Source organism: Formica exsecta, unplaced genomic scaffold (genome assembly GCF_003651465.1).
Source record: "Formica exsecta isolate Colony F162 unplaced genomic scaffold, ASM365146v1 scaffold21, whole genome shotgun sequence".
In the NCBI taxonomy this organism is placed as follows: Eukaryota; Metazoa; Arthropoda; class Insecta; order Hymenoptera; family Formicidae; genus Formica; species Formica exsecta.
The window spans coordinates 3,010,131-3,071,313 of NW_021849398.1; the positions used below are offsets into that span (position 1 = coordinate 3,010,131).

The 61,183-nt window shown below is 35.9% G+C and overlaps 4 protein-coding genes across 6 annotated transcripts in view; 1 reads left to right on the top strand and 3 right to left on the bottom strand.

The window, feature by feature from the left end:
- LOC115234983 (RAB6A-GEF complex partner protein 2) overlaps nt 1–678 on the top strand; it is a 2,477-nt gene extending 1,799 nt beyond the window's left edge. For both annotated transcript variants that reach the window (XM_029806439.1, XM_029806440.1), the window contains one exon: nt 1–678. This exon is cut by the window's left edge and continues 339 nt beyond it. In XM_029806439.1, coding sequence (XP_029662299.1) covers nt 1–192 — 192 coding nt within the window. In that variant the 3' untranslated portion in view covers nt 193–678.
- Nucleotides 679–985: 307 nt separating this feature from the next.
- Nucleotides 986–6,357, bottom strand: LOC115234984. Its single transcript, XM_029806441.1, has 4 exons — nt 6,110–6,357; nt 5,576–5,729; nt 5,091–5,324; nt 986–1,597 (listed from the first exon to the last, which is right to left on the bottom strand). Exons 1-4 carry the CDS (start codon nt 6,281–6,283, stop codon nt 1,173–1,175), a joined length of 987 nt encoding a protein of 328 aa, XP_029662301.1. The 5' UTR covers nt 6,284–6,357; the 3' UTR covers nt 986–1,172.
- A 1,010-nt stretch (nt 6,358–7,367) lies between these two features.
- Nucleotides 7,368–10,717, bottom strand: LOC115234912 (oxytocin receptor-like). 2 transcript variants are annotated; one of them, XM_029806307.1, is made up of 6 exons: nt 9,925–10,717; nt 9,280–9,480; nt 8,828–8,922; nt 8,172–8,467; nt 7,744–7,884; nt 7,368–7,661 (listed from the first exon to the last, which is right to left on the bottom strand). In XM_029806307.1, exons 1-6 carry the CDS (start codon nt 10,126–10,128, stop codon nt 7,564–7,566), a joined length of 1,035 nt encoding a protein of 344 aa, XP_029662167.1. In that variant the 5' UTR covers nt 10,129–10,717; the 3' UTR covers nt 7,368–7,563. The 2 variants fall into 2 exon arrangements, with proteins under 2 accessions (XP_029662167.1, XP_029662165.1); XM_029806305.1 differs by having other exon boundaries at nt 9,280–9,487.
- Nucleotides 10,718–35,603: 24,886 nt separating this feature from the next.
- LOC115234913 (WD repeat-containing protein 63-like) lies at nt 35,604–49,315 on the bottom strand. The gene is given in 14 exon segments (XM_029806308.1): nt 35,604–36,676; nt 36,679–36,920; nt 37,405–37,697; nt 37,941–38,111; nt 38,604–38,904; nt 39,654–39,882; nt 40,090–40,421; nt 42,343–42,674; nt 45,201–45,359; nt 45,547–45,795; nt 45,979–46,299; nt 47,321–47,752; nt 48,045–48,229; nt 49,117–49,315. Coding segments are annotated over 14 exon segments (3,606 nt in total). The 3' UTR covers nt 35,604–36,515.
- Nucleotides 49,316–61,183: the final 11,868 nt, after the last annotated feature.

Sequence of the window (61,183 nt, forward strand, 5' to 3'; positions counted from 1 at the left end):
AAGTGGCGGCTACATTTTGAGTTTGTCACGACGCCAAAGCTGGTGGAGATGCCCAGCGAGAACACCATCAGTTGGCACGGACCATCGACTCTGGATGTTGAGACGATGATTTGGGATCTTCCATTGCACATCCATCCAACCACTACGCCACCGAATACGGCGCAACCGACGAAATACAATACCGTCATATAGCTAACATCATAACATAGCATATGTATGCACGTATTGTATATGTCCGGTGCATGTAAATGAGGCGAATTATCGCTACTCTGATACGGCCAAATGTGTTGTAAAAATAATGTAGGAGCGGAGTAAGAAATTCTCCGTTTCGCGTTTTTCTCCGGTAACTCTTGCGATATACCGTTATTCTCCACTATACTTTAGAAAACTTATATTCTGTATAATAATTTATTGTACACAAGAGAGAAAGATATATTTTCGTATGTTTATGTATCTGGATAAGAAAAGTTAAATAATGAAAGAATATGTTGGGATCACTATTTTGAGAGCATACTTTTACATCTCTGTGATAAGTTTTATAATTGTATCTTTGACTATATATTACACAACAGCGTTTTGGATTACTGTGTATTAAATTCCTAATGCAGGATTGTTCCTACTCAGAGTAATAGTTTCTCGGGAGATTAATGACTTTGTAGGAATGATATATTACAGCAACGAAGAAAAATAGACAGACTGGTTTAATCTCTATAAATAAGGCACTCGTATAAATGTTCCTTTTTACATGATTCATGAGATTTGTTCTTTTTTTAACTGCGTCCTTTTACGTTTTTCAGCAATCTTATTTTTCTTCCCTTGAAAACCTAAATGTTATTTCGTTCATAAAGCGAATAAAAAGGTGCAGCTAACAAGAACAGACCTTATAACAAAATGATAGAAATTTATTTTCCATAGTTTTAATTTTTCCCTTTTTTGAGTATTATTAACGTATATGTGTGTGTTTAAAAAATATGCGGTTCAGAGACTTGATAATTAAATGTTTTCAAGGCCAATAAAGCCAATGAGTCTGAAGCCAAAATCATGAAATCCAAAATATATAGCGAGTCTAATATAGCGTTTCTTCATTGAAGAAAGCTATCTGTGCTTATTGAGACAGCGATACTTTTCTTAAAATACTCAAAGGATCAATCAATTTCTCGAAAAAGACGACATTAGTGACGCGCTTCATAAGAAAACTGTCGATCGTCCTGATCGACCGACAGTCTCGCCTGCAGGGGTGGCACCAAGGTCGGCGGTGACGGGGTGGCGAAGGGTGCGTGGTAATCGTATCGGTAGTAAGCTAGGGATTCCCATCGGCTCGGATGCTGCACTTCGTAGGACGTCGGTGGGCCCGGTGGGGGAGCCGCGTAGTAGCCGCCAGGTCGATCGGGCACGCTGGGCATAGGATAGCTGTACTGCGGCTCCAACAAGCTTTGCAGATGCCTTATGTATGTGATGGCGTGGCGCAACGACTCGATCTTGGAGAGCTTCTTGCCCGGAGGCTTACATATCGGTAGCTTCGACCGTAGTAGCTCGAATGCGCGATTCATGTCGCGCATTCGTGTGCGCTCGCGATCGCACGCTGACTTCTTGTAGTCTGAAATCGTTAATTACCGGGGGTTAACGACTGTTCTTGCTCCGGTATACGCGCACTCGTCGTCGTCGTCGTGGCGCGACAACGACTTACCCGAATGATTGAACGAATCAGCTGTTTTTTTTTCACCGGGCGAGCTGAAATCGGATTTTTTAGAAAATTGGATTTTTTAGAAAAGCATTCTTAGTAAAATGCTAATAAATTATGTGTATAAATATATATACATACACATTAAAATTAATTATATAAATTATGTAAACTCTTGACACGCGGATATTGAAAAGTGTGAAGAGATATGCTATAAAAATAATCATGAGAGGAGGTTTTTTTTTCTGAATTATAAAAGAAACTGAGAAAAAAATTAATGTGGTTTTTGCCGATTATTTATCATTGAGAAAAATTATACTTTAAATTGATTAGAGAATGGGTCACATTTAAACTGTAATAATACTTATATTTGATAAATTATTCAATTTTATTAATAGAAAAGCATTACGCAGAGATATGCCCGGCAAAATATAGTGCGATACTCTATGCAAAATTAAATATGAAATCACGAAATCACCAACTCGTAATTCGAGAGACATTCCTGTTGTGAAAACAAAAAAGAGACTAATATGATTAATAAGCACAAATATGTGCATAAATTTTGAGTATTTATCTTGGAAAATGTCCAAGAAAAACAGGCTGAAAAATATACCGTAATATAGGAAATTTCTATTAATTATTTTTGGATGAAAGTACGAAATTTGGAAAGAAATCGAGAAATATATAAAAATGACGAATATGAAAGCAAGCCGCAAAGGTTAGAACCGATTAAAAGTGCGAGATTATTTAAATTTGCATTAAATGAGAGTGAAGAGGAATTGTAAATATTTCTGCAAAATATATGAAATTTTACAGCTCCTCGTAACTTATTGTATATCGCATCTTAAATAATAGCTTATCGTATACTTAATATGCAATTCAGTTAGTGACATATATGATTATGTACGTGATTATTCTTTGCGTATCAAACAGCTCGCAAAAAAATTATTTTACATTCAAGTATAATTAACCGCGATCTACCTCAAGATAATTATTTCTTTTTTAGTATTCCTTCATTACAGTAAGATTTTGCTTCAAACCGTTTGCATTATTCATTCTTTAAATATATTTAAAAAATGAATAATGCAAACAGACGATGATATGTTAAAATTGAAATATTGTCATGTGTATTAAATCAATTGATTTCGGAAATCAGTATGACGTTTAATTAGATGACATCCGTATCTCAAGTAGCTTCATTACGTTTCGTATAAAAGTAAATGTATATCTGTAATAACGTAATTAATTGTTTCTAAGTCTTTTGTATGAGGGTAATTCTAAAAAAGTCTGCCGAGAAGTGATCAATCGAATAGACGCTGCGCGATGCGACACGTGAGATAAACGAGATATGGAATAATATTTTATATATATCGATAGGAACACGACTGAACGAAGCGCGAAACTTTCGAGTACCTTTGCCGCATATGCGGAAGAGGATAACGGTGATAAACGTGATACCGCGAGTCCCGGATTCGGAGCCAGATTGTTTTCGCGCGGTTCAGGTTGTCACGAGTCTGAATCCTGGACGCAGAATCACTCGAGACCGCGGCAAGTCGATAGAATCTAAGCAAAGCTCGGTCGAAATAGCGCTTGTGACCTGTCGCGGCTTCGAAAACGTTGATCAAAGTAAGAAGAATTAAGCAATAATAAAGAGCATATATGTATATCTCTTTCTCGATCGTTAAACAAGCCCAAGTATTAAATAGAAAAATACTCGTCAAATCAATCCACGAGTTCCTGCGTTTCTGATACAGATAAAATAAAAAATATTATCGATAGATAACAACTTTCAAATCATTAATAATACAGAAGTAATATCTATCTTTAATATTTAAAAAAAATGTATTTTTTGTATATATTTTATTTATTTATATTCCAGAGAGTTGCTCAAAAATATGTATGAACTTGTAGATTGATCTAATATATTAATTTTATATAAGCTGATATATATATATATACGAGATGAATTTTTCTATATATAAATAAGAAAACATTTAAAAACTTATATAAATTAAAAAACTTATATAAATTTATATGAGGCATGATCGATAGAATGTTCATAATATGCCCGTATTTCCAAGATAAGGAGGGATGTCAAGATATTTGCTTAGAAACCGATGTCATTGAGCCTTCCAGCGGTCCACCGCTCTCGACGCAGCAAGAGAGCGTTCCAACGATCATTCAGAATGATTCCAGAAAATCTATCGAATTTCTACAAGAAGAAGACGACCAGTGTCGGCAAACCGTACGTGAGATTGTGTGCAACGAGAAATTGCGGGGCCACGTGGAGCGTAGCTGCGAGAACGTGGATCGGAAACAGAACTGCGGCGATCGTGTTATCGAGATCGAGAAGGAGGAGGAGAGTAGTAAATGCAGTAGTTGGTGGAAGGATGGCGGCCAAACAATTTTACATTTCTTCGCCAAGATCCTGGGGAAGCATGTCGGAATGAACACTAAGGGACCGACGGATCGTATCTCGCCTATCGGCAAGCGTGTCAAGCGCGTCTCGAGGGACGGCAAAAACCACAATAGACATAGGAGAGGTATCGATGGGAGTATACGCTTGAAGAGAGTCGACAACGGCTACATTTTTCCGAATCATGTATATAGGTATAGAATGATTTTAATGATAATAGCATGCACTGCGTTTAGCAACACGTGATAACACATTTGAAAGAATCTATAATTTGATTTAAAAAATTCTTCACTCATAAATTAATGCAGAAATGGAATCATATACACTTTAAATGCTCGAGTATCTTTTGCTTTTATCAGAAGTTCCGCGATTTTTTTGCAAGCATCTCAACTTCAGAAGTTTGAACGTACATGTGAATTTTGATCGACGATGCATACGCATGTCTACAAATAATTTTAAACCTGTCGCGCGACACGTAAAAATGTGCAGCATCTGAAATTGAGCGCATCTTCGTGATGCAAAAATTGCTCGCCTTTTTCCCGAAATACGTGCATATACGTTTTGAATTGATATTCATGCGCCCGCCTTATCGTATTCGCAGGAACAAAAGGAGCCGACAGACCACGACGGAAGATAAGTCGCGTGAGGAACAGCATCATCCTTCGATTCTCGTGCGACAGATACAACGAACTCGTGACAAAAATCTACGGATTGTGCTGCTGGAGCGGGAACTGCGCATACGTTCGTCTAAGAAAGACAAACGTTTAACTGCGAACGGCGTTAACATCAGACAATTAAGCAGTCCTCTTTGTTGAACCCCTCTCTGTAAGAAAAACTGAAACTCGCTAAAAGAAATCTGATTTTGTTTGTAGACAATTCGGATTGATCATGTCATTTCGATTTCTTTCGGACAAGTGTTTTGAGGGTACCTAGCATGTTAATTATCTTCAATATCGCGCGTAAATTAGAGTTTAATCGTGGATGTGATCTCACCAGGCGACGCGCAATTCGACATTGCCGCACCTTTCTCAGTCTGCGACGGTTCCCGTTGCACCGATTTGATGTTGGCTTCGTGGAGCATCTCGAGATGCGAGTGTCCGCTGATTATCTCCGGTTCCGGTACTCTAATCACGAGCACTCTCTCTCCCTCGGGAGTCTGCTCGCCTCGCGCCTCGTAGCTTGTTTCTTGCCATCTGCTTCTTATAGGCTGTGAACGCGTAGTTTCTTCTATGGAAAACGATACGCAGATAATGAGGCGATTTTATTCGGTATCGGTTAAATATGAATAATGTTGTGTGCTCTGCTCGAATGATTATCTAACAATAAGTTAAAAAAGTTACAATAACGCCAACATTTGATTTTGTCAAGTATATACAATAAAAACTGCGTTAAAAAATCTGATTAACTGACGACGTCGATACATAATAATCGAGAACCGTTAAAATGATACGTAATAAGCATAGATAATCTCCACGAACCTGGAAGTAATCCTTGATCCTGCTGATTCACCGCGGAACTCGGTGAGCTCACTTCCCGACTCGCAGCTTTCTGTTGCTGCTGTTTTGAGTTCTCATCCAGGTCGAGCAACACCGGCGAACGCCTGTAATCCTCCTCATTACTCTCGTTCTCGGACTGGAATATAAATTAGCTTCTTTTTCTACGCCAAATTCAAGCAACAGATTCTAGCAGCGTAATTTTTCGATAGGTCGATTCTCTCTCTTTCTCCTCCGTATGCTCAAATAAATAAAAAAAAAAAATACATATCACACAAAAAACTGAACAATAGAATTAATTTCAAAATATAATGCGTTACTTTGGAAAATTTAATTCGGAACACAAGTACAAAGTAATATTTTACTTAAAAATTTTTATGTCAGCGCTATATATGTATATGTATATTCATGATATCAGATTTGCACAAAATTATAAGAGAAAAACGAGAATCGACAATCGATCGCATGTATATCATTGGTAAATATTTGCGACGATTGAGTCATAAATTCCACTTTTACCTCATTCTTCGCCGATTCGGCGCGATATTCGTCCGAATTTTGCTCCATCACAGGTACCCGATCAAGCACAAATGACATCTCCTCGTTGATTCCGGTATCATCCATCGACATACCGTAGAGAAACGACGTGGAAAACTGACGAGTCGCCTTTCTCGCCGAAGTCTCGTAAGGCATATATCACGTGGGTCTAGCGACCGCGTTTGTCCTCGGATAAGATGTGGATCGGCCACAGTCGTTTTATTAATGTTAATTTTATCCGTTTATTAAGTATTCAGGTGTTCCGCCAGGGGTTCTTAGTTTACCGCGACCAGATGGTCGCCGCAAGAAGAGAGATGTACCGAATAATCTTGTGTGCCCTGTTCGAATTATAATCTAAATTGAAAAAGTTCCAATAACGCCATTTTTCGTTAAGTAAAATTGACAGAGACTATTGGGAAATTGTAGAAAATTATTGATACAATAATAATACCAAGAAAATCAAGTAAAAAATGTGCTCGCAAAAATTGACGACTCTGTAAAATAATCTAGTATAGTTCTTATCGTGTGAAATATATTGAGGAATAATCTTTTTCATAATAATTATTATAGAAAATATTGATATATTAAGATATAAAAAAGCATTTTATAGAACTTGGTCAACTTTGATATACTGATCAAAATAAGGAAACTCATGTTTTTAATTTTTTATAGATCGTTCGATCAATAATCTTTGAGAAAAGTTTCCGTTTGCAATAGAAAGCGGGTGCTTATAATATTAAAATATTTTTCTTTTCAAGTATGTTTTTTGCTTTCAATTGTACGTATCTCCTAGAGAATTAAACGGATATAATGATAGTGTCCGGGCGTGAGTGGTCTATACCTGGTGCGCGATATTAGCATATGAGAGCCTCTGGGATGATCGGGATAAAAATGGGAGTACAAACATCGGGGCATAATAGACGCCCAGCCGATGGAAATACTAATGAAGCGGAACCGTGCAAGTATAACAGATCGTGTAAGAATGGCGCACGGAATGGGCGGAGATGCGACGGGAATTTTGAATATGATAGAAAAAAAAGACTTGAAAGCGCATACCGCATACTACATCACGCTTTTGCCAAGTTAAGCGATGTGTGATTAATACGCAAAATCGAATGTCGAAAATATTTTCAAGTGACGAAGATTCATGACAATGGATATCACAACTATATGGCTAATCGTACCGAAGTACTCCCATAAAATAGTGACATTCTTTTGTACAGGTATTTAAAAAAAAAATCTTTTTTTTAACAAATAATTTAGTTTTATTAAAAAATTCTTATTTAAAAGTCGCATACTGCGCGACATTGTTGCATCGCGAAACGCATTTATATACATCCTGCAGATGTATGTATGCACAAAAAAACTATATATTCACAATATATTCTTTATATTCAAAGCAGTCCTCAAAATGCAAACTTTGTTTCGTTTCTTCCTCACCCGAATATCTTTGAACTCGCAAGTCGCGAAAATCTAGAAATAAACGACGACCTCGTTGAGGGTATATTCGACGCATTTTGACGGGCATCTATATCTGTGAGAGAAAATATAAAATATATATATATATATATATACGAAATTGATCGCAAAATATATGAAAAATCATGATTATATACCATCATTCAACGAATTGTCTTTCTTTTTGTAGAAAAAGATTGTCAATGCTGTACGTAAATCTTTGTTGAAAGCAAAGTAAATCCAAGGGTTGACGCAACTTGTAAGACTATTTAACAGACATAGAATGGTGAAAGCAGCTCCTACGAATTACAGCACAATATGAGGTAAAAATTAATAAACTTAAAGATTTGGAATTTGAAATATTAGATTTAAAGAAAAGTATATGGTCATTATTGCATTGGTTCTTAAGATGATAATTTAACATTGTCAAATATTATAAAATTATATAAGTCAAGCAATTACAATTTGATTAAAGAATATCAGTATGAATCGCTAAGTATTGTACTAATTTTTATCAATTTATCTAGTTAATAATAATTTTTCAATTACATTTATTTATGTCATTGCTATTTTACAGAGTATTTACCAGTAAAAAATGGCAAAGTGGAAGCTTTAGGATCCCACGTTGCCCAGAGTTCAGATCCGATAAATGGGGTACTGGTAACAATATACAAAGTAATGACAATGATCGTCTGTTTTACGGTATTGAGCATGGCTTTAGAGATGAAGGGACCACGATTTTGCTGTGAGAAATTGGCTTTTTTATTCTTTTTGAAATCAACAACTCCTGACATCTTATTGCTCGTCCAGATTGCTATACATATCTTTGTGTACGTGTATACAAGTACTATGAAGGGTAACAGAAACTGCACGATACTGTACCTATAATTAAAGGAGTCACAATGTTTTAAAATTTATCTTCATGCCGAGCTTGTATGTAGTATACACATATAACATATATATACATATATATAAAATTTTAGTCCATTTTTCCTTATTTCAAATTTTCTCTCTACAAAAGAGAGCGTATTTATTCCATAATAAGGCGAGATATATTTAACACTTCATTTCTTACTTTCCGCTCCATATCGATAATGAAAAGTTTATACCAGTACGTAAAGATTGTGCATGAAAGAAAGCTTCTATATATATTTTTTTATAATTAAAAGAAAAGAAGTGTTTATCCCTTCCCCGAAAAATTACTATATATATACATATATAACACATAAATGTGAATATTACCAAGTGACATAGGCTCTCTCGCCATATTTCAAGTTAAAAGTGGCCCAACATTCCCAAATGTCTGGCGATATTTCCTCATATGAGAATATAAAAACCTAGGATTTTTAAACAAAAAAATCAGTAATTTTTTTCTTTCTCGTAATAACAATAAACATTTGAAAAATTTATGATCCAGCCGGATATACATTTATCAAAGATGTCAAGAAATTCGTAGAAGCGAATTCTCGCATGAGACAAACGGATGATACATTTATAAGCGACAAGTTTGCGCAATTAGCGCTCTCATAAATTAGCCTGTCGCGACGCGCGCTATTAGATTTGCGTCCGTTGTCTGCATAGGATAAAAATTAATATCTCAAGCGTTAACTGATCCGCCCTTCGTGTAAAGCAAAGTGGCGGTATGAATAAGATACGGCAAAAGAGTAGAGGCGCGAATTAAATTTTCGACGGACCTGCGGTATACACAGTATTGCGGCGAGCATCCATGCGCCGTACACCATCATTTTCGGTCTTCTAGACGCGATGCTGCAGTAACTAAATGGATGGCAAATGGCGTAATACCTGTCTATCGCGGTGACCGTCAGGACATAGGAACTGAGATACAGACCGAACGGCTGTCCGAATTTGATTAGTTTACAGAGCATCGCTCCGCCCTGAAACCTGATGGTTGTTAAATTCAGTTTTGTCAAATTCATTTAATGGGGTCATCCTTATTAAGTTATTGAACTATGGCAGAATACACGCGAAAAAAAAATATAACAGAAATTTATATACTAGAGATATATTATATTTGTATAAAAAAAATGTTTGCACTTTCTCCCAATTTTTGATAATTTATCTATTATTTTAAAATGTTGACAAGTTAATATAAGTTAATATTTAAAAATAATAAACTGCATTTTTATGAGACATACATAAATTACTAGTTAAAACGGCGGAAGCTTGTTGTTTTCAAAAGTTTACCGATACTGTATCAAAATTGTTACTAGTTAAAAAACACGTTTTTCGCATTTCCTCTTATTATCTTGGCAAAAATTTACGTATTGATTAGCTCATTAAAAGATCATAAGACTGATCGGAGTAACAAAGCAGCTTACCTGAATGTTATATCCCAAGCAAGTTGCGGTAAAACATCGAGCAAACCTGTCAATAGATCGGCGACGCTCAAATGTAGAATGAAGAAATTCATTCTGGTGAATTTTCGTCGCTGATAACGTCGTTTGGCATAAAGGGCAAACAGGATCAGAGCGTTGCCGATGAGCGTGACGAGAAATATGCTGGTTAAAATTGCAATTTCCCATCTGGCGAGATACTCGTTTCTCGTGTCGTCCGATGTCTGCACTGAAGATGACAACGACGGTAGCGAAGTATTCGAATCGTACGACATATCTCTTCCAGATACTCTTCACACTTTTCTTTCTCAATATCTTTCTGCACTTTTCGCTTTGTCATTTAGACAAAATTCGTCCTGAAAAAAAAAAAAAGAGAACTCCGAAGAACGTCCGCGCGGATCCGCGCCTGCTACGAGCACGCGACGTGAAATTCGCGTGCCGGTTGAATATTCATACAGACTTCCGGTAGCGACGGTGTAACAACACTCGTTGCCTCGATACAATTTTTGCGCAAAATATTGTCGAACATATCGTGAAGCGCGCCGATCGAAAACGATCAAACACAATTCGATGTTGCTGTCAAGAGACGGATGTATCCGGTCGAAAATCCGTCCGGCATGTTGGAGAAACGCGAGGGACTAATCCGCGGAATTTCTACGGGAGCGAGCAATCAGCTTTTTGCAAATCGCTTAAGCAACTTTATCGACCTACGCGATTCGCGCGAATCACGCGTGCAACATCGATATTGCACGTTGTACTCGGTCGGATCGCATCGCGTCTCGCCTCGAGTCAGTCACGAGGTGCAGTGGAAGGATCGACGAGAAAGAGCAGTCACATGACAGAAGTTCATGGAATCGTGTATGAATTATGCGTGTATAGAAATATTTTTTAGTGTCTTTTTTGAACGCATTTGACATATATAATAAGAGAAAATATGTTTTCTAGAAATATAATTTAAAACGATTGATATATTCTCTTATTGTATATATATTCCATAGTTATATTTCTAGAAAACGAATTCTCTTTTCTTATTAGACATTTAATACGTTTCGCATGCACACACGAGAGTTGCTACAAAAAAGTACGTTTTATACCAAATGTAGATTGAAAAAAAAGCGCATGCAAATTTTAAGTTACATAGAGCAAGTATAAAACTAAAGTAAAACGCATTCCTACAGATTTTCATTATATGTGAATTATTTGCCGAATAATTTCAAGCAATGAGAGCGTTACCATTAATTTGTTATTCGCGAAAAACTGGGAATCTCTTCAGTGTAATATACAGATAATCTACATAATTACAATCACATTGGCTGTTGATGCGAGGGTATTATCATAAACGACATTTATCATAATTATATAAATGATGCATCGCAACGCTGTCGTTCATCATTTTTATGGATCATACTTAAACTTATTAAGTTATGTCAGAAGTTAATTTTTAAATGGAACTTTGCTAATTGACTAGAACACTAAAGAAATGCGATTATAATAATGTAAAATCGACAATCATCTGACTATAACAATATTTGTCGAGAATTGCAGTGAATGGTATATTGTGGAAAAATTATAGAGATTTTTCGTTCTGATTATACAAATCGATGTAAATCGACGATTTTCTCTCGAAAAATTCACAACGTTTTTTTATTAATTTTTATATTAATTTTTATATATGCATAAAATTAAAAGAATAATAAAAGTTTTCAATAAAGTTTTCGATTTTTTAGGTAAACGATTCTGATTTGTCGACGTATCTCATTTGTATATCTATTTTATTGTTCGCTTTTCTCTTCCCATCGAATTTAAATTAAAAACGTTTGTGCGTGTAGTTTTGTTTTGTAGATTCGACAAAACAAGATTATTTTTACATTCGCAATCAATATGTAGATTTTCTTGAAATACGATTGTTTTTTGCGCAAAGATATACAAAACAAGCTTTTTCTTTACTTAGTATGCGCATGTAAAACAAACCGGAAAAGAAACATCTTAACAATTATGCTAGTTTAGTTCCAATCGCAAGAATTTTCCTTTAGTGATCGATAAGTATCGATTATGACATTGATGTCCGTGTAACATGCGATACAATTTCTCTGTGTCGTCTCAGAGGCGTTCCATATAATTATTTATGATAGTATCGAACGATATGAAGTATGCACAATGGACTTTTTTTTATGGTAAATCATTTATCGTACCTTGACGTATTCGCCAAGGTCTCGCCGAAACGCTTCGCAAAAAGCGTCTTCCTCCAGCGCGCGATGCGATATATGTATAATCTTGCTAATGCACTTTGACCCGCGGCAAAAATGCCACTTTTTATGGATTTTTTTTATTGACGATGAATGGAAATTAAGATCATTTATAAGTTCGTTCAAAGTTGAAAGACACGAATTGATCGACGCTAAACCTCGACGAGAGGAGATTTAATAACACAAGATATTAAATATTTTTTTTTTTTTATAACGACTCGGTAAAAATATATAACTTTTTGGAAATAAAAATATATTATCATTTATTAACTAAAATTATTATTGTCTATGATTGCATTCCAGGAAGATAGAATATCCTACGTCAAGCGCACGTCAAATGGGGAAATATCGACATAACTGAAATAAAATAATACGCGTCATATGATAATGCGTCTTTTCCTAAGAAACAACAACTTTTAGATTTTATCGAATATGTTTATTTGTGTAAGTGCGCATTTCAGGAACATGTCTAGGATTATTTTTGCGTTTTTTGCGTGATGAAAAAAAATTAATATTAATGTTAATGTGTACTTTGCTCTCTTAACTGAGAAATAATATAATGCTTTTTAATTTATCCGGTGAAACGACTATGTAAGCATGACTTGATAATTGACTCGCGGCTAGGTAATGTATAATTAATTAGTGAAACACAATCTCGATGTAAATGCGTTCATGTGCTGGTTAATGATCGAGCGACAATGTCGAGCGGGCTAGGCGTGATCGCGACACAACTTCGGACATTTGTTTGATCAAGGTGTAGGTATACTCAGTTCGTTTATTATGCACCGCATATGGCATTGAATGGTTAAACAGTTCAATTAAATAGGTGCACATGACCTGTATTCACGCAAAAAGACGCATGAAATGAAAGATCTGGGCGCGTTATAATTATTGCGACTTGCTTTTTGTACACGCTTGAAGTTTTAAATTCTCACGCAAAACAAACTCTATGAATTTTTTTTTTTTTTACTTCTATACTTATTAGATTAAAAGTTTACGTCGTAGATATGAATTCAACATTTTATATCAGTGTTTGTCAACTTTTTCTTATTTGTAATTTTTTAGCGTTTTTTTACCTATTCTAAAAGATTTCATCTTTTCATGATTAATAAAAAAATATTAAAAAATTACTGTTAGAAAAAAAAAGAAAAAAGCGAATATTTAGAGATTAGCTTGTTTCTTATATTTCGAGGATACTTTATATAAAACAACAAAAAGAACGTTTAAAATCTGGTTCTCATAAAAGAGACACTGAAATATCTGATAATATTTTTCCATAAAAAAAGTTTGCTGGATAAAATAATCTCAATTTTTACGATAACGCATGATTGTTAATCATATTGGTAGATCCCAGAAACTTAATCATTATTTTGTTTTTTTATTTTGGCTTATTTGCCGCTAACCAATGGGGGTTGCAATGAATGAAACCGTAAAGATTGGTATGTTTTAATTATTGATTCCAAGCACTAGTGCGATCGAAAACTCAATTATACTCACTTAAATAAAGATTGTGGTGGAAACTTAAAAAAAGTTTCCCATGATGAAATAAATATTTTTATATTTCGTATGCGCATTCTTCCGAAATACGACGTGGTCTCTTGGATTGAGAACCACTGCTTTGCATCATCCCTCACGATACATCACGGGCGCATCCCTTTCGACGGGTGTCGCGCGTAATTGACTCGGAGGGAGGCAATTGATGCTGGTCGACTCTCTTCATAACTTACTCCACTATCGTCGGAGCATTACTCCGCCCTGTGCCCCGAAGGAGGGCTTGCAATATCTTTGCGTTTTCTTCATTTCTATGATCTTGGCGAGCCATGTCGGTGCCTCGTATGTGCCGGCCCTTCGCCTTTTCGCCGGCGCAGCAAGTAAAGACGTTTATCATTGTCGATGCCGCTCGTCGCCCGACTCGTCGTTCTCGGTTATTACGGGTTATGAACGTTCTGGGAGGCGCGCCGCACACCGGTCGATATAAAGAGAGAAAGTGATGACCTCGGCGCGCGCTCTGGAAAAGCTTCATAAAGTAAATTACTATGTGCCGCACGTACATCTTATGAGGATTAAGGAGGGACGTACCGGGCAGACACCCCGCCGTCGAGGCATCTCTTTTGGTGGACTTCTCACCCCTGTTTCTTATTCCCGACGTATTCGCCGAGATGGTTGAAAATCACGAGATGCTCTCTCTCTCTCTCTCTCTCCCTCCTCCCTCGTGGTTGTACGCTCACCGATGAAAATAGAGAACCACCGCAAGGGTCAACTTCTCACAGGGAAACTTGTATAGATGTCAATGTTAAGCGTGTAATAAGTTCGGTTTCATTGGATTTGCGAGGACGCTTATCTCTGGTTACGGATATTTTTGTCCGTGAAATGCTATATTCAAAACATATTCTCCAATTATTTATCACGCGAATAAATTCAAACAATTTGTAATTCATTTTCTTGTTATTTTCCCCAACTACATATAGGGAAGAATCAGAAACGGTGACTAAAACTAATAATTTTAGAAAACCCGATAGTAAACCGCATATCATACAAGCAAGATATTAAATTCCTTTCCTCTCTATCCTATGTAATATATTACTTTAAAAAATAAATAAAACAGATTTCTTTGATTACATAGTTATTTCGCGGCAGTCGTGGCGCTTTGAAGCTTAAGTTTTATTAGTTTCTATTCTTAAATGCTCCTCTGTAGAAATTACATCATAATAAACGTTTTATTTATAAGGAAAGCAAAGTTTCATTTATAAAGAGTTCTGTGCCTGTTATAAGCATGGTTATTAGCCGGATGCCCGTACCGACGAGCACGCTGGGAGGTATTACTGACAATGAAAGTCAGTCAGATGTCATATTTATCTCGTTTAAGTGACAGTAGTCTAAGTATATGAAACCTTCTCAATTCTTAATAGTAATAATACTACTTAAGTTAACAAAATTCGATATCCGCGTTAGGTATATAATTAATTAATTTGCGTAAGAAAATTCTTCGTCCCATTTCTCGTTTCGCCGCATTTGATTCGTCATAATGATATTAAAGCAAATGCTGATAAAATATCCTCTGCAAACATTTTACTATGTTTATTTATAAATACTTATCGTCATTAATTTTTCGTTTTTCGTAAAGAGAAACCGACTATTATATAAATTTTCTTACCTCTCAAAAATTTGTGCGCATCTTCTTGATTATCCTGATTTTATTATTTTACCGTTTTCTCTTGTCATGTGTAATGCGACATCGTTGAGTAGATCGAGATTTGAGCTTTTCATAAGACATAATTAATCGCAAATACGAGAAGGTTCGCACGAATGAGGTGAGAGCGACACGGAGATAAGAGAACTAAAGACAATGACAAATATTGACAGATAAAAGAAGAGAACGGACTGGAGAACCTGGGATGTGTGTATGTATATATATGTGTGCAGTTTAATATTAAAACGAGATTTCTCTCTCTCTCTCTTCCTTGATATCTATCAGGCGTCCGTTCTCGCCTATGTTATCTCCATTGAATATCTTGCGTACTCAAAACGCGATTTTCCAGTGAAACTTTTAATTATAAGGATTGAAATTAATAACAAACCGTGACGGCAGCTATATATAAAATAATAGCAAGATCATAATAAAACAGATGTATATTCTCGTGCCGTCATCTCGATTATTGATTGCCAGAACAGTTATAGAACTGATTCCTTAATGTGCAGATTCTATTGAAAATACGCATATAAACTATGATTATTATTTATTGTCTGGACTAACAAATATTAGCTATTCGTCTACATTGTACAGTATATTTATATATAGATTCGTAGATAAAAATATTGAGTTAATCAAAGATTAGCTATTATCGTAATTAATATGCGATTAATGCATTTTTAGATGCTGGATCAAGTTAGATATTTTATGTGTTTTTATATTATAAAACATATATATTGCTACAGAAAAAAATTTGTTATTCAACTCTAAATATCATATTATGTGTATGTGTGTGTGTGTGTGTGTGTGTGTGTAATTGATTGAATATTTACTTAAGTAATTTTCTCTTAATTAAAATAATACAAATAATGCCAAATGTTATTAAGGCTATTATCAAAAAAACAGCATAGCTAAATAATTCTATATGATGTCTATGGAATTTTATTACGAAAAGTCGCGTAGACATCAGTCGTAACTATTTTCCTAAGATCGTACTACAGTCCAAAGTATTTTATTATGATTAATTTACTTAAGTTGCAGAGAGTGCATGAAAATATGCCGACCACGAATTGTTCATTAAAAGTTTATCTAGTAAAGAGATACTTTGTTATTCGATCCTCCTTCTTCGTTTCCTTCTCCTTCTTCCTTTCTCGTGAAAATCTGAACTACGGCTTCAATCATATTTCTTTACATCTATCCTGCTGCGTCCAAGATCAAATGTAAACGTTGCCATTACGTAGTTTTTCACGAGACGCTCTTTTCTGTTGTCCTATGCGTCCTGATCTCAGATTCAACTTTAGTAACAAAATGGCAAAAAGACAGTGTTGATAATGTTTATTTTCTAAAAATGATGCAGGCTTCGCACGTATCGATCGAAGCTTTAAAAACCCGCATACTTACGATATTTGCGGCCGCAACTTGATTAATATAAAGTTAAAAATATTTCTCGCGATATTTGAAGAGCTTGTTTGCGTGCCCGATGTAGAAACACGACACATTTGTCGGTCGAATATTTAGTTATTGCGATTTCACGGAATTAATTCGGGAAGCGTGGTTAATTAGATAACTTCATTACATATTTTAATAATTTCAACTGAGATTCAATAGAGAGAGAGAGAGAGAGAGAGAGAGAGAGAGAGAGAGAGTGCCCCCCACGCAATAATAAGTATGCTTATAACGCGGTGCATTCGCGCTCCGGCTGATGACGGATCTCGTGCTCGCACGCGAGGTAACTAAATTGGCTAAAGTTACTGCAAATTTCACGCCCCGGTGTAAAGCAGCTCGGAAGGAAAATTAAAGAGGATGCGACTGTGTGCCGGGGTGAAACACGCAAGAAGCGGATGAAGAAAACGTAGCGCGCTGTAATTTCGCGCTTCGTAAGAGCTCTCCCTCTCCCTCTCTCTCTCTCTTTCTGTTTCTCCCTCTTCAGACAGACCACGACGTGCTCTCGCACGACTCGGCGTCGGACCTAGCAAGAACCGGTTTAGTAACCGAGGTTTAATTGTCTGTCTTCGAGAGGCTAATAGTTCTCTCTCGCGCCTGTCTTAATCAGATAACGAAGAAATTAATTGTAAATCGCGGTACGAGATGCAATTTCCTTCGCGTTCATCACGAGAATAGTATGAAGAAAAATTAACGGATGAGATTAACGTTAATTAGAGAGAATACAGTAGGGAATTTATTATTAATAAAGTTATTACTTACTTATCCACGGAATCTTGTTATGTATAGATAAAGAAGACAACAATGATCAGCGCTGTTAAATGTTAATTAAAAATATCTTGTGGATATTGCTATACAATATATAATTAATTGTAGTAAATTGTAATTATCTGCTGTGTACTCTCTGGATTCGAAAAAAAGCAGAGAGAGAGAGAGAGAGAGAGAGGAAAAGGGAGAGAGAGTTTTGAATATACGAAATAACGTTAAGCAAGGTACTTCGTCAGGATATTTCTCGGAGCTTCTTGCGCTCGAGCTTACCAAATGTTTACGCAGCACCGTGGCAAACGACGCAAAAACGACAATGTGCTCTATGTATGCTTTAAAATAGTAACGTTTCTCACGTACACAAGTCGAGAGCCAGAAAGACATCACTATTAAACTCTCTGCCCGAGCTAGACAAAAATGTATATGCGCGCTCGGCTTGCTCTTGTTAAGCGTGCAATAGGCAGCCCGGGACGCTTAGTCCGCACAAGGTAACAAAACAGACGGGAACTTCTGGGAAACTTCCGACCGTGACTTGAAATCTTGTTAAATAATTTAGCTCTTTTGTGTACACCCTCCCTCAGTTTCTTCCTCAGCTTGCCACACACACGCCCGGCTTCTCTAAATGTAAAATACGCATGACTAAGCTCTTTATTATGACTTGATATCCCATTCGCCGAAAGCGCTGTTGCAATTGAGATTAATAATTTTCTGTATTGCGGTTTCTATTTGTTCCTTTATCTTGTTGCATCACTGCTGAAAATTATTACATAATCGAGAAAGTTTGTACAATTTTGACAGAAGATTTATGTATTATTTCTGTATATTTCTGTTATTTGTATATTGTGTAATAAACTGACGATATTCTACCATTAATAATAGTTATATGTCATATTTAAAATAATTTTTTCTTCCGATTTTATAAAACTTTTATTGCACAATATATAATTTGCGACAGAATTCAAGATGGAATTCTGTTTATTATATATAACATATAAAATATAAGTTATATGTATTTCTTATATGATTATTCTTTAAGTATTTTTTATTTAGTAAAATTAGTAGAATTTATCTTTAATTTTGTCGTGAACTATCGTCGATAGTTTTACGATATTAAATAAAAATTTTCAGCTTAAAAAAATTTTTTTTGAAGTTATGGGAATATTTGCGGAGCACCTTCAAATTTTAAGTGACTGCACGATGTGCATGAAAACGTTCGTAGATCATATCTGAAATAAAAAATCAAAATTTTTTCTTATTAAACATTGTAATAGTTATCTGCTATCCAAACGTTTTTTCAAAATTTCAAAAAATAAAAAAAATGACGGCATGTTGAAAAAAAGTTTTGGTTCTTTTGAAACAAAATCCATCTTTTTTTTTATAACAAAAAATAGGGAAACGGATTTAAAAAAGGTTTCGTTAGCAGATGCGGAATCTTATTAGAAACTCACATGTAAAATTTGAAGTCAATCCGTCGAACGTAGCCCAAGTTTTCATGAAAACATGAAAACATAAATCTGCAAATATTCGCATAAATCTCAAAAAAAATTTTTTTTTAAGCTGAAAATTTTTATTTAAGTAGTTAATAATATTATATTAATATTTTTAAAAAATTAAAAATTTTTATCAAGTCGTTGCCCTGCAAAAAAATCTAAAAAACGTACTTATTTTTCGAGGTTTCAAACGGGTACGCCCTCTTAAAAGCGGTGGAGTGGGGAAGACCGGCTTGACATTAAGCTAACTACTGCGCGCCGTATAAAGTCCGCGGCGACAAAATATCGAGTTATAATACTTTAAAACGAGCAACAAATTTCATCTCTTATATATTTCGATAGTATATTGTCCACAGATTATTGTAATATTAAATACATGCGAACAACAAATTCTTTTAGTTAACTTACGTTATAATATTGTGCGCCGTATATAATCCGCGGCGACAAAGTATCGAGTTTTAATACTTTAAAACAAGCAACAAATTCAATCTCTTATATATTTCAGTAATACATTGATGACGGCATGTTGAAAAAAAGTTTTGGTTCTTTTGAAACAAAATCCATCTTTTTTTTTTATAACAAAAAATAGGGAAACGGATTTAAAAAAGGTTTCGTTAGCAGATGCGGAATCTTATTAGAAACTCACATGTAAAATTTGAAGTCAATCCGTCGAACGTAGCCCAAGTTTTCATGAAAACATGAAAACATAAATCTGCAAATATTCGCATAAATCTCAAAAAAAATTTTTTTTTAAGCTGAAAATTTTTATTTAAGTAGTTAATAATATTATATTAATATTTTTAAAAAATTAAAAATTTTTATCAAGTCGTTGCCCTGCAAAAAAATCTAAAAAACGTACTTATTTTTCGAGGTTTCAAACGGGTACGCCCTCTTAAAAGCGGTGGAGTGGGGAAGACCGGCTTGACATTAAGCTAACTACTGCGCGCCGTATAAAGTCCGCGGCGACAAAATATCGAGTTATAATACTTTAAAACGAGCAACAAATTTCATCTCTTATATATTTCGATAGTATATTGTCCACAGATTATTGTAATATTAAATACATGCGAACAACAAATTCTTTTAGTTAACTTACGTTATAATATTGTGCGCCGTATATAATCCGCGGCGACAAAGTATCGAGTTTTAATACTTTAAAACAAGCAACAAATTCAATCTCTTATATATTTCAGTAATACATTGTCCATAGGTTATATTTTCAAAGGTTAAGGGTGGAGCAACAAAATCGGATTTATTCCAAATCGCGAACAACCAGATCAAAGAAACATATTCAACCGAAATATCTGATTAATTTACAGTTTTAAGGTGTTGTGTTGGTGTAGGATAGCTAGGGGTGGTTTTCAAGAGTTAACAATAGAGCAACAAAATCGGATTTATTGCAAATCGCGAGCAACAAAAAAAAAACGCTAATAGTTATTGATAGGGTCACCCATGCCGGTCGAAGGGGAGGAGTCAGACTAAGAGAGATACTGTAATATTATACCGTATTATATATTTATTAATATTTTCGGTCGCGATTATTTGCATTCGCCATCCATCGCATCGTGAGTGCCAGTGTTTGTGGCGAGACGTCATTTTCAAAGACGTGTTTCGCGCAGTCTGTGACAAGTGTCGTGAGTATCCTTTAACATCGTGCATGAATCGGGAGTGTCGAATCTTGCGACAGACTTTGAAGACAGTATATGTAAAACAATTGGATTAAATGGATTACATGTTCAATTACGAGATGTCAATGGCGATGCATCGACTGATGAGGTAACTAATTTTTTTAAATTTTATTTATTTCATATTTATATGTATAACAATTGCTAAGATTTAAATGTACATATTGACCAAAATATAAAGAAAAAATGTCTATAATTCTATATGTCTATGAATATAGTTGGGTGAAACGTACAGATGTGTCTTTGTATTAAAAAAAAAAAAAATACTCGGAGAGATAAATCGATATAAGTCTTTAATAAATATTTTTTTCCCAGGTATTCCCAACTTTAGTTCGTTTCATTATGCCATTATTTTGTCTTTTGTAATTATTTGTTATTAATATTGTATGAGCTAAAAAATAATAAATGCATGTTGTACGTGTACAATATACATTTATACATTTTCAATAGAAAAAAAAAAACGAGATACATAATAATATTTTGATATATTAGTTATTTCGACATTTCAAAGCTTAATAGCTTCTGATTATTTTGATTATTTTTTCTCTCTCTCTCTCTCTCTTAATGGGAGTTATCTCTCTCGTTGCATTTAAGTATAAAGTTACTAATGGATGTATGTGTAGCGCGGGCGCAGCACAAACAGCCGGCGGGGTCTGGTATAGACAACGATAAACACGGTTAGGCGACATAACTCGTCCGATGGAAAATGGAAATGGCGAGACATCGAAGCGAATGTCCGTCCGCTTGTATATTCGGTCTACACCGAGTAATTATGCTGGCATGCACATGCTCGGCCGCGGAATTTTACCGTTTGAAATCCTGGCCGAATCTTTTGTTAAATGTGCTTTTAACACTGATATGCATACTAGTCGGAATGAATCATATCGCGTGAAGTGTCACAGATCTTTTTTTTATATTATGACGGTTATATAAGAATTGAGAAATTATAGTATTATAACTTTGGAAAATTTTCAAATTATTTTAATTTAAATTATATTACGTTACATTCACGTGTAAGTTATCACATTTTTGAATTTTATTGTACATCCACCTAATTTACGTTTGCTTAACTGTCTCTTACAGAATTTGTCTTTTCAATTGACATCTGGCCGTGTTCATCGTATCAATATGTGTCAATTAAATTGCTTGTCTCCTGATACATAGGTTCGTATTGATCCGCTGTAGAATAATTTATATCTGAGACTACACATATCTCGAGTTCTCTGCGGGACCGATTTGGTTTATTATTGACCTCTATCGTTCACTGAAATATTTCATTTAAATGCGAGAACAAGTACGAATAATGGTATACTATCTTTAAATTTGCGCGTTGATCTATACAAAAGAAGAAAAGATATAACCGACAAAAATTATACTTTGAAGATAAGTATATATATTTTTTAATTAAATGAAAAGTATGTGTGTATTACCATTTGCTGTAATTTTCATGTACCTTTATCGGATTTCTTCAGGAAATTTTTTGTCGATAATCCTGCGGTATTTTGAGCAATATATTTTATTATTACTATCAGCATGCAGTATCCGCAAAGTTGCGGAAGGGAAGTTCTCTCGGGTAACGATGCTATAATCTCGTCTATTAACAATTCCGTATATACATTTTTGGGTCACGAGGAGCAAGATACAGACTGCGGCCATTACGCGAGTCCGCTCGTTGTGGCGTAAATGCACTAAGAAGCTGGGCAGAATGAGCCAAGCCTAAGCTTCATTAAGAACTTACTCGACCGTCCAATGGCCGTGTTTGTTCACTGAAGTTCCGGCGCGACGTACTAAGGGTCTAATATATGTTTACATACGAGACAACGACTTTACGTCGTTGTACCGCCATTTACATTATCCAACGCAGTGGCCACTTGCGGATAGTATAAATATATATATATATGTGTGTGTGTGTGTGTGTGTGCGTGTGTGTAGCCGGCGTTCTTTAAAATTTAATTACGCAGCTACGGCTGTGCGAGTTGAAATGAATCTCCCGTGCACTTCGAGTAGGTGCAGCGCTCTCATTACGGGTCTTAAAGACGCCTAAGAGCTTCCATTATGTAAGATTTTTTAAGTACCTGCAAAGAGAAGGAAAGAAAGAGAGAGAGAGAGAGACGGAAAAATTAAGTTGCCGCGCGGCGCCGCTAAGTATGTTTAAGCGTACTCCGTAGAGAAAATGGAATAAGAGTTACATCTCAGCTTTCTCGAAGTCCTTAACAAAAATGCCGCGGAAAAGGCCACGAATCGCGCGATACGCCCAATAAATTACGCCCGTGTTTCAAAATGCGTGCTCGTCGCGCAAGCCGGAAGAATAAAACGATTAATAAGAATATTCTTTTCGAGAGTCACAAAGACGATACGATTCGATTTTGCGATACGATTGAGCAGCGTGTCGTCCCAAGATACATCGATTATCCCCTTCGCTCGTGTCGCGTCATAGTTCCATCGGAGGGTGAAAACTCCCTTGCATCTTCGAGCAGTGGCTAGTTCAGTTTGATTCGGAAATCTAAAATGTGATATCAAATTTTATTGAGAAGACTTTGTATGAATTTGACAAACATACATATTGGACGAATATATACACATACACATTGGACGTAATTATTTTTTTTAATTGCTTTAGAGAATATAAGCTATTATTTCGCTGATGCATTTTTGTTTAGAAATCAGCATATTAAAATTTATCGTGGCTATGTTACATAACTATCATATACACAACAGATGACAATTATTATTTATCTTTAAACTTCAACTTTTTCAAATTTCTATTATATGGAAAATCTATTAAAATTTCTACGTCGTATAAATACTTGCATCAGCGGCACTCTAGTTGAAATTACTCGATGGTTATTCTTACAAGAGAAATTTTTCTGTGCAAAATCTTTTTCCAGCGATTGTGTGAGTCAATATTTAAAGTTTAAAAAGTTTTAATTACGTTGTCCAATGCACCTCAAATCGATAGCGACGAGCGACCCAATCAGCAATATCGTGCAAGAACAGCTTTTATTTTTAGATTGTTTCTAAAATAGATTTTTGATATATTTAAATTGTATAATTTTTAATATATTTACGCGAATACATATATAATAATATATGAGATATAATATTAATTATATAATAACATACGTAAAAAATACAGAAAAAATTTTAAAAATAAGACGGCATCTTTATATACGTCATCATGTTTAGGAGCTAACGTTATTACAATTAGCTAAAATAATAATCCTTGTTCTCGGCGTCAACAACTTTTTCAATTCGCCAACAAACGATTGACTTTGTAAGCTTAAAAATTGCTGTGTCACAAACACTCTATCTACAAACCATTATGAAACAAAGTTGATATTACAAGCCGATTAATTTTTTATTTAAAATGGATGTAATCCACTTTTATATCCAGTATCGCGCCGATGCAAACATTTAAATAAATTCTTCTTTGAGAACTGCGATAGTAAAAATGGCATTTCGCGAAAGCTTGCGTTAATAGCATATGCATTAATAGCATTTGCGATCGATGCAATCTTCTTTTTCGTGCAAACGTACGTCGAATGTGAGAGCCAAGGGGTGAGAAACACGAGAGAATTCAATCGGGAAGGGGTTAAATTGAGCACGATTAACGTTCGGGCAATGCTTCGGCAGTGGCACGGATTGTAGTAAATGAATCACCGGGAAATCGTATACACTGGTATTATGAACGACAAGAGGGTGCGTTACACGCTCGTTCGCCACCGCAACGAGCGACACGAGCAGAGAGGCGCGCTTGTAAATTCGACCGCAATATATTCGTGGCAACGGTAGAACAATCACGCGACAGCGTTGCTCGCTTGAACGTAATGAGCGATTTTAAGTCGAATTCATTGTCGGTCCATCTGTCATGGCGCGTTAGTGCGTCTTGCTCCGAAAGAGAATCGCAATTTAATTTCGCCGATCGACGCCTTTAATTTTTTCCTCTCTTGCTCTACACATACCTACATATATATTTCGTAATATTGCTCGAAATACAGAGGAGGAAGAAACAGTGCACAAGTGAATTTGTCGGAACGTGATGACTTTGGGCAAACCTTTTCCCTCGCTTTTTCATCTCGGCTTTCAAACATCGTACATTTTCCTTAAGCTGTTTATGCGCTTTGCTCAGCGATACAAGTTCGCACGGTACCAATATGTTTCTCGTGCTTTTCCTCATCTCGCGCACGCAAGAGGGAGGGCGAATGATATACTTTTCCGAAAATATCATTGTCCGACACCGTTTGCTTGGTTTGCGCGCATGTTTGCGTGTACACGAGAGTCTGCATTATATATTTATATCCGTAAGCCGAGCGTTTGCTGGATATTTATGACAGATTGTCCGGTTAAGCGGCTTTGCAGTTCCAATATTCTCAAAAGAGGCTGTTCCGGTGAGACTTGGGCGTACTCTTGCTCGCCCGCCGATGCGGCGGAAAATAGTTTTCTACTACATCGTGTATACGGAGTGCATTACCGCTTGCGAAATAAATCACGTAATCGATATCGCGGCGATTCGCCAACTTAACGATAACGGCCGTCTTGTAACGACGCGAAGTCGATCGTGGAACAAAGAGGAATTTCATGTTCCGCAGAGAATTGCACTTGTTTAAACATGACGGCCATTAGTCGTTATTTGAGATTGTTTGTATTTGAAAAGTAAGTAGGAGGATATCGATATCGTCGTTACAAATGGAAGCAAGAATTAACTTTTATATTTTTATGTTGATACGATATAGGAAAAATTTTATTCCATATTGTTTATTGATTAGATAAAACTGTAAAGCTGATGGAAAAATTAATTAAATATTATCGTTCCTTTTATTAAAAAAGATGACGAGAGAATAAAAGATTTCAGTTACTTTATTTAGTTCTATATAAAATTCGAGATTATAATTGTTATCATTTGTTTAGCTATGCATAATTAAATTTTCCAAAAAATGAGTGTACCACAGTCTTTGTTGTCTTGATATTTTTGTCTTGAAAAGAGACAATCTCGCGATATTACGCGGCAAGCAACGAATACCGCTTGGTTATTACGTATTCATCCTTCGTCAAGTGAGAGAAACGACAAACGGTGAGAATACGTTGCCAACAGTATCCTAGCAGCTGTTATTAATCCACTCGTTTGTCACAGGCGCTTACCTTGTACAATCCTTCTCATCCCGGTGTCTCTTTACGGATATTTCCTCTCCCTTTCGCTGCTTTACGAGCGTTATCATTCCGCCAGTTCGTTTGCGGCGATTACAGAAACATTGCATTTACATTGCGGAGCAATTTTTTTTTCTGTAACATCTTCAACAAATTTATGATATAACGAGTAGTAAATATAGTATCGCATATCTTCTTTCCATCTTTTGATTGCAATTAAATATGTATTTTATTATTATGAGTATGTATTTGTAAAGCTGGACAAAGATGATAAATAAATAAATTGATAAATAATTATAATAATAAAATTATTTAATAACAAATAAATGTTTCTTTTACTCGCGTTTATGTACAAAAATATTAAAAATGGATAAACTTTGCGTTGAACTTTGCGGCAAACTTTGTGTAACACGCATGTATCTCTTTTAAGAGAATGTACCATACAAATATGAAGTTTGAATTGGTACTTTCTCGACAAAACCAAGTTTTTATTAATTTTGGAAATATAATAAAGATTTTTTTCATAAATGATTAGTTAGACAATTCTTAAATGTTTTTTGAATTATTAGTTCGATAAAGATTCTTACAATAAATGATTTGCAAATATTATTTTGCTAATTATTTGAGAAAAAGTATATAATTTGAAGTAGAGTAACAATATAAAAATAATATTTTTTAATTGTATTATAATTTCAATTGAATAAGTTCTAATATTGCCGTATAAAGTTATATATATACTACTTTCAAACACACATATTAAAACCTATTTGATACGTCTCAGTGCATGAGACTTGAGACTGACAGAAAAGTGATTTACTTGATTAAGGCGGCGGAAAAATTATTCTGGCATAATTTCATTACTCTTCTCGGCATTAGAAGGGTTAAAGGGTTAAACGTGAAAGGGGACACACGGCCGGTGTAGGTTTTTTTTTTGGCCGGTGAACATATTTATTCCTCCACCCTTTATCTTCACGTGGCGCCGGGGGCGCCGATATAGGACGATCGGAAGCGGCAGACTAGCCGTAATCGATCGGGTCGAGCCAGTGATTAGCGTGTAATCGAATAAGGCCGAGCGATCGTCGATTAGCGATAACCGATAGCCATCCCGTTAGGTAACCGATAAATTGCTGCACACACATATATACACATACACTCGCACATACACATACTCACGTGTTCACTACCCACGTCGCCCCGGGCTGCTGCACGACGCGAATGAGGGAAGTGGGGGAGGAGGGCACCGAGATAGGGCCCCCTCAAATTCCCCGGAGTACCCGTAAGTCGACATCGACGGTCGACGGGGCAGCTGCTGCGAGTGCCCCGTTTAATATTCCGCCTAATTCAGCAAATAGGAATGCAATGAGACGCGAGGATTCGCCGATAGATTTGAGCGGATCTATTTCGTCCAAAACGGCATTTAGCATTTGCGTCTCGCGAAATAGGCATCGCGCCTCCGGTGTGATCGGGATCGGCATCCAAACCTGATACAAACCAGTAAATCGCATGTCATCGAGTTAATGCGTGAAACTCTATCAAGAGTCGTGTATCTTCTACACGAGAAAATAATATTGTTTCGATAATTTTCTGTCGCTATTCATATTAAAGTTTATATATTATTAGAGAAATGCAAGCGATTTTTAAATATATTGATTAATATGAAAAATTCAAAAATGGAATGAAATTAATCTTTAGAGGACGAAAAGTATCTGATACACATCACGCACGTCACGTCGGAGCGTACAGTGTTAATCTTGGGGTTTTCTCGCATTTTTCGAAATACTGTGCTCTAAATGCAGTTGAGATTTTCTCTATTTCCATCTATTTATCTAGATATTAATTGATAATTGATATAACACGTATTTCTCTCTAATTTAATACAGCGATAAATATCCTGCCGTATATAACAACAACCGGAAAGCAGAACGCGATTAAAATGTATTATGTGTGATAATTGCCACAATCAATGATCAATGTGTTTGACAGATGTTCTGCACACAACACAAAAAAAAAAAAAATTTTTTTTGATATTTGAGGATCTTATAAAAAAGCATAAAATGCACTTTTATCTCGAAATGATCTTGCTGCTCTGATTTTACTCTTTATTTTTATGATGTTAATTTGTTTTTTGAATAATTGATTATATTTTGACTTAATCTGACCTTTTCGCTAATTTCGTCACGCGAAATTCTATGTTTGGCTACGTCGCAATTTTTTCAGGACACTTTAACCGGCAAAAATCGGCCCGCGTTTCAACGCTCGTGAATTAACAAAAAATTTATCACGACGATTTATATACGTGCGGTTTAAAGGGCAAATTCGTGAAAAACAGGGAAAAAACGAACACGACGGCTCCTGGATACACCCTCTCTTACTTCTGGCTCTGTTATGGAGAAACTCATAAGAAAACAGGAAACCGACTCGACCGCGCTTTTTCGACGCGTTTTTCGCAAAAAGAAAAGAGAAGTGCTGTCGAGGGAGAATTTCAGTTCCTTCTGTTTGTTCGTCCCTAAGGGACGCGTAGGAGAGACGACGGTTAAACGTTTCGCGTCGACGGTTCTCGGGCGAAATCCCCCGTATCCACGGAAGAGATGGTACGATTTGACTTGGTGCCGCGAATGTTATGACTGAGATGCGTATTATATCTCGTTATACGAGTATACCTAACTTTAATGTTTTAGAGCGATACTCGAATAAATGAGCTATATTATTAAATGAGCCGTAAAAATGGGAATCATTTATAACGTCGTTTAAAACAACTTTATGAAATTAATGAGATAGATAACTAAAAGAAAAGCAAGAGAAAAAAAAAACCAGATTTTTAAAATTTCAATAAAATTTTTTAAATTAAATTTTCTATAAAAATTTTTTGGAGGAACGCATGTACAATTAGAGGATACCTTGTATCTCTACTTATTTTTATTTTTAATAACATGTTTCTTACTCGACACACGGCTAATAACGCGTGCAGCTCGGGGAAATTTACTTGTGAATTCATGTCACGAAACAATGGCGGGCTAAGAGACGACGGGCAAGACCGCACGTTGTAATTCCGTCTCATTGTTTCCCAAGCGCGACGCCGACAGGCGGTAGCCGATGAAAATTTAGTTTTTTTTTCTCTTTTTTTTCCGCGCCCCTTGAACTCTACTCTTTTTCGCCGCACTCTTCTTTTAAACTCTTCATCTTTCTTTCCTTCTTCGGTCTGCCCAGGGGCGGATCTGCACAAAAATAACTACTGAAAATTGAGTTTTATGCTGCCAACTGTCAAGGGATCTGATGAAATAATTGTGTTTGAAAGTATATATATATAAATATTTGAAACTTTTATATTATATTATTTTGACTCTATTTTATATTATATTACTCTGGAGTAAAAAAGTTTGGCTCACACGTGTTTGTTCTGCTTCGAATGCATAAAATTGCAGCGCAATAGCTTTTCATTTCTGATATAAAATAAGGATGAGAAAAAAAGCGCAATTTTATATTCTTGCGATAAGTATCTCGATGCACAGTTAGTTACAGCTCCATGCACCGATGTTGTCAAGGAGAGCTTGAAAAAAATATTAGATTCCGGGAAAGTTAGGATTCACTCCTGGATCTGCTTTCTCGGCCGATCCGTACCTCTTTTTCTTGTTGCATGTAAATTTCCCTTCTCTCTCGCGCACTCTGTCGTTGTAAGCCACTTTTTCCTTCTCTTCGGATACCTCATGTTCGTATGTTGGAAGAACGGCCCGGTGTATCTACGACGAAGACGACTGGCGACGCGATTTGAAATTCAACGATGCCGGACGCATTGCGCGCCAGCCGCTCGTCCTTCTCGTGTCGGACCCGTTGTCCTGTTGTCACAGCTGCGGATACCAAAGCTATCGTATGTCCTCGCGAGATGTACTATCCTTCCGTTTGGATTCCGCGAGACTGCCGTTACCGGAGTACGAATGTTACCGGTGTCGTTCACGCACCGACGTTTCGTGTGCGACGTCGTATGTATTTTCGAGCGATTAAGTTTTAAAAAGATGAATATATGGAGGTGATGCGAGCAAATTCGCTGAATTTTTTGGTCAATTGAGAACTGCGATGAATTTAATTTAAAAATCAGAAGGTAGATAAAAAGTGTTAAATGATTATTAATTAATACGAAAATATTATTAGTCTTTAATATATACTATGTGAAAAACGAGAATATATACTATATTTTAAACATATTTATTATATAATTAATTATAGATTATATAATTATTATAATTATTATAATTAACATTTCTCTTATATAACTAAAGATATTTATTATTATTCATTATAATATTTTCAAGGGATATGTTATACTACAAGATATATCATACAAGAATTCCTTGTGTTTTTTAATATTTGTCATCAGCATCGTTGTTCATTGTTTACAAGTGTCAATTCCGTTGCGGAAACATCACGTACATGCAGTAAAACGAATTGCAAACGAGAGTATAGCGTACAACACTTTCTCTGCCGTTAGAATCGACTCGAAGAGTACTCTTCTTCCCAACTTTATTGCATTAGCAATGCAACGCCGATCGAGTGCAGCGACGCAGATGGTCTTTCGTGATATCGTATCGTCCTATCTAACGTTCTTGGCACGAGTTGCCGTGCAAACAAGATTAAGGATAACGAGGATAGAAGTAAGAATGGTAGGGGAATGTCACGAGATCGTGAGGATGAAAAAGGAAGATGAAGGGAAGGAAAAAGATGGTTCTCTCTTTGGGCGCGGTACATCTTTTTAGCTACCATAGTTACTAAAGTTAATGGAAAGAAGTCGTGGCAGCTCCTCGTGCATTAACAATTCGAAAGGTCCTTCTTCTATTTCTCTTCCTCCCTTTTCCCCCCATTTCTTCTTCTTACACTTCTTCCTCCTTTCGTCAAAGTCGCGAGTCCGCTTACCGTAAGATTCCCATTCGAAATGTAGAAAGGCAATCACGATGGCATACTTTGCTTTCCCTCTCCTCCCTTCTCGGTTTTTCGCCGTTTTGCGTTTCGTTAGCGCCGTAATGGCTGATGAATAATCCCCGGCAAATGAATTAAGAAAAAAGATGTCGCCGAGCAAGCAGCCCAGCCTTCTCTCCTCATCGCGGCTCGTCTTCTTCTCCCCCCGAGTTATAAATTCCCGGGCTACGCCTGTAGTTAATAGAGACAATGAAAAAATGAGGTAGTCCGCTATCGCTAAAATATCGCGCTCACCACTCTCGTAAATCTGACATTCATCTTATTTAAAAGCGCGTTCGATATCGCCTTTTTAAATGATGTCTTTCGCGTTTACATGATTAATTAGGTTGCTTCGAAATACAAATCATGTCACGTTCGAACGAAGGATCAACATGACGTAATATGTTTGCGCAAAACACGTAGACGATGTTGCAGCTTTTACACTCATAATAAATTCATCGTCCGATATTCGTTATTTGTTCAGGCGACTTAACAGATAGTGTTTTAATCGAATATTCCAAGTCTGATGTTACAGCGAAAGTATATGTTTTTTTTCAATATATCACTATTTTTATTCTTTTATTGGCGTAATATTATAGATATGTAATTTTCTCGATATAATTGGTCGCATGTGTTTTACCCGTATATTAATGATTCATATTACATAGCGACGGTTATTAAGGGGATGACGTTGAATGTGTACCTAATAACTTATCCCGGCGACGATCCGCTTCATGTTGTCAAGCGCAAGACAAATTGTGCGGACTGATTGTATTTAAGGGAATCATGGAAATCTGCGGGGCTACAGATGGGATGGGTTCTTAATTTTTTCCGTGGTCGATTGCGCGGATGAGAGACCGCGACTCCTTAATCCCTCTTTATTAATTTATCTTATAAATCGCTATATATATATATATAGAGAATTTTGGAAGGTTAATTGCTGTACGTTACGTATGAAATATTAATGACCCGTGCGAATGACCCATGATGATAATACCGTTTAATACCGCATCTTATGTCAATATAGGAACGTTCAGCGTCTGGTTAATTCACCGTATTTTTATTCAGGGAAAATGAAAATAAAATAGCGTTTTTGTAGTTAAGTAAGAGTGACATCAAATTAATAATTAGAACATAACAGTATATTTAGCATATATATATCTAATAATTATATTAGATATATCTAATAATCAATTTTTTTTTTTTTTTTGGTTGGTTCTAATATATTATACAATATGTGACACAAGACAGAAAAAGTGTAATATAAATATTTAATATACAAATTTAAAAAATTCTACAGATAAGATATAATCAATTTTTTTAAATTAATTCCCGTTTGCAAGGAAAGAAATTAAATATATTTAGGATTTTGGTAGGTATTGATAGAACGGCTTATCACACACAAGTATTTCCAAGAAAGATTGTTTCTGCAATATACATGATGCGGTATTTAAATTGACCCATCTAAATATCATAAAAACGAAGCATTTTATTAAAAAAAAATGTTTCAGACAAAAGTTTGCTTTTGAGGGGGAAGAAAATAGCATTATTTATTTTTAATTTGGTGGACGTTTTGAACGTCAACTTAATTTTTTTAAATGGAAACCTTTATTTTTTATTGTATATTCCTATAGCTCTTCTTGAGATCTTTTCAAAACACTATAATAAAATATTTTTTCATTAAGTATTTTTCGAGTTATTTTATATCTTAATCTGACATATATTTTGATATGAAATATATAAAATATAAAATATCTCGTAAAATATTTAGTTTTCGATAATCTTACCATAATACTTTTGTCCGAAACATTTTTTTATAAAATGTTTTGTTTTTATGATATTTAGATGTGTTAATGATGTGTATTTTGCACCCTGTAGAATTCATAAAAATAAAAAATATCGAAAAAAATCGATACAATTCGTGGAGCGATTGACGATATTTTTTTTTTTTCTCTTGTGGTGACAGGTTACTGTCTCGCGTTACCGATTTGCGGCGAGTATCGTTAAAAATTGATCCACGAAGTAAATGCTGGATGCGAAGTGAACAGAACGATCGATCGTTTTTACACCGGATTTTGGTATCAAGCAAATCCCAGCTGCGTCAATAATCGACGTGCCCATCGTTCACCGTAGAAATTTTACGATCCTCGTTATCACTCGCGTTGAACCCCGACGGTATCGACGAAAAGCCTCCTCTCACGTCCTCCAAATCCATGGACAGCTGTGGTTCCGAGCCGGAACTAATTCGTGGATTCGCGAGAGATTAATTGGTAGAGAATTAAAAGTGTCGCGCGTCATCGCGCTGTCAGCGTCGATATTACGGCGCGACGGAAGAAAACGCTTTTTTTCCCACGTCCATCGGCACGCTCGTTTTTAGGTGCGATCGAAAGCGAGTGACTTATGCAGTTGCGTTTGCGAAAACAGCATAACGGCCGAAATATTTCTAAAACCGGGCAAGATATATATATATACTGAAAAAAACTCTTTTGCATTTTTACGTTTCGTGCAGAAATATAAAACATTGCGTGCAGCAAAAATCAATTGTAGTGCAAAAAAAAAAAGATAAAGTTTAAATAAAGATAAAGATAAAATGGCATCTCTAATTCTTTTAATTTAACGTTACGTGTTAAAGTAATAATTACTTTGTCGCAAAGTTACCTTCTTTTATTGGATTAATTTATCTTTCGAGATAAATGTAGCGAGCTAAAGCTTCTAATTTAATCACGAAAAGTATATATTTTATAATATTATACAATTATATGAAATTTATGTCAGAATATATCTGCTCTTAATTATCCGCGCGATAGATATTGTAACAAATTTGAAATAAATTTCTTATGTCAAAGAAAAATTTTGAGAGAAGATTTTTAAGATATTACATATTTTATGATATACGTATATAAATAAATTTAATAGAATATCTCGAAATTCTTACGATATATCTCTACGAGTACAAATGGGTCAGTGGAAATAATGGAAACATGTAACCCGTGTATAACTGGACAAGTAGCATGACATCTAAAGAAATGGAGCATATGCATACTCATTCGTAATCGAGCCGAGAGCGGTGTGATGCATTGACCAATTCATCATCGCAGTTGCATACAGCGCTCTTGATCGTTGTAATGGATGAACAACTTTTGTAATCAACCACCATATTCGGCTACCTTCTCTTCCCGATTCTTCGCTCGTTCGCACAACTTGCTTTTCGAGTGCAATAGACTGTCATATATCTAATTGTTCAAACGCGCAGAGAATGGATTATTTGAATGTAAAGTTAGCGAACTAGCGAGCGAATGTTTCGCATCGTCGATGATTCTCAGTTGGATAAACGATCCGAAAGAAAGCGCACGCGGGAGAAAGGTCCCGGGAAACGATCGTCCCGTGTGGCGCATATTGTTCATGACCGGTCCAGGGAAACTTTGATCGTTTGGGACAAAGCAAATTCCAAAAAAGTGACAGAGCGAGAAAAATAGAGAAACACTTGCACGCAAGTAAGAATCTCTGTCTCCTGGGATGTTCCGAACTTGGGCAATAAGACGGCAGTCAGTTGCAAAGGGTCCCGGATAGTTTCGGAAACTTGCGATGCGCCGGCAGTTGCACTCTTTCGATCCTTCTATATTTCGATGATATTACATTGCTATTTATTAATCCATTCTCTCGACTCGCATTCGTTTATTTCGTTCACTCCATTTCTCATTGTTCGTTGAAGACATATCTAATCTCCCGTCCTAGTATAATTTTGACGCTGTCGTTATTATTATTAAAGAAATGCACGCAAACATACTTACTTTACTTGTAAATAGCTGCGCTATTTTGAATAATTATATAATTTGCCTTTACCATACAAAACTATTATATTTTCAAAAACCTTTGTCTCAAAAACCAGTCTTGCTTTTTAGACATTTGTTCTGTCACTAACAGTGTTTCAAACATACAGAATGCACCGCTACGAAACTCAGCTATTTTGCGTATGAGTAGTTCTGTAAAAAGCTGCATAGAAAGGCAGAGAGAAAAAGAGGAAGAAAGAGAGAAAGTTGCAAAAATATCGAAAAAAATATCGCGCAGCATTGTTATTCGGGAATATTTTTTGTGCGCATGGATTTTTTTTTTTTTTTTTTTTTTTTTCATTAGCGCAAGCCAATTTTTTTATTTGCACAATAGTGATGTAAGCTTTTATGTAACGCCAAAACTTGTTTTGTCGGCAATTATAAATGTTGTTTTTGAATCTCTACGCGTAGTGCGATCTACTTTGATCTCGATATCTGAGTAGTATTCAAGCATCTCAATCTGTGTTTGGACGCTCCCTGTGAAAGAATATCATTCCGCGCCGTCAAAGAGTGGATATTGCAGTAAATTAAATCGGGAGGAGTGTGTTACTCTGGGGAAATAGAAGCAGGTAAACCTGCTATATACAAGTTGCTCGCAACTCGGATTCTCGCAGATCCGTTTACGGCGAGAAGAAATGACAAAGAAAAGGCAAAGTGTGGTGGATAAGTGGAGGAGAGAGCGCAGCTAGTTTGAAATTTCAAATTCATTTACGGTCCCACTGCCGAGTTTTAATTCGCTTTAATTATGAAAAATCGCCGAGTGCTGCCGACCTACCTACCCATCTATCCTCCACTTTTCCACCCTTTCGTCTCTTTCGCTTTCAGACATGCCTTTGCGTCGAAGCGAAGATCGTTAGTCTTTCTTAACTGCCACATTTCTCTTCATGTGATATCCAATTACTATAATTATTTCGTAAGTACTAATTACTATATATAAGTATTATTCAATCGTTCTCTATATGTGGAATGGAAGAAATGTGTGAGGAATAAAATTAATTGCAATTAAACTCAATTTAAAATGTTTTCTTTAAATCACTTTAAGATTGTTGATACGCAAACTGAATTTTCATGTGTAACAATCTAATATAACGCATGTAGAGAGATGTTGACAGACATATTCTACTTTTATTTCTTACATACGTTCCATTTTCTTTGCTGTCATGTATTTCTCCTGTTTATCGACATATTCAATTACCACAATGACATGCACATTAGATGCTACGATATCCGGGGTGGTATATATAATATGATATGTGTGAAAATACATATTCATTGTCCTCTCCTTTAAATATCGCGATAAGAATATTGACCAGAGTATCTCATTTCCTTGTTACGATAATTTTACATTTGGTAAACTTCGTAAAATCACATTATAAATATTTGCGAACTTGCGTTTCATAGGTGCCCGTTTTAGTTGCGAGCACAATTCTGATTAAAGGGATTACAAGGAACCCCTTTAAATAAATGTAGTATATATGGCACCGCAAAAGAGAATACACGGTACTCACGTTTCATTTTCCAACGGCATAGTTATATTAAATAAGACCATGCATTATCGCAAATGGAATCATAAATGCAATTTTAGAATCAAAAGCTACGGGTCTATAAAGAAATATGATTGTAGCCATCTGATTCGTAGAATAATGTTACTATAATAGACTATAATAAACGTAGTATTATCTAATTTTTGATTATCTACAAATTATTAATGCACATCAAAATTTCTACCGTCGACTATAACTAAAAACCAAGCTAATACAGAAATTACTGTGTCTCATATATTAAATTAATCTTCTGTGCTGCATTTTCAGACAAATCTAACAAAAAAAATATTTTTATAAAAATCTGTAATCGCGTAAAAGTTCACAAATCTGTATCTGAGAAACGAAAGAACACAAGCTCAAAATGTAAAATGGAAATGTACCTTTAATGCGTACCTCTTGTATCGCGTTGCAGGTAAGTCGTGATGCATCGTTCACAGCATCGTCTACTTTGCCGTCTTCTTCAGCTTGTTTAACTTCTTGAGTTCGATGTCCATCGATCTTCTCCTCGACTTTTCTCGCGCGAGTACTTTGCGCCAGTCGAACGTGCGTTCGAAAGGCGTGCTCTTTAATTTAGCTAGAGCTTCAGCTTGCACTTCCAGAAAATTGTATATAATTTCTTCCTCCGGATCGGTAAAAACCTCCTTTCAACGGAAAGAACAATTAGTATCTAAAGACGTCGTTAACTTATAATTAAACACACGATATTTCAATATATAAAATTTTCAATATACAAGATGTAAAATAATCTCTAAACAAAACATCTTGGAAAAAATATAAGTGTACAAAAAATAATACACACATATAATATGTATAAAAAGTACTAGGTTGACAAAATATCGATCAGTTGAAATTGCTTTGCCATTTTTGTTTTTATCTGTAAATAAATAAAATATATAAGCGACAGACGGATTTATTTTCCGGAGAGGAATTTGTAATGTAATAGTTTCAGAAATATCTCTGCAATATGTATAATCATCTTTGCGTATCGATATTTCATCATTATTCATGCTTTGCATCACAATTTACATTTAATTTAAGCGTACGCTACTATTTACGTAGAAGAATTTTGCATTAATTATTTGCGAAGGATTTCCACGAGATTAATTGATTTCCTTGACGTACTTCTTTTCGAAAAGTGGTTTCCTTCTTAATGAACTCGTCGATCGTTAAGCGTCTATCGGTCGCAGAAACTGGCAAAGGGGGCAACAAAGTTTCCCTGCGCTCCTGATGCTGCTCTGGAAAGAGAAATACGACAGCTTCCTCAAAGATTCTGTCCTGTAGGTTCAGGATCTCGCGTATCTTGCGCTTCTTTGTCCTCTCCTCTTGCCGCAATCTAAGAACGGGAGCGCGCTGCCTCTCGAGGACGTCCTTCCTTAGCCCTTTTTTCTCCAGGATCAGTCGTTGCATGCGCTTTACTTCTATTGACATCCATCGTTCCTTGGCTTCTTCGAGAAACTGCCAGGGTTTCCGGCGCTGTGAATAGCGCAAAATTAATTTAATAGAGAGATAGAGACTAATTTTTTTCTTTTTCGCTCCAGATGTGTTTGATTAAATATATCACCGAGAATTCACGGGGGATACTATTATTCACGTAACTATAAACATTCGATTGGGACTTGATTCTGTAGCGCAGATTGCTGCCTGGAGTGTGTTATATATAAATAAAAAACGAATGTCATCGAATTATTTATGAGCATGTAGCATGTCAAATCGTACTGTGGTCCTCGTAGGTGTAGTTGCGCGAAGCGTTGCTTCGATCGTGTCGATTTTAATCCGCTCCTCGGTCTCCAAACGTTTTTTCACCTCTGCTATTTCGCCCAGCTTTTTCTTCATCTCCTCAGGATTTGTTTCGCGCCACGTTTCCTGCCAGGCTTTAAACTCGCTTATCTGATCATACGCGGAAATAGAAAATCGTTTATGAATGTAGAAAAAATAAAGAAATTTTATTGCCAGTTGAGACAGTAGAATTTACGGCGAATCACAAAACAACAGAACAAAGATCTTTTTTTTTACAATCACGAATTCAGATCGGATATATTTTCTTCTCTATAGAAATATAAAGTTTTATGAATCGCGCGGAGATTCAATCGCGTTTTGTTTTGTATGTTACGTCAAACGCATTAAAAGATATTACACACATATCATTGCTTGTAATTAATAAAAAATTATAAAGAATTAATTATAATTACTTTTACAATATTTGCTGCAACGTAATAATTATATATAATAATTATATATAATACTTTCTATAAAAATATGTACATTTGCTTTTTTAAAAATAAGCTTTTCAAAGATATTTTCGCTCAGACATTTAATCATACAATCTAATCGATATTACTTGCAGTGTATATGTCGGCGCCTCTCTTTTTATGATCTTACCCTTTGGACCTGTCGATCGATGAATTTTTTCATCCACTCGACATCGCTCACATCGTACGTCAATAAGACACGCGGTGCCGTGAACATTCTTAGAGAACCGTTGAAATCGCAAAAACCGACACATTGCGGCTCGAGCGGCAGCTCGTGCGTATAGATGCCTGTAATTATCCGTCCGGACAAACTTTGTACCAAACTCGGCTCATGGCTCTTGAGTACCAAATCCCACATTTCTATGGTTCCATCCATTCTTCCCAAAATCAAAATGGTCGGACGTAAAATTCCCCAAGAACACGCCGTGTATCTATTTTTGTAAAAAGCGACTATAGAGATGATAGTCGCGCTCTTGTTATTTTATATAATTAATATTGTTATTTATTTTTATTATAATAATTATATATTAGAAATTGATTTATGAGTTAAACATTAGATGAAAAAATTCTCATAAACGTTTAAAATCGCGAGAATTTCAATTTGACAATGTTCGATAATGACTCTTGCGATCGCATATGCATGTACGTAGCCATATATCGAAAATAGTTTTCATTAACAGACTAGTAATAGTACGCGAGCGCGTTGTAAGTTATGCTCGTATTGTCATGCAGATCATATAGAAAGTTCGATTCGTCGAAAACTATGCGCAGAACGTGAAGCGCGAGCGAGTTTGTGCTGGGCAATACGAAATGCTACATTACAATTACACACTGTGCATTGTGGCAATTTATCGCGCGAGAATGCAAGAGGGGGAGGGATTGATCGTTATTTTTATCGCTAATAAAAGGCCTGTCGTGCCGCGTTTATGTATATTCATGACCATGTTTTGCTCATTCTCGCGCTATCGACGCTTCTCTCTTGCAAGAATAATTTCTCAGCTTGCAACCCCACGTCCGTGCTTGTTTTAACTCTTTCTCTCTTTTGCACTTCATCTATTAACACAACAAGCAACTTCCCTCTTCGTGTACACGACGAAAATCACTTAGTGCCCGAGCGTTTACTTTGACGCGGAGGCAAAAGTGTCCGGTTTGCTTTACTCCGCTAATTACTCTCACCCACCTGATGTTGGACTTCTTCCAAACGAGCGGCTCACCGAAATCGTCCCTCCATATGGCGAAGATCTTGCCGCCTATCGTGACCACCACATGATGGTAATAATTGGATCTAACCGAGTGTGTTACCGGCCCGTCGTGCATCCTTTTTATCCAGAGCCATTGTGCCGTTTCGCGATTCACGTTCACGTCAGTGGCGAATTCGTAGCCGGTCCACGTTATGCAACCGAAATCACCTGTTGCCACAGTTTACGCTTTAACTCGCTTTATGCCGTCGATATATTATTGAATTAAATTGATCTTACTTATAGGTGAATTTTGAGCACAATTAATGGCATGTTTAATTAGTGGGATTTAAATTGTATTAATACTAATAAACTTGGGAATATAATCGTGTCGTGTCTATATATGTGGATACGGCAGGAAATCGAATCGCCATTCACCTTCGACGGTTCCGACGAGCAACTCTGGCTCCATGACGTAGTCCGGCTTCTCGATTATGGGTCTATAGTACTTTCTAATTGTGATGTCGTCTCTCACCGGGAACGGTTCGACTTGGTCCTTGTGAAACTTCGGATTGTACATGCTGAGCGTCGTTATCACGAGCTGCCGGCTCTCATCCGGATATTGAATCACGAGGATGTAATCGGGCTTCAAGACGCGATCGAGAATCTTAAAGGGCGACTCGAGCCGCGTCATCGATTTCTGGATATCTGGTTGTGTCTTTTTCTTTCGTCTATGAACTTGTCGAATGTCCTTTTCCGAAGGTCGCCATCTTTTATAGGGCATTATGTGTTTTTCATCAGAAATAAAATATATTTTAACGTCATCTCATTGTTGATAATGAAATAACATTAAAATGCGAGTAGTTGTTAGAAAATTATAGTGTTTATTTTTTTATACAATGTGTGTATTTTATCGTTTAAGTATGTGTGTATCTTTTTTATATATGTGTGTGAATCAAGTAGCATGCATAAAAGACAAAGTTTTAACAGTCGATGGACTACAGTTTAAATTTATTATAGGAATGTATATAAATAGGAATGTATATAATGTTTTATTCGGATAGAAAGATTTATTTCCGTCAGCGCAATTTTATGGTATATTTCTTTCCTTCAGTAAAGCGTTGAGAATGAGATAACCTCGTACCAATTTCATACCAATATCGTACCAATTTTGTACCAAGCAAGGAAACAATTCTCTAGTGTGCGATCGTCTACATAGTCATTGTGGCACAACCGAAATGAAGAGCGACTCTCTCTCGCACCCCAATGGTCGCACACAGAGAACGACGAGGGCAAGGAGGTAGTTGACAGATTCTGAGGACTACTTCGAATGGTAAAGGACGCGGGAAGGATTAGGAGCGAGGGTTGAATACCGATCAACGATTATAGAGAAATGGTCTATCCATTTTCGGACCATATAAACGCCAACTTCGGAGGAATCACGAGGAGCAGCAGCAAGTCAAGTCGCAGAACCATTACGGTTCCGCAGATCGGGGGAGTTTCTTGGGAAGGATTGGCACGGGGATGGGATGAAAGCGGAAGGCGAATCGTCGTCTCGTGTCCGGAGAGAAGGACTCGAAAGGCAAGTCGAACGGTGGCGGTGTTCGCTCTTTAACGTTTAGCTTGCGACAAGTTTCGCCCTCGTGGAACATTCAAAGTCGCTAACTTCCAGTCTCGAGAGATACGACTGGGAACCTTTCCCATGGTTACCAATCGGTTACTGGTCGCCTGACGCTAGCCACAGCCATGTAGATTGTTCTTGCATTTTTTAAGAAAAACGACATGACATATTCGCCTGAGCGACGATACTAAAAAGTCGCAAAAGTGAAAGATAAAGTAAATAATCTCCTTTTTGTCAGTGTTGGAAATATTTCTTGAATATTTCATATCTTTACTTTTGCAAGTTGAGCAATGTCGTAGTTTAGACCAAAATATATTCAATGAATTAATATTGATTTAATATGACAATCTGAATGGTATGTTTAAAATTTTTATTAATCTTAATCCTTAATTGAGAAAATTATTTGTGAGCAACGTGACAAGAATATTCATATCTTTTCCAATTTCTGCAAGATTATTAATAATATGCTCTCTCTTATAAATATATGATAAATCCTAAAAGTAAAAAATTATTAAAATATATATTTCGTAATAGCTAAAAATAATACATGCAAGTTTCTATATACATAAATATATATAAATTGTTTTCTGTTTTATAAAAGTATACAGGAAGTTTATAGGATTTTCTCTGAAAGTTCTATTAATTCTGAAATAAAAGAAGTTATTCTCCAATTTGGTAATGAATAAGGATGAAAAACCATTTTCTTAATCTTCATTATTAAATAATCATAGATTATACTTATAGAAAATGTTTCGCGCGCGTAATACATTTTTCCATTATGATATATGCATAATAATCCGAGATAAGTGCTACTATCTAATGCACATTTAGAACATATGTACATATATATAAATATATATACACATATATGTATATACGCAAAAAAAAAAAAAAAAAAATTTGTCGTTATAATTGTTGTTTTCTACATACTTTTAAAAGATTTTTTTTCCAATTTAAGACTTAACAAAAAATAAAAAAGAAAAATGTATTATATTCTAAGATACTTCAAGAGATATACGTATATTAAATAACAAATTATTAAACCTGGATAGACTAAGGATTGTACTTACTTAAGATCCCAGAAGGCAATTGTGCCATCCTCGCTGGCAGTTACGCACTGACAACTCAGATCGTTCAAAGACGTGTCGTCCGGCAAGGATGAGATTCGGCCGTTTTTATTGATCTTATGGTGCGAGGGCATCCAGATTATCTGGGTGATGCTCGCCTTCTGGCTGTATTTGAGCGAGGACATCGCCACTGGACTGATCAGCGACGTTACCGTCGTCTCGTACATCCACGTCATCAGGCTCCTCATCGCGATGCTGTACTTCGCTTGAGCGCCCGTCTGCGTTACCACTGACTCCACCCGCTCGATTTTGCCAGGAATGTGCCAGATGGCGATCTACTATAACAATACGAGTAGATTTTACTGCTGTCCTTTTTATCTCGTTTCATCGCACTCCAGACTTTTGAAAATTTCATGATCGTAGTAACAAGTTTTCTATATGTTTATTCATCGACTTCTTTTTATCCAAAACTTGCTAAATTTAGTTCACAAAATATATTGAATAATCAAGAGAATTTGCTTGATCTTTCAATATCAAAAAATAAATAGAATTATTAATAAAATTTGAGACATAAATCAATATATATCTGCAAATACAATATTAAATAAAAATTAATATCTTTTTTTATAATAAAGCAATTAATATTTTTTAAATGACAAAAATAAACGCGGATTATGCGATTATGTCAAAATAAAAAAAAAAAATTATTTGAATTTGCAGCTATTACGATGTTGTTTTCCGCATTGTGACAAACAACAATATCGAGTTACTCGAACGATTCAACTTTTTCTTATAACCTAATTATTTTAACGAGCTTAATAGTCTTATTAATATCTTAAATTAAGATTCTTAATAAGATATTGTATTTCTCTTGTGAACTTTGCCGCGTCGCGTGAATCGCGAGGTTAAACGGATTAGCTGATAGAATTTCGGAATCGCTGCTCATTTCGCATCGCAGATTGTCGTTTCGTGTTCTCGCAGTCTTTTTCCCTATCCCAGGCCAATATCACATATATATATATATATGTACATGCATACATAGAAATAAATATGTGGAAAGTGTCAAATTTGGCGATTGTCTCGAGGCATTAATTTAGTTCATACGCGATTAATAGTGTCTATCGATATTTATCATAGAGCTTATACATATACCTAGAGATGCCCTGTGTGTTAAGCGCTGACCGAGCGAGAGAGGAGATGTTTTTGTCCTCGTTCTACATGTTTCGTTCCACCGTTCCATCATTTTAACATTCACGACGATTCCTTTTTATAGCATGTGCGTTTGCGCAAATTTCTCCAAAAGAGAATATTGAGTGGCTCGAAATTCGATATTGATTCAATTATTATTAATTATTATTAGACAATCTACGTATTTCGGTAAAACATCGCGACGCTAATAGAGTTTTCGACTGTAGCAGAGCGATTAATGACGTCATTACATCGTCTCTGCTAATAAAAGGCTTGAATTCATAGTAAGATATAGTGATTAATTGAACCGGGTTGGGTTAACCCGTTCATTCGAAAACGCTATAAGATAATTTCACAGTGTCGTGTGAACGCGTCAAGTTGGACGACGAACTGAAACCGCTCACTTCGCGCTTGACGTTACCGCGCGCGTGCACAGTCCACGGTTACGGTGATTTTATGCGTCTTTTCGTTCATCTCGGGCGAATATCGTGTACCAACGGATGTCGGTAGTGCCGAATTTAGTGACGGGCGATCGACATGCATATTAATTGTTGCGCGGGCGTCGTAATTAACGCGTCTCCTAACATTCATAACTGATGTTCGTCGCTTCGCGTCCCACCTTCCGTTACGCGCGTTTCGTGGTATTTGCTCGACCGACAAGCGAGTGCCATCTAATATCCAAAGCATCGAGAGGCATCGTGACAAGAGGAGCAGCGAGGGACAGCCACTACGAATTAACGAGGACAGGTGATCCTCATGCATACGATATTTGCTTTGTTCACGTCCGTCACGATCGACGGACGTGCGTGTCGCTTCTCGAATTTTCACGTCGGTCAAAAGCGCGCCAAATCGCGAGGATGTACGCGATGTACGTGCGACCGTGATGTGTTTTTTCGATATTCGTGACTGATATCGATCGTGTTACGATCGGATTACCGTCGAAGGAAGTTGTTTACGAATGTTTCGTGAGTAGTTAAAACGCGAGGCATCGAGGGATCGCAGCGATAGGTTATAATCGAGACAGGGAATTGTTGGGGTAAGTGTTTATTAGCATTATATTTGCTATCGGATATTACTTCTCGAATTCTTTTTCTATTCTTTGTAATTCTATTATTACATTACCCAACAATATTTATAAATTTAAATATTTATAAAAACATCCATATTTTTCTTGATGAAATATCGTTTTGTCAGACATATAAGTAAAAAATATTTTATTATCTTAAATCATCATTGTATATGTGTATGTTTAAATGTATCTAGGTCATAGCATATTTTTGATGTTAAAGTAAATAAACTTTGATATCATAATTTAATTATTTAATATAACGGCAAAACTAAATTTTGTCGAATAAATTTGCTCATAAAAATACGAATTTATTGCTAAGCTAACTTTAGTAAATTTTATTATTGCAGCAAAACAATTTATAGTTAATAAATAATTCTTAGCAAAATTTTTCTAACAAGTAAAATTAATATTTTCTACAAATTTTTTCTTGCTATACATATAATAAATAATGACATTTGCTACGTCGGCTTAAAATGTGCTATTCTATATTGTTTGTGAGAAGAACTTTTTTCTCTGTCTATCTTAAATAGCAAGAAAAAGTATCTAAAAAATAGGGTATTTTGAGAGAGAAGAAAGAAAAATAAGCGTGATTGATAAAAATTACCTGGCCATTTTTACAACCACCTACGATGATGCTACCATCGAGAGGGCAAACACCAATAGACGTTACTTCACGCGAACATTCAAGGATCAGTTTAGGCGACAAACAGTCAGTGAAGGACCATATTAGTACTCGATTATTGCCTTCGCAAGCTAAAAATACCTGAGAAAAATGTGCTACTTTGAGCAAATATATTTAAATGCGCTGCACGTGCGCGTTTATATTAATAAAAAAATATATTTTACATTAGCAATAAATTTTTCATTAAAATTAGTCAATGTAGAGCAATTTTAGGAGCAATATATAGATGAAAATAAACTCGAGAAATAATCTGCGGCGATTGATAGACCTCGTCATAAATTTTGGGACCGATCAGATGCTCGCTCTTAGCATGTTGTGTATAAGTAGCTATCGCCGTTCCGGTCCAAAACGGATGCCAGCAGAAATCGTTGATAACTTTATCCACGATAATTTTTCCGTCATAGTAGCTCTGATGTTCTTTGTAACCTATCGGTACTGGTGCCTGCGTATCCTTCTCATTACGCACCAAATTTACATAATCGTTCGTATATATATCCCATGTGGAATTCATTAAAATCTAAAAAGGGCATTGTAGATGTATCAGAGATATAATTGCTAATCCCATTATAAGCTTACTTTAAAAAAATCTTAAATATTTTGATAACTAATATCTTAATTAAATTGAGTTTTATCCAATAAAGTTTCGTATTATATAAAATCTTATTTAAAAAATCGAGGAATATTATTTGTAACATATTACTTGGTCGCACATGTCGTCGGTATAACGTTTCAGAAAATCCTTAAAGGACTCTATCTTGTCTTCGGTGTAGGTAGACAAATCGACTGTCTCATATTCGTACAGATATTGGTACCAGGAATTGACGGGTATCGATGGCGTCGTTTGCGCCTCGTTGTGCTGTACGATTGGCATCACTTGCGTGGCCCTGCTTACCAATTTACGCCATACATTTTCTAATATTTGCCGGTACGGTAGCAACTCGATATAGCCATCCTTCTGATCTCCCGCCTTCCTGTCCATCAGATTTATCGGTATATTCAGTAAATCGGCTGTAGACGTTACCTGATAATAATTAAATGCAAAAGATACGATCGTTATCGACGATGCGCAACATATCTCACAAGTAATCAAATAATTGATGAACAAATAATCAAATAAATAATGCTAGTATTGCGGGATTTATGAATTACTTCTTGCACTCAATCAAAAACAAGATAAAATGATTAATAAATAATTTATTACAATTTATAAATTTGCCGCTGTATACTATTATTGTCGATTCACTGGAGCAGTATTTATAGACGGGATTAGTAGAAATTTACGGTAATCGCTTTAATACTGTGGATTGGAGTTAACATACGCAAGCTATCAATATCCATGTTCTGCACACGCGCAAGTCACGCGCATTAGTTAGCGCATACTGTATTGTGTGCTGTCGGAAGGTAATAAAAATTTTCAAAAATTCCCAATACGTTACACGATGCGAATTTGAGCTTGGTCGAATAGATATGCAAATCACGAGCAGAAAGTTCGGCGAAGGCAGAGTGAAAAGTCGCAAGTCGACGATAACTACGTTAGCGTAAAGATATATTCGAGTTGGGAACTGTTGATATTTTTGTAGTTTGCTTTAATATACTCGAACTTAAAAATTATTTTTCCATTTTCTATCAATTTTTGTTTTTAATTTAATAACATTTTTTTTATAATTGTGCACAAGTAAATAATTCAATACATTAGTGTTTTTTCCAATCCACCTGTTTTTGAAAAGTTGAAAAAATTAATCCAGATATATGTATTAATTTTCACAATTCTAAAAATAACTTTTTTAAGTTCTTAAAATAATAAATTAGACTAACTTAAATACTACATTATTTAATTCTTTCATTACACTATTTGTTAAAATATTTATCGTTTAGTTTCTTATAATTAAAAAATCTTTTAAATTAATTTTATTTAAGGTTGGAAATAGTAGATTGTGTGATTGGAGTATAATTCTTTAATATTATCCAACTGACTGTACTTGACGTCCAAGAAATAGAATTTTGTGATTCTTTAAACAGACTACAATTAATATTATGCAAACCTCGATCTCGAATAGCGGTCTCGTATTTTTGACGACACAGGCATCGACCTCGGCACCGCTTCCTAAATCCAACCATCGGCCGAGAGGTTTGTAGATTGCATATCTCACGCGATTCTCATGATCTTCTCTTTGAGTTTGTATAGACTTTATTATTGCATCTTTACTTTCTTCGGTGAGAACAATGTAGAACTGGGCCTCTTCGGAAACAGACGGTGCGTAGCCGATGAGAATCTGTTCGTCAGGATATTCTTGAATCTCGTCTTTTACCGGTAGGAAGTCACTGCTCTCGGAATGCAGATCTATATTATCCTCAATGATATTCTTTCTAACGTATACCCATGGATATTCCGTGGTGACATTCTCGCCAATGACACAGCCAACGATCTTTTGCGTCAGCGGCGACAAATCGATTCTTGCTATTCCCGACATTCCCTGAGATGGAAACAAACAATTGTAATTTAATAAAGATATATTTTTTCTTTTTTCTATACATAATATATATAAAAGCAGACTTTTTCTAATAGAAATTAGAGAGATATGGGATATCAGGACGCTCGACGTAAATAATGAATGTTTAATTAGAGAAATATCTGGAACTTGCAACAATGAATTTCTATTCATGTATAATTCTCCATAATATTCTATATTTAATATAACAATTCAATTAAAGACGATATGAAATTTCGAAAATAGAATAAATTGCTGTTACAGTGCAAATATTCACCATTGACACGGAATATCGAATTTTCTTCTTCGGTTCTGCGGCTATCTGCGCTGTGTCAAATTTCCAAATGTCGCTTACTGACGGTGCAGAGGAAGCGAGATCGTAGATAGTTCTCCGTTTTCCCATCGGATCATCTATTTCTATACGAACTTTCTTCTTCGCCTCCTTCTCCCAATCTTGAATGGCTGAGAGGATAATGAAGCAGATAAAAATAATTCGATTTTTAGAAAGTAAAGGCTAATGAGATACACATATACAAAAGCGTAATCACAATCTTGAATCTTTAAAATAATATATATAGTAATACACGTACACGCGCGCGCGTTCTTCATTTATTAAATAAATTAATAATGCTGTTATAACAAAATGTTAAGAGCTTTTTGATTGCTGATATTTAAAATAACGGGGATTAATTAAAATAATAAAGATAGTCATTATATTTTAACAAGTTATCTAGATATAAAAATTGCGACATATTTATCAGATTTGCAGGATTCATATATTTAAATAAAATAAAATTATAATCTCTTTTATTATCCGAACTCGCTGCTTTAAATCGCGTCATTTATATTTGAACGTATTTATGGTCGACTAAGTTTATGTTTCATTGTTAACACAGTGCGTACTTCCATCCAACACGCGTATCCGATACGCATCATCGATCTTCTCGTTCGGTATATAATTTTAACCCATTCATTACAAAGTTTCAATATTGGTATATTCGACATTATCGACATTCTTCTTGGCAATGCAGCGTGTTGTATACTTTTAACAGCGCACATATTTCCAGAGAATATATATTTTTAAATAAATAAAGCAAAATATGTTAAATTTACACACAAATCCAAAAAATAATAATTATTTACGTTAAACATAGGAAAATAATATGCATTATAACTGCAATATTTTTTTATCTTTTATGTTTAATTTATTGTAAATATCGGAAAAAATAAAAAACACAATTTAATTAACATATAATCCGATCACTCATAGCACAGATATGTGCTATGTAAAATATATATTTATCAAAATTGTTGTTACTTGTCAGATTATTTCATAAATTATAACCTACACAATTTCTCTTCTACTTTTTCCCAGTCTGTCTCCTCGTAAGGTTCTTCCTTTTCCTCTTTCTCTTTCTCTTCTTCGAAAGATTGTTCCACTTCGAAAGAATCATCATCATATGTGTATTCTTTTTCAGTATCATCTTTTTGAAACTTTTCGTCTTCCAATATTTTTTTCGCATTTTCTTCGTGTATTTTTTTATCCATGATGTAAAATGATGTAAATTGTCCGCTCGATTATTTTATGTTTCCAAGACCACGTCGATGAGCTACGTACGATCGACATGTAAAGATGTAACTACATACGCATTCGTATGTGCATACATACATACATAATGCGCATACGATCGATATGACGAGACGAAAGATAGAAGAGATCTTTATGATAGGAATTGATTCACTCCGCACCGGGGTAAAAATTTTTTAATCCGAACTGTATAACATCGGTAACGCGACTGACGATATATGTCGAGGCTTAACGAAATTTTGAGTCGGGTACATTTGCAGTTTGATTGAACATTGAAATCTCGGATTTCATCATCAGGCCGCCGTCCATCGCAAAGTGGATAGATGTTTCGGAATATCAATTTTTCCCTCGAAATACGTGTACACGTGGGCGACGTGGGCGATTTAATTGTTTTTATATCAGGCGAATGAAACTGGTCGCTCGTGCACTTAACCCATTTCGCAAACTCGATATACCACAGGCATTGTCAGCGCTGACGAAACGTTTTGTAATCCAATGAGTGATTTAATTGCGCAGCGACCAATTCGTCGTTTAAACGCAATGTATCGCCAATTGATAATATTGAATTTAACAATTTACCTATTATAAATATTACTAAAAGTATTTATCAACGTAATAATAAGGAATATATTGCATATTGAATGAAAAAAATATAATTTGTATATAATTATGCAAGTGAAATTATTTCCTTTAAATTTAAATTACTTATAAATATTCATCGTATATTCTCCCAATACGACGCAAAATATTTTTAATAAATTAAATAATTTTAAAGAAATATATGATTTGTCTTTGCCATTATTTGAATATATAATTGCAATTGTGTCATTGAAATAGCTCGCTAGTATTTTGGGATTCTAAATGAAAAGTTTCCATCAAACGACTGTTTAAATGCAATTACCGGCAGTATAAAATGTTATTTGTTTGTCGAAGCAAAATTTTATTTGTCAAATATAATAAATTGTTACAACAATAAATGTTACATGTGATGCCTTCTCTTTATCGATTAATATAATCTTATATAACGAAATTTGGCAATATATTTTACATAAAAAGGTATAATTAGCATTAATCAGTAGCTTGTAATATTTTTGTAGTAAAAATGTTTTGTTATTGAACCAACGTTATAAAAGGCATATATTATTTACACATTCGGTAAAATATACGCAAAAAGAGATACCGAGCCTGAGTGTGTATCATAGAAATAATAAAACGATGTTAAATTTTCCGTTTAGCAAAATTTATAACATATCTTTTGCGATGCGACAGCGAGAGATAAACTTATATGTATTTTGCATACATCTTAAAAATTCCCTGCCGTTATAACGTTACGGTTGCGAAGAGAGGGTCGCACGCTAAATACGAGGCAAATATTTATTCAAGATTATGGCAACGCAGATTACGATACGACTTTATTCTGCATACAATGTATGTATATTTTCGCCGCGTATACCTGTATGTATATATATGTATACATATATATGCGCATGTGTGCAATTTTATTTAAAGAAAGGAGGCCTACGGCTATTTAATCTCGTCCGACGATGACGTTTATCTTACAATCAACTTAGTGAATATTTATCAAATAGACATTAGAAACAAAGATAAATAAAAATGTAAAAAAGGTAACAAAGAAGTATGTAAATCATTAAAGACGTTAACAATCAATATATATCCGCGTTTGAAACATATATATACATAGTTGCGCACTCTTTACGTATTATTTTATGCATCAGCATAATATATTCGATTTTAAAGTATTTATTAGAAGTACAATAAATATCGTTTTTATTTTTGCATTTTTATTTCTCTTCTTGTCGTATCAGTGCTTTCTTGAAAAATATATTTTATATTTGCTTTATTATCTCTGTCATTCCTTTTTTTTCCTGTAAGACGTGAAAAAGGGATAGTTTTTTTAAAAAGCTTTTAGTTAACGTAGACTGAATTTCGTGCAAAACGAAATATTGCGTGCATTTACGGCTTACTATTCACGCGACTTTTTACATTTAAGAAATTCTTTATATATACAATTCTTATTTAATCGTTGTAAAACGCGCGTATTACTTCATAAGACGGATCAACTGCGTGAAAAACTTTGACTACTTGTTCTGTCATTTCGTCATCGCCAGACGTCAAGGCGACGCTGGGGTATATTAAGTCTGGTATATCCAATCGAAAAAATTTTAATTGCGTTATTATATGGTAATTAGATTTTAGTGTAAACTTTCTATATGCGTTTCGGCGATCGTTATTTTCAGCGTTTGGGGAGTGGATCCGGTAATCGGCGATTCGCACGCCCGTTGGAAAAATAGATTCCGCCGTTTAGACAATTTGGCTTCGCGGCCGGGCGATTAATCAATTGCAAATATATACCGCGTAGATTGGAAATACACGCTGCCTATTTCCTGTTTAATCGAATCAAATTGAGATGGTATTTTCCCTGTGTCCGGTCTCCCCATTTATCGGGCCGAAATGTCGAGTGGTGCTTTTTTCCTTGTCCAACGTAGAACGTAAACGACCCAAAATACGCTCGCTGATGATTAATCGATCAAAGGGAAAACCACAGAAAGTCCTCGCCGAAAAGGATGTAGAAAAATATTGGGCAGAATAACGTTTTATTATTTTACTGATGTACATTACAGATTCGAATAATTTGCGAAATCCGGTTCAGCGATTATTTTTTTCCATAAAAACACACAAGATATGATCTTATCATTTTTAAATCACGTCATAGCTATTTCCTGTGTTGTCTGTGCATCAATTCTCTCATATTTTTATTTTTATCATATATCTCTCTGCCGTTAAATTTTTCCTTCTAGCGAAAAGTTAAAGATAATCTATTTACAGTAGAATATGACGTAAGTAGTCGGATGCAGGACTTCAAGTGGCACTTTTTTTCGCGGAGATGGAATGGATTTCATTGCAAACAGATGTTAAAATATATCCGGAGACTTTGCGCGGCGCGTTTACTGTCGCGTTTTATTTTGAAAATTTAGAATAGAGCGCTTTTTTAAGTCCCGCCGGACGGAACTTTTATGCTCCTTTTGTAGTAGTCGACACGGCACCGACGGACATTTTATCGTTTTAGCTTTTATTCCGCGTACTCGCTCACTCGCTCGTTCGTTCGCGCGAGTTTGAAGCTCCCTGTGGATATAGAGAATCGCACGGGACAAACGCGCGTGGCCTGTACAAGTGATGCATTGAAAATATTGGGTTGTTTTTAACGCCACCGTTCATCCCGGCAACATGAATTTTTACGACGATTTGACAGCTGCGAGATTTTCATATGAAAGGATCTCCCGTCGAGCCCACGTCGAGAAAATTATTTGAGAAATAAAATTTATACTTCCGGTCTGGATTTTCGGAATAGGCATTGGCAGCTCGTAGACGATATTAGCACGATGTTGACTCGCTTGTGTATAAAGGACATTTAACAAGTTAATTCCCCAGCTTTGTGGTATAAAAGTCGTATATTCCGAAAAAAAGTTATAAATAAATTTATATTAAATGTGAATTTTTTGGAGATGCAAATAAATATAAATTTCGGCATAATTATATTATATCCAATATTATACGAGATACATCACACACACACACACAAGATATTATTAAATAATGTTATGTGCATAATTACATATACAACATAACTGTGTATATAATTATATCAAAATTTATATTTGTACTCATATCTTTTTTAATAAAAGTTATATAAATTTATATATAAATTTATTTACAATTTATATTTTCTGGAATATATTATTTTTAAATTTTATATATTTTTAAAAAATATATTTTGGTGTATTATATTATTATTTAATTTCTGATTATTCATCAAATACGTGTCTATCCTTATGGTATTGTGCAAGTGTCTTTTTTTATTTATTTCTCTTATATGTGGCAAAGATTTTCTAAAATTGGATTGTTCATTCTCTTGCAAAAGCAGAGTATTTGTCAAATATTTCGTCGCCTGTGCTTCTGAAATTTTCATTTAAAGCGTTTCGAATGTCTGACGCGACACGAACCCGAAATATGTATGTATAACAGCCAACATTCGCCGAACAGACGACCGATTTAATTTCGTCGCGTCACTCGGTATCGCACGCGCGCCGGCATTTAGCGATCGCGAGTTGCGCTCTATTTTCATTTCCATTATGAATAATGCCGAGATAGTATAAACGGCCACGGCCTACTGTGTCGCGATTTGCATGAGGCTATTTTTAATCGTAAAATGGTAACGACGATGATGGAACGAGGGCGATATGTGGCTCGGAAAGAATTTATCATGTTAAATAATCATCTTCTGTGATGTTTGTTATCGTCTTAATATCGTCTTTAATATAAAATTAACATAACAATATTTTCTGTTTTGCTTTTTTATTTAAAAAATTTGCATAAAAATTTTGAAATTATTTAAATTCTGTTACGACGAATAATCACATTTAGCATCGAATTATTCGGTTCAATGAATTTAATGTCAAGTGTATAGTAGTATTATTTTCATCTTTATTTTTTTTACTCAATGTATAAACGGTCTGCATTATAAATTTAGAATCAGGCAAGCATATATATATTTTTGTTAGTTATATTTTTCATATTTTCAGAACTTTGATATATAATTGATAGAAGTTTAGGTTTTCTTCAAAAAGCATTTAAAAATTTTTAATAGTTTTTAAGAGTCCTGACAATATCAAATGTAAAAAATGAAAGTTCGAAGAAATATATATATAAGATATCGATTTTACATTATTATTATTATATAATAAAAAAATTGATAATAATTTTTTAATCACGATCGATTTGATTTACAATATTTTTTTATATAGATGCTATCTAGAACTTCCGAGAAAGTGTCACATTAGGGACAAATTTTTTAACACATGAGAACTTGGTAAAGGATTTTTATCCGGAAACTCTGAAAAATCAGCACATCAGTTACACTGTTTCATTTTTGTTTTATCGTTAATTGCCAAAACCATTTTTGAAATCACAGAACTCACTCATTTAGCGATAAATTTGAGAATACAATATAATAAAAATGCTTTGTCTCCCTTCAGGATATTTTTAGTGCATAAAATGACAATAAAGACTGACTATTTCGTTGCAATTCTCTAAAAAAGCATAAATCGAGGGTAAAGATCCAATAAAGAATTTCGGAAAACGGTTGTCAACGGCCGAACCGTACTTGGGAAAACGCGCTATACGCGAATCGTGTTGTCGGAATAAGGCCAGCGTGCGTTTTACACAGGAAAATGCGGACGATATAATCCTGAAAGTCGAAGGCACGGTGATGCGATGCAAAAGTGGCGTGGCATGGTGTAGCATGGGATGCAGTATAAGAGGCTCCGCGGAGGTAGACGGAGCGGTATCGCATCGTCGACTCGTAAAATCTCATGAGGTCGCTGTCTCGGTATCGAGAGATGTCTCGTGGGCAGGATAGACGTTGGCAGAGGCGGAGAGAGACACGACGACGACGACGACGAAAAGGGGGTTGGAATGTCGCGAGACGTATATTCGATCTGGGTGAGGTAAGTCTGATCGGACACAATTTCACATTTCACGAGCTGCTGCTGCTGCAGCGAGCAAGCGCTCTGCCGTTGCATCTGTCGCTCGCTCGCGGCGCGATTTCTACGACCGTGGATATTTTAAGGGAAAGCTCGCGTCGACACACTGTATTCTGCGTTTCTCTGCGCAGAAAATCTCTTTTCGTAACCCCGCAGGAAAACTCGGCATTTCCGAAATGTAATCCTGCATTTCATTCGCTCGTCTCTACCTACGTCTGTTAAAATACAATTTTTGCGCGCAAAAATCGCGCAAATGATAGACAAGAAAAAGGAATACTCGTTTTAATGGCACTAATTTAGACACATATTGCATTCGTACAAGCTCACATGCAAATTGAGAGGTAGATTTTAGTATAGATATGGAGATAAAATATTGCATCGTTCATTTTTAAAAATTTTACACCATTTTATATAAATTATCGTAGAAAGCAATTATTTTATTTTTGCTATAAGAATCAATAATGATAAAAGTAATTTATTCAAAATTAATAAAAATACACGTTACAGAGACATAATAACGAGGTTTAAAAAGACATAAGAAGCGCAATTATGCACATATTCAGATAACGACTGAACAATATAGAAAAGAGACGCAAACAATCGCGTTGTTATCAACTTTAAACGTAGCAACAATATTCCGATGGAAAGGTTCTTCTTTTCGTCGGAATATCACGCTTGGCATTTCTAGCGACGATGTTCGACTTTCATTTAGCGAACGAGAATTTCCCGAGCGCTTGTATAATTCTTGCCTCGATATATTCTTCGGGTTAATCACGCGCAGACAGGTATCTCGTTAATGAAGGGAGAAAGAGGAGGGCAATCCCCGATCATCGAGATGGAGTCCGGATCGCGTAACACGATGCGTATCTGCGACGACGCGTAAGCCCGATTTACTTATCGGCGCTCTGCGAGGCTCTCTCCTAGGCAGCGGATGATGCATATCGGGTTAACGAGAGAACGTGCAACCGGGAGAAACGTGATTAGAGCGCGCGGGCGGAGGTCGTGCGCACACAGATGGACGACGGTTGGTTAATTTTCAATTAACCGAGGGAGCGAGCGCGGCTCCGCCGGACGGGGGACACCGGATTATATCCGACGACGGCGATCGGCACGTCGGATAGCCAGCCAGCCGCCAGGTGACTGCCGATCCGGGCTCCGCTTGTGTAATGTACACCCGGGTGTACACTACACACGTTGCGGGCGCTCCTCTTTCCGATCGCAGCCTCCCAGGGATTGATTGGACACAGCCGTGCGAGCCGTACTCGATTAAATCGTCGCGCGAATACGGACTCGTCTCTGTCTCCCTCTTCTCATTATATATCTCTCTCTATCTCTCTCTCTCTCTTCTCTGGGATCGCCCCCGTAAAGCCGGGTCTCTTCAGAGCACTCCGTGCGCATCATGTCGACGTAATCGCTAATTCATCGAGGGCTCGTGATCGGCGTCGTTATCATCTTCGCGTAATACCGCTAACGAAGTTAAATCTTGGAGATGTGGCTAGTAGTGGTAACCCGATATACGTGTTACGCGACGCGTGCGTCGCCGCTACGACGTTGTTTACTTCAGCGTTATCCATCGTTTATTTAACGATTTACTTTTTTGGCTGCAAAAGTAAATTTATAAAATGAATAAAGATGCATATTCTTTTATGCTTATTTATATGTTACCAAAATTTTCTAACACACATCAATTTGTATGCTTTTTATAATTTTATTTATCTATTTATTTTTAAAATCTAAACATATTTTAAGCTTGCACTATAAAAAAAAATTCATTATATTAAAACGTTACAGTAAAACGGAGAAAATAACAGATTTATAATTTTTCTTATTTTCTAGCAGTAATGATTATATAGACATTTGAACACACGTCGAATTTTAAAAATGTGTCCATCTTCGTAATTGGTAAACCGACATTCTTTTGCCTCTCTCCCTCTTTCCTGTTATGTTTTATTTCTCCTCCGCCAGTCGTTTATACGTGGCTCCTTATTCTCGCTGCTTTCTTACATCCCGAGTATGAAAAACTCCCTCTTGCCGACGCCATTCAATTTCCCTTTCTTCTCTCGTGAACACGACGCGAGGCGAGCCGCCATCTCGTTAGTAACGTGATCTTTTTTACGCGCGAGACAAGTAATTTTCCATCGTCTCCATTTTTTTTTGTCCATTGCGCCAAAATTGCCGGTGCTCTCGCGTTACCGCAATTAATTTCCCGCCGGGTGGAAGCGCGGCTATCAATCGGGCGATGGTGAGGACAATGTTCTTTTCCACGGTGCGAATATCGCGCCCATCCTTCAAGCGAAACTGAATCTTTATTACAGCGAAATACTATCCCCACCCGGTAAGACGGGAAAACTTATTTCGCCGGGAGCTCTCGCAAGAATAACATCTATATACGCCGTATGCTGCCAATTCGGTCTTCAGTTTCATCTCGGATCTAGTCTCGGATGCTTAGCTAAGAAAGCGTAGTATTCTGTTGTTAAAGCAGGATAAGCTTGACGAAACGATAACTCGTCAACAACCGTGAACGTGGACGCGTCATAAAATGAAGATAAATCTGAGTTGCGACGGAATCTCCTTGCAAAATGGCAAAACGTATTCTTATTTTAACAGAATCGCAGAATAAATATAATTTATAAAGAAGCTGGAAATGTTATAAAAATTAAACTAATATATATATATATATTATTTTTTAATCGATTTAATCGCACAGTTGCACAAAATGTTAATAAGTATAGAAAAAAATTCAAAATTTTATATGGTAGTACGTGAGCATTTTAACTAAAAAAAACTTTAAATGTTAAAAACTTTGGAAATAATTATTGAAGCTTCGTGCATATATATAAGAATATTAATATTTACTTGTATAGCTCGCTAAACGAGAAAGTTGTTTTATAAATCATTGTTCGTACAATGTGCTACTCTATCGTTTTACGAGGCAACTTGCAGCGAGAGGTTCCTTTAGGAATTCGAGTCATGTTTCGTCGATGGAATGCCGGCTCGTTGAAGGCAAGCCCGGGGAGGGTGGATGGGTCGGATAAAGGCGATCAACTAGAAGACGACCTCTTACCGCACCTTATACGTGTAATAACGATTAACATTGATGGTGCACCTGTCGCTCTTGTATATTGTCGCAGCTTACGCTCATTGGCGGTGCTATTAACTTCCAACGTTATCTCCGAGCGACTAGATATTTTCGACCGATTTACTTTGCGTAAATATTCGGTTCTTCATATTTATCTAAACTAAAAATCGGAGTGACAGATAATAAAAAATCAAATTGAATATATACAAACGTCGCAGTTTTACATATAATTGTAAAAAGCTGCTATTACAATAATTACGATCATTAAATTTATTGTCACGAATCAATCTCTATTCTTTGTCTTATGATTCGTAAATATGAATATTTATTTTATTGGGAAACTAATTTTGCGGTTGAATGTAACCGCGGGTTTGTATATTCAATTTTTTGCATATTTAACTCTTACTGACCTGCCGTTTGTGGCTGCTGCGGTGTAACTGGAGCCAAAATGTTAGTTTAATAGCCACTTGTGCCTGTCAGCCTGTTGACTGTCCTGTTCACATATAGTTGATCCTTTTAGCATCAAACTTATCGATCTCATTACATGACATAGGATTAATAATAAATATTATGTACGGCAAAAATTTTACGTTGAACAAATTTTAATAAAATTTGATTGTTGAAATTTCATTGAAATTTTCTACGACCGTGTTAATATTTTTATTTAATTAATTGTATTAACTACCTGGCTGGAGTTGAAAATTCACTTATTCTCTCGTTGTCGAGTTCATGTGCGCTTACGAGGGGCTTAATACGATTGCGAAAATAACCTGTGAGGTAGGTCATTTTCATCGTGGCGCATTTTACGCGATGAAATTCTCCACTGCGATTTGCCTCAAGTTACCGATCCGGTGCAACTTCCTTCCTCTCGTATAGACGGATATCGAGTTTACAACTCTGATGTTATCTATTCCAAGCACACAATTTATGCTTGGAAAAGATGGGATATGCCGTGAGTTGACTAAACAGGTCAGTAGCACGTAAAACATATTTATATGCGTATTTATATAAGGACATTTCACAACTCGATACAATATCATTGATACAGTTCAATTGAGATTTTTCAAAACGATAATCCGAGTTTATATTCGAATCGCTAACAAAGATAAAACAATAGCTTGGACAAACGAAGAAACTAAATATTTTGTTTTATTGTTTTTTCATGTACCTAATAATATTTCTCTGTACAAATTGTAAAAACTGTACACGAATACTCAGTCTTTTTTATTCTAGAAAGAAAATTATTTCTATTAATTTAAGAGGAAAGAGCAAGAAAAATTACCGTATTATAATTATATTTAGTGAAGAAAATAACAATAACTGTCTTGGTATACCTCTGTGTCGCAACAACAACTGTCATTGTTATTATTTACAACAACGTCAAAGATTACAGCTCGTAGTGAACAATTCATGTTTTACTTGGCAGAGACGCTCTGATTACCATACCTCTGATGAACGTCGTCGGCTGCTGTCGTCGCGAGTTTGTAAACAGTCGGTTCGTGGAATACCGACGCATCATCAAAGTGATTAGGTGTTTGTCATTCGTGTGCGGGCGATAGTTCGATTTAATTTCTAACTCCAAAAAGTGGTTTTAATTATCGACTGGGTCCATCGACTGCGGAGGGATAGCGGAGAAGCAATTAGCTTTTTGCACGCCCGAGGTTGGCCTCTTTCCCACATTCACCGTCGCTCAAAGGAGAGAAATTCTTGCGAGAATTAAATGTCAATCAGCCATGACGTTCATTAAGCGGCGCCGTTTGTTCTGGCTTTTTCGTTTTTTTTTTCTTGCCCGCCGCGCGCGCAAAAGAGAACTCGTACTATCGTCCATGTATTCTAATCCGGATCGCCGCATCCTCAGAATCGGTTTTTCAGCCGATTCGTTTTAAAGATTTCTTCGCGGCATGCTGTTTTTCTCAACAATATACACTCAATTCTTATGTAAAAAATTAACAGAAGTATATAAAAATACGCAATGTATTAATTGTTTATTTACACTTTATTAACAATATTTCTTCAAATTAATAAAATAAAATGGACATGGGAATATAATATTAATCGCGAGATATTACGTCATCAGTTGAATGTTATAAATTTCTCTTGAATAATTTCTGTAATTTATAGAAAGAGAGTGTGGTCGGGGAGATGGGGAAGAAGGCAAATACACATCGTAGTATATCGCGCGCGCGAGCAGCAATACAACAATGCTTTCTAGAATTTTTTCTAATGGGTCGAACATTTGCGCTATGCGATGCACGATAAACAACACACGTTGTAGCTTTGATAAATGGTAACGCGAGAACAGCCATTTCTCGCTGCGGTACTTAGACGGCGGCGCTTCTTTGCGAGGTGTCTTTTCACGGCGGAGTAGGCTGCCGCTTTCCTTTGCATAAAACATAATTACTTAGAACGGCGGAGAGTAATGCCGAGTGCTCTTCGAAACACAAAAGGCGATGTACACACGCTCCGAGGTATCTCAGATAGCGTAAGCGCGACCCGAGGTGTTTCTCAGCGAGAGCATAACAGTGCGTGTAAGATCAAATGCGCATCCATTCCCGCGGAAACGGGTTCATTCCGTTTCGTAAATTTCGCGTACAACACCTGCGTCCCGGTCTAACGCAATTCAATTTATGATTCACTGCATATCGGAGAGCTGTCGGAGATATATCATTGCGCAATATTTTATTAAAAAATATAAAAAGAGTTTCCCGCTGCACAGTTTATATATAATTTCAAGACTCTTATCGTTTTTGATCTTATATTCCAAGTTTCTAAAAGACTAGTCGAGGGGTTGGACACTTTAAATTTCTCATGAATATCGCAACCCGAACGGTATCCTCGGTGACGGGAAAATGCTTTCCCATCATTCCAACGTCGTCGTCATCGATCCGACCTACCTCTCGGAGTCGAAAGTGTAGAAATGGCCGCGCGTGCCCATTCGTATTCACGGTTATGTTCCCGACGGCAATTCTCATAAGTTTTTCCTCCAACTTTCCCGTATTCAATTTGCGTGCCACGCTGCGGTAGTCCTTCTCATTTTTCTTTATACCTTCGCAAAAAACCGTTCGGTCGCAACTCGGGTATCGCATATTCACTTTCGATAAGCACAGGAAACGATGTAAGAAACAGGGACCAGGGACTCTGCATGAGGGGGGTATATATCATTTATATTACCCCCAAAAATATATATA

Excerpts from the sequence above, each read along its gene's own strand:
- LOC115234984 (XM_029806441.1), bottom strand. The coding sequence starts at position 6,283 with ATGCCTTACGAGACTTCGGCGAGAAAGGCGACTCGTCAGTTTTCCACG. Across the intron at positions 5,730-6,109 it reads CCGAATCGGCGAAGAATGAG|TCCGAGAACGAGAGTAATGA; the intron begins GTAAAAGTGGAA and ends TTTATATTCCAG. Across the intron at positions 5,325-5,575 it reads GGATCAAGGATTACTTCCAG|AAGAAACTACGCGTTCACAG; the intron begins GTTCGTGGAGAT and ends CGTTTTCCATAG.
- LOC115234912 (XM_029806305.1), bottom strand. The coding sequence starts at position 10,214 with ATGTCGTACGATTCGAATACTTCGCTACCGTCGTTGTCATCTTCAGTG. Across the intron at positions 9,488-9,924 it reads GCTTGGGATATAACATTCAG|GTTTCAGGGCGGAGCGATGC; the intron begins GTAAGCTGCTTT and ends AACAACCATCAG. Across the intron at positions 7,885-8,171 it reads CACTTTGCCATTTTTTACTG|GAGCTGCTTTCACCATTCTA; the intron begins GTAAATACTCTG and ends TGTAATTCGTAG.